At 32.1% G+C, this 72089-nt stretch overlaps 1 protein-coding gene and 3 long non-coding RNA genes across 5 annotated transcripts in view; 3 read left to right on the plus strand and 1 right to left on the minus strand.

Moving 5' to 3' along the window:
• The first annotated feature begins 21078 nt into the window (after positions 1 to 21078).
• On the plus strand, positions 21079 to 21758 carry LOC121220039 (uncharacterized). Its single transcript, XR_005917156.1, has 2 exons — positions 21079 to 21278; positions 21571 to 21758. It is a non-coding gene; the product is annotated as an uncharacterized lncRNA (long non-coding RNA).
• Positions 21759 to 22682: 924 nt separating this feature from the next.
• LOC121220040 (uncharacterized) lies at positions 22683 to 23229 on the plus strand. Its single transcript, XR_005917157.1, has 2 exons — positions 22683 to 22776; positions 23014 to 23229. It is a non-coding gene; the product is annotated as an uncharacterized lncRNA (long non-coding RNA).
• A 9400-nt stretch (positions 23230 to 32629) lies between these two features.
• LOC107918362 (uncharacterized) lies at positions 32630 to 34987 on the minus strand. 2 transcript variants are annotated; one of them, XR_001690069.2, is made up of 3 exons: positions 34901 to 34987; positions 34343 to 34428; positions 32630 to 32871 (listed from the first exon to the last, which is right to left on the minus strand). It is a non-coding gene; the product is annotated as an uncharacterized lncRNA (long non-coding RNA). The 2 variants fall into 2 exon arrangements; XR_001690068.2 differs by lacking the exon at positions 32630 to 32871 and adding an exon at positions 33845 to 34199.
• Positions 34988 to 69194: 34207 nt separating this feature from the next.
• The window catches only part of LOC107911823 (granule-bound starch synthase 1, chloroplastic/amyloplastic-like), a 3615-nt gene continuing 720 nt past the window's right edge, over positions 69195 to 72089 (plus strand). The window contains 13 exon segments of the mRNA NM_001327055.1: positions 69195 to 69298; positions 69450 to 69798; positions 69886 to 69966; positions 70088 to 70186; positions 70277 to 70366; positions 70470 to 70533; positions 70631 to 70690; positions 70693 to 70730; positions 70810 to 70919; positions 71017 to 71260; positions 71340 to 71516; positions 71609 to 71800; positions 71928 to 72014. Coding sequence (NP_001313984.1) covers positions 69460 to 69798; positions 69886 to 69966; positions 70088 to 70186; positions 70277 to 70366; positions 70470 to 70533; positions 70631 to 70690; positions 70693 to 70730; positions 70810 to 70919; positions 71017 to 71260; positions 71340 to 71516; positions 71609 to 71800; positions 71928 to 72014 — 1581 coding nt within the window. The 5' untranslated portion in view covers positions 69195 to 69298; positions 69450 to 69459.

Genomic DNA, 72089 nt, shown 5'->3' on the forward strand with positions numbered 1-72089 from the left:
GCATATGTTATCATGTGAATCTCACTGAGGAGATTTCTTAAAAGCAAACAAAATTTTCTTATGATTATATGATAGTTGAACCGACCTCTGTGGTAGGTATTATCATATGATACATCAGGAAATTTTGTCTTCAAAGAAGAAAACTAATCACAAGATGATAAAGAAAAAATTATCTTTATTTTTTTTAAAATCGAGACTCCAAGTTTCCAACTTACTTGACTATATGCATTTATCATTAAAGCTAATAATTGAGTAGCTTTAATCTCATCCTTTACTTTTATTTTTTCTCATTGCAATATTTGTTCATGTAAAATTACTAAAGTACTATTATTTTGGTAATAATTTGATTTCAATTAGATTTGTTTTGAATTTTGTCATGCTTAATTCTTTTTTCTTTAAATTATATCATCCGAGTTGCTATTTACTAATTAAAAAAAATTATATGTAGTTATAAATATTAATATCATGATTATTATTTTTTTATGTTAAATAAGTGATTCAAGTTAAAAGGTCAAGTCGAGACAAAATGAATTAGATGAGAAACATAAAAGAATTCGATTTGGGATCCTTCCATCCAACTTGTCCCTTGATCAAATTTCAATATTTTGTATATCATGAAGTATCACACACTTGAGAGGTTCACTATTTGTTTTTGAAAATTTTAAATCATTATTTAGTAATAGAGGGTTAGAAAATTTTGTCTATAATTTATTCCAAACTTGCATTTGATATAAACATATTTTTTATAATATAATTAATATAAAAACAATACAATGTAACTAATGTAAAAATGATTTGTCATAACATAATTAGTATAAATATACTTTCTCATAATATAATTAACAGTTAATTGTACTAGATATCTTCAAACTATTATCCTCATTTTAAATTGATCTTCAAACTTCAAAACGCTCTAATTATATTCCTAAACTATCAATGTTATATCAATTGAGTCTTTCGTTATTAAAACTGTTAAATGATACGTCAAATCTTATATGGCTAAATTTAAAATGAAAAATTTTTAAAAATAAAATAATAATAGTATTTTGTAACCTTTTAAAGTAAAAACTAAAAATAAAGTAAAACTAAATTAGAAGAAGAAGAAGAAGAAGAAGAAAAAGAAGAAGAAGAAGAAGAAGAAGAAGAAGAAGAAGAAGAAGAAGAGGAAAAAGAAGAAGAAGAAGAAGAAGAAGAAGAAGAAAAAGAAGAAGAAGAAGAAGAAGAAGAAGAAGACGAAGAAGAAGAAGAAAGTGTGAACGATAAAACTTTTATAAAAGCTTCAAAGACTTCAAAACTAAGATTTTTAAAATAACCATTTTACAATTCATTTTTCTTCAATTTTTAATTTTCAATTATGTCAAATAAGATCTGACGTGTCATTTAACAGTTAAATTAATAATTTTAGTAACGAAAAGACCTAATTGACATAACCTTGATAGTTTAAGGATGTAACTAGAATGATTTGAAGTTTAGGGATCAATTTAAATTGATGGTCGTAATTTGAGGATGTTTGATCCAAGTAACTCTATAATTAATATAAAGAAACTTTCCTATAAAAGATTGCAATTTATTAAGCTTCAATTTTTTATTGACATTAGGAGAATAAATTGAACCTTAATTATTATAATTAAGGGTTTTGTAATGCCCTCTACGTAACTTGGGTCAATAATGGTAATCAGGTGTTACAACTTTAATTTATGATTGCTATATCCCTCCTCCACTCGGGTACATGTCAATGGCATAAGTCCTCCGATAGGGTATGTGCAAATGGCATAAGTAACGTTGACCCTCCTACTGACATCGCACGAGAAGTTGTATTGCTTGACAACCCACTTTGATTAAGGGAGTATCGATCTTCTACGCTATTAACCACCCATTTATAAGAACCACTTAGCAAGATCCTCATATCTTCTTAAAAAGGAAAGTCACCCACTTTTTAAGTGTGAACACTCCTCAAGTGTGAACACACCTTTAAGGCCATGATGGACCACTTAGGCATAACAACCATGTACTGATTCGATGAATAATAGAATGGGCCTTATCATGAATATCCTTCATGTAACAGCCCGTTTCCAGTGAAATCAGAATAGTGGTTTCGGGACCACAAATTCGCGTCTTGAAGAAAAAATATTTTAATATTATTTCATGGTCTGCATTATGACAAAAGTTTCGTATAAAAATTTCATAAAGAAATTTTACTGATTTCATGATTAATTTGATGAAAAGAACCAAATTGCACAAAGTGCAAAAGTTGAATTCTAGTAGCTAAAGGTATCAAATAGCTATGGAATTCAAAATTGGAAGTCCTTATATGGTAGACCATTTAGAGGAGTTAGTAGATAAGTATGATTCGTCATCATTGGAAATTCATTAAAGAAAAGGACTAAATTGGAAAGTAAAAATAATAAATGATGATAAATGATTAAATAATAAAAATATCATCATATTTATCATCTTTCCTAAAAATAAGACATGGAAACCCTAGCTATGTTGTTGAGCTTTAAGCAAGCTTATTTGGCTTAATTAGGTAAGTATCTTTATCCCGTTTTTAATAAATTTCATATTTCCGAGATCGTAATAACTTAATCTAGCTATCTCGGGGATTAATTTACAAAGTTATCAAAGTACTAGGGTTTAGCCATGGATGAGTATGCATGAGTTATGGAGTTTTATGTTAGAAAATGAAAGGTTGTTGATAGATAAATAACTTTTGTAAAGGGAATTTTGATGAAATTAAGATTTAGGGACTAAATCGAAAAGATTTAAAATTCATGGAAAAATTTTGAATTTTATGAAAGACATGGGTTGCTAATGTTATATTTAAAAATTGGCTAAGCTTGGAATAAGGATTAAATTGCATGAATTTCATTTTTCAAGCCTAGGGACGAAATTGTAATTAATTAAAAGTATAGAGACAAAATGGTAATTTTTACAAAGATGTGAATTGGATTGAATTGAATATAAATTAATGTTAAATTCATTCAAATGGATCCGGATAGATCAAATACGGAGTTAGATCATGGAAAAGAGAAAGTAACGGATTAGTAGCTTTTGTGTACATGAAATTTGTCGAGGTAAGTTCGTGTAACTAAATTGAGAATTTATATGACTTAATTGAATTGTATGCATGTGATTTTATTATTTCTATGTATATGAAATTAATCACATATCCGATGATGACCAATAAGTATTAAATCCCGTTTGAACAGATGAAATTTGATGGATACAGGGTTCTAGATTTGGTTGTGATCCTGCATATGTTGCGGGCACACCACAGCTCGCAAGAGCGTCCCGTTATTAACTCTCATGAGCATCCTGATATTGGATCTCTTGAGCTTCCTGATGTATGGCTCTCATGAGCTTCTTGTTATTAGCTCTTATGAGCATCTCGATTTGGTTGTGATCCTGCATGTGTCGTGGACACACCATAGTTCTTATGAGCGTCCCGATATATGGCTCTCCGGAGCTTCCCGATTAAAGGCTCTCGCATGAGATTCCTAATTAATGGCTCCCCAGAGCTTTATGATAATTGTCTCGTAAGAGCTTACTGTTACATGGCTCACATGAGCTTCCCGTTTACATGTTTGTATAAACATACATGTACATGAATTGACGGATTTTACTTTCGTACACTTTGTGTGTGTACTACCCATGTATCCATCGATATTTAAATGGTTCAATGGGTAGTGTTCTGATAAAAGAAAATGTGAATTTGATACAAATTGTTACCTGTATATGCCTGAAATACATGAAAATGATGTTACTTGACATGTTGAAAAATGAGATGAAAGATACATGTGTATGAAATTTTCCTGATGACTATGTACATTTGTGATTATGAGTTATTATATGAATTACATAACTAACAGGCTTGATGAGGATATATGTTTAGGCATTTGGCCAAATTGATTTGAGCATGTTTAGTTTGCTTACCTTAAATGTGAAATAAATGGTAAGTTATATTCCATGTTATACAAACGAAGCATTAAATGCTTACTCTATTTTATTTCCCTGTTTTATAGTAATTTGGAAGCTCGTTGGGTTGGAAGCTTCGCAGAGATATCTCACACTATCCATTGACTCATTTTGGTATATTTAGTAAATCAACTTTGGTTATAATGACATGTATATGTTAACTTGGCCAATGTTGACATGTAAATGCTTTGTTGTGATTAGCCAATTGAATGGCTTGTGTTGGTACAAACTGGGATATATATATGCATGTGGCCTCATCAATTTGACATATATATGGGTGAATGAATTGAAGTGAAAAGTAAATTAAATATGCATATGATAATTTGGACAACAAAGTAAGTTTGTATATTTGGTTAGGTGTGGTATAATGTCATATTTAAGACTTGATATTGGCTTGATTTAAATGTCTTGTATTGGCTTTTAAATGTGTTAAAATGTTAATGTAGGTGGAAGGCAAGTTTGGGTGAGAAATGTGGCTTGGAAATGGCTTATTTTCGTCCACACGAGCAGAGACACGGACCTGTGTCTCAGCCGTGTGTAACACACGGCCTAATAAATAGGCGTGTGTTTTGGCCGTGTGTCCCCTGCATCTTTAAAATTTCAAAATAGAATACTAAAAATAGGCGTGTGGCTTGGCCGTGTGACCCAAGTCAAAGAGCACCCTAATTTGGACACGGGCTGAGACACGGCCGTGTGCCCCTATTTCGAATGTCCACACGTCCTGGCCACAAAGGCGTGTGTCCCCTACACCTAGGCAAAATTTTGATATATTTTCCAAAAATATTTTAAAGTACCCGGTTTAGTCTTGATTTGATTCAAATGTGTATTTTTTACCTCGAGGACTCATATAAGGGACAATATGTTTGATTATTGATTAGTTTCTCATATGAATATTAAATGAGATGAAATGTATGTATCTGGTCTGTAAATTTTAGTAATGCTTCGTAACCCTGTTTCGGCAACGGATATGGGTTAGGGGTGTTACACTTCACAATCATGAATATCCTTTACACATTTGGTGAGATTAAGCATTTATCCTGCTGTAACACCCCGTACCCGAGTCCCTCGCCGGAGTCGGACACGAGGGGTTTGCAGACTTATATCACTTCTTTGCACAATCTATTTTAAAAATTTCCAGGCAGTTGGCTAACTGCACACTGTCACCTTAAAAATCATATCTTGAGTTTCACAACTCAAAAATCAGTTTCGTAAATTTTCCCTGAAACTAGACTCATATTCCCATCTACATATTTTTTTCTAGAATTTTTGGTTGGGCCAATTAGTACAGTTTATTAGTCAAAGTCTCCCATGTTACAGGGATCGACTACACTGACCTTTGCGCATTACGACTTGGATATCTCCCTGCACAGAGCTTCAATACTGATGCCGTTTGTTTCTATAGAAACTAGACTCAGAGAGGAATCTATACATATATGGTATGACTCCTAATTATCTCTGGTTAATTTATAATGAATTTCCAAAGTCGGAACAGGGAATCCAGAAACCGTTCTGGCCCTGTCTCACGAGAACCTGAATATCTCTTAACATACTGTCCATATGGTTGTTTCGTTACTTTCCTGTGAAAATAGATTCATCAAGGTTCGTTTACATAATTTATTCACTATTTAATTCCATTCCTACTACTTTTAGTGATTTTCTAAATCTACATCACTGCTGCTGTCAGCTTCTGCCTTTAAGGTAGACTTTACCTATTTCATAGTTTCCATGATTCAACTAGCCCTTTTAGCATAAATAGCACAAATTATGATAGTGATTAACCATTCCCATGGCCAATCCTTGTTAAGCATATCCACACCTCTCAATAACCATATCCATACCAAATGATTTTAACATTATGCTCAAACATATATAAGCCATTTTCGCATGGCTATCCTAAATTATACAAATCCAAAGGTCCATGACCCACAACAAAAAGGGTAGTCCTATACATGCCATTTCGAAGTTCAACCAAAATTGTACCAAAAAGGGGGGGGGGCTTTGATAGTGTGGGCGACTTCGACTTCAAAATCCCGAGTCCGATAGCTGGAGAACCAAAATCTATAAAACAGAGAATCAAAGAGACGGAGTAAGCAATTTATGCTTAGTAAGTTTTGAGCAAGAGATTCCAGCACAACAAAAGTATAGCATTCATGTAGCTAAACGGATAATTTCATATGCACAATTTTTCAATATCATACTTACTTCACATTACCAACCCTTTTATTCATACACAAAGATCAACTTAGCCAAAGGCCGGTAGCTCATTTATCAACTGAGCGAATACTTATTTGTAAGGGCTCAACTAATTCAAAGCACATACGAAACATACCTTAATGTTGGGATGTTTCAAGCGTATTAACTGAAATTTTTACAGCAAGATCATTTATTCCCAAATCACGTACCTTCGGAATTTAACCGGATATAGCTACTCGTTCAAATGCCTTCGGGACATAGCCCGGTTATAGTAACTCGCACAAATGCCTTCGGGCTTAGCCCGGAATTAGTATCTCGCACAAATGCCTTCGGATCTTAGTCCGGATATGGTCACTTAGCACAAAGCCTTCGGGACTTAGCCCGGACATCATTCAAATAACCATGCACATTTAACAATAAAATCATGGCACATTCGTATTTCGTTTTCGTTAGTAAAACTCAAACACAAGACATTTATCATTCTTGCAATTTCGGCTCAATAGCCACACAAAGAGCATGATTTTGGTTTGCTTAAAACATGATCTAATCAAATCATAATTTAAGCTCTTTTACTCAAGAACTTACCTCGGATATTGTCGAATGATTCCGATAGCTATTCGACCACTTTTTCCTCCCCTTTATCGGATTTAGATCCCCTTTGCTCTTGAGCTTAATTAGACAAATAAATTGATTTAATCATTTGAGCATCGAAAAGAGGAACACAAGGCACTTAGCCCATATTTATACATTAGACATTAAAGTCACATACATGTGAAATCATGTATCAACTCAACATATTATCCCACACTCCTTTTAGCCGATTGTCTAAGCCAAGATAAAAGCATCAATATGCTTGCCTCTAACCGAATACATGCAACGCCAATCCATCTCATGTGGCCGAATATGCATGTCTACGTTGAGGCCAATTATATACTTAGTACCACATATAAATGACATACATTTTACTAACTAATGCATTACATATTATAACTCAATATGCATCCATCATTTACTCCATAACTAAACCACCACCGTATATAAACATATACCTTGGGATGATATATATATGTATCATACCAATACACCATGTGCAAATATATATATATATGCAAGAGCCGAATCACAAGGCTGATTATAGCCATCTCATATTTTTTTTTCATCCCATACCCGAATGCACAAGTACATTATAATAGCTTCCAACTTAATTCATCATAAATTTCCCTTTTTTTTTGTTTTCATGGCCGAATGCTCCTTCTACACCATTTACCTTCACAAAGCATGAATTTCATCATCCAACTTACAAGCTTACAATCTCATGAAGTTTAACCTCATAGTACCTATCAAACTCTCACTCATTAGCTTCTATCATAAACCTCCAACAACACCAACTAAACATATACTTCATGGGTCTATGGTAGAACCAAGAAAGGAACTCATAGATATCAAGATGTAAGCAACTACCATTATTAATCTAAGTTTAGCATGAAACACAATCATCACCCTTATTAATCTTTTATAGCCGAAAACCATACTCACCCCCAAAATCAAAATTTTAACATGGTTTACAAAAATCACTTGATAACTCACTCAATATCAACTAAAATTTCAAAAGCTAGTACAAACTTCCTTACCTTAATAGTGACCTAAGATGACCGATTGCTTCACTCCCTTCTTCTTCCTTTCAATTCGGCCAAGAAGAACCAAAGAACACAACTTGTTTTTCTTTCTTCCTTAGAACATTCGGCCAAGAGAAATGAAGAAAGATGGACACTTTTTTTTTTGTTTTCTTTCTTACATTCACGGCAATGGGGAGGAGAAGAACAATCACAAACATTCTTTCCTTTTTCCATTTCTTTATTACCCATACTCCTTATTTTATTGTTCCTAACATACATCACTAACATAACATGTTTGTGACATGTTTCCACTCATAGCATGGCCGGCCACTAGCTCAAATATTGGGCAATTTGACATGCAAACCCACCATTTCTATAACATGCATTAATAAGCCACTTTACATTTACCTAGCACATTTCTAAATTTTTTCACATAAGTCCCATTTACTAAAATTCACCTACAATTAAACAAAATTCAAATATGAAATTTTCACACATGCATATATACATACAATAAGCATCAAATATGACAGCTAATTATTTTTATGACTCGGTTTAGCAGTCCCGAAACCACTTCCCGACTAGGGTCAATTTTGGGCTGTCACAACTCTCCCCCACTTAAGAAATTTTCGTCCCCGAAAATTTTACCGGTAAATAGGTTTGGGTATCGTTCTTTCATCGAGCTCTCGGTTTCCCAAGTAGCTTCCTCGATCCCGTGTTTGAGCCATAACACCTTAACTAACGGAACCCTTTTGTTTCGCAACTCTTTCACTTCACGAGCTAGGATACGAATCGGTTCTTCTTCATAACTCAAGTCAGATTGAATTTCAACTTCTGAGGGATTAATCACATGTGACGGATCAGATTTATAGCGTCGAAGCATCGAAACATGAAAGACATCGTGAATCTTTTCAAGTTCAGGGGGCAAAATCAATCTATACGCAACCGGACCAACTCGTTCGGAGATTTCGTACGGACCAATGAATCTCGGGCTCAACTTGCCCTTACGGCCAAATCTGAGTACCTTTTTCCAAGGCGAAACTTTAAGAAACACTTTATCTCCCACCTGATATTCAATGTCTTTTCGTTTCAAATCTGCATACGATTTTTGACGATCTGTGGCTGCCTTCAGACTTTCACGGATTACCTTTACTTTCTGTTCGGCATCTTTAATCAAATCAACTCCGAAAATTTTACTTTCACCGAGCTCGGTCCAAAACAATGGTGTACGGCATTTACGACCGTACAAAGCCTCGTAAGGTGCCATCTTAATACTTGATTGAAAACTATTGTTATAAGCGAATTCAAGCAAAGGTAAATACCGTTCCCATGAACTACTGAACTCGAGGATGCAACATCTCAACATATCCTCAAGTATCTGAATTATCCGCTCAGATTGACCATCGGTTTGGGGGTGAAAAGCAGTGCTAAAATGCAGCTTGGTACCCAAAGCTTCTTGCAATTTCTTCCAAAATCGTGAGTGAATCTCGGATCTCTATCCGACACGATAGAAATAGGTACCCCGTGTAATCTCACAATCTGAGAAACGTACAATTCAGCTAGTTTATCCAATGAAAAATCCGTACGCACGGGGATAAAGTGAGCCGACTTAGTCAGTCTATCGACAACAACCCAAATCGCATCTTTCTTACTTGCTGACAATGGCAGTCCGGACACAAAGTCCATTGTGACTCGATCCCATTTCCACTCGGGTATCATGATCGGCTGAAGTAATCCTGAAGGCACTTGATGTTCTGCTTTCACTTGTTGACATATTAAACATCTCGAAACAAAGTCGGAGATGTCTCGTTTCATACTATGCCACCAAAACCGACGTTTCAAATCATTGTACATTTTCGTACTCCCCGGGTGAATTGAAATTCGGCTACAATGGGCTTCGTTCAGAATCATCGAAATGAGTTCTGAGTTTCTTGGAACACACAACCGACTTCTGAACCTCAAACAATCGTCATCATCAATTTGAAATTCGGATTCCCTATTCGGAACACATTCAGCCCGTTTTGCAACCAATTCATCGTCGACTTTCTGAGCTTCACAAATTTGACGAATCAATAATGGTTTGGCCTTTAATTCAGCTACTAACACATTGTCGGGTAGAACAGACAAGTGCACATTCATCGCTCGTAAAGCAAACAGTGATTTCCGGCTTAAGGCGTCCGCAACCACATTAGCCTTTCCCGGGTGGTAATCAATGACAAGCTCGTAATCTTTCAACAACTCAAGCCAACGTCTTTGTCGCAGATTTAAGTCTCTTTGAGTTATCAAATATTTGAGACTTTTGTGATTCGAAAATACATGGCACTTTTCACCAAATAAGTAATGTCGCCATATTTTTAAAGCGAATACGATGGCAGCTAGTTCGAGATCATGGGTCGGATAATTTTTCTCATGTGGCTTTAATTGTCTCGACGCATAGGCCACCACTTGACCTTCTTGCATCAATACGCAACCCAACCCAAGTAGGGATGCGTCACTATAAATGACAAACTCTTTGCCTGATTCGGGTTGCACTAAAATTGGAGCTTCAGTCAAATAAGTTTTTAGTTGATCAAAACTTTTCTGACATTTCTCCGTCCATTCGAACTTAACATCCTTTTGAAGTAGCTTCGTCATTGGTGTGGTTATCATCGAGAAACCTTTGACAAATCGTCGGTAATAACCGGTGAGCCCCAGGAAGCTCCGAACTTTGGTAATATTTCTTGGAGGCTTCCAGTTAAGTATGGCTGAAATTTTGCTCGGGTCAACTCGAATACCCGATGCGGATACCACATGACCCAAGAAGCTAACCTCTCTTAACCAGAACTCACACTTACTGAACTTAGCATATAACTGCTTATCCCGCAAAATTTGCAACACTAGTCTCAGGTGCTCAGCATGTTCGGTCTCATCTCTTGAATAGACCAAGATGTCATCAATGAACACAACTACGAACCGATCCAAAAATGGTCTAAAGATCCGATTCATCAAATCCATAAATACCGCGGGGGCATTAGTGAGCTCAAACGGCATCACTAAGAACTCGTAGTGACCATATCTCGTTCTGAAGGCAGTTTTGGGTATGTCCGAATCTCGAATTCGCAACTGATAATAGCCCGATCTCAAATCTATTTTTGAGAACACTGAGGCTCCCTTCAGTTGGTCGAACAAATCATCGATACGCGGTAACGGATATTTGTTCTTTATTGTCACTTTATTCAGCTGACGATAGTCAATGCACAACCTCATGGTTCTGTCCTTCTTTTTCACGAACAATACTGGTGCACCCCAAGGTGAGAAGCTTGGTCGAGCGAAACCTCTATCCGTCAATTCTTGCAACTGAGCTTTCAACTCTTTTAACTCGGTTGGTGCCATACGATACGGAGCTATCGAAATCAGCGTAGTCCCAGGTACAAGCTCAATACCAAACTCTATCTCCCGAACAGGTGGTAAACCCGGTAATTCTTCAGGAAAAACATCCGGGTATTTACAAACCACCGGTACAGATTCGGGTTTCTTTTCTAATTCTTTGTCATCAAGTACATACGCAAGGTATGCTTCGCACCCTTTTCTTACATATTTCTGGGCCAACATTGAGGATATTACAGCTGGCAACCCCTTTAAGTCCGTAGACTCAACTCGGATTATCTCGTTATTTGCGCACCTCAAATCAATAGTCTTGCTTTTGCAGTTCACAACTACGTCATGCGCGGTCAGCCAATCCAAACCAAGAATAACATCAAATTCATCAAATGGCAAAAGCATCAAGTCCGCCGGAAAACAGGAACCTCGAATTACTAGGGGACATTCCTTACACACTTTGTCGACAAGCACGTAACGACCCAAGGGATTTGACACCCGAATTACGAACTCAGTAGACTCAATAGGTAAAGTCTTACTGGATGCTAAGGTTTCACATATGTAAGAATGAGTAGAACCGGGGTCAATCAAAGCAATTACATTAGTATCAAAGAGAATAAAAGTACCGGTAATAACATCAGGCGAAGAAGCATCCTCGCGGGCACGTATAGCATAAGCTCTAGCAGGCGCACGAGCCTCGGATCTGGTCGTAGCATCTCTAGATCCTCTCTGACCACCACTAGCATCGCCCGTATTTCTAGATGGTCTACCTCGAGCAGTGGTAGCACCCGGTTTCCCACTCTGATTTACATTCTGTTCAGACGACCTCGGGCAATCTTTAATGAAGTGGTCAACTGATCCGCACTTGTAACAGGAGCGGTCATGGAATCTACAACTCCCCGAATGCCACTTACTGAATATCGACATTCCGTTCTGTCTCGACGTTCATTCCCAACACTGGCGACCGAAGTGCCTCGTGTACCCACAGGGGGTCGATCACGATCTCGTCTAAGAAGGCCCGAAGTGCCTCTAGACCGGCCCACATCATCTCGAAATTTCTTCGATGCCTGTTGAAGAGACTTTCCCGAGGATCTTTTACGAGACTCTCCAGTTCCCACATCAACTTTTTGTTTTTCTTTTCTAAGCTCTTCGGCTTTACAAGCTCGCTCGACAAGTACTACGAACTCTCGTATTTCAAGAATGCCAACGAACATTTTTATATCTTCATTCAGCCCATCCTCGAAGCGTTTACACATGATAGCCTCGGACGAAACACATTCCCGAGCGTATTTGCTAAGTCTAACAAATTTTCGCTCGTAATCAGTAACCGACATGGAACCTTGCTTAAGCTCAAGAAATTCCTTCCGTTTTTGATCAACAAATCTCTGACTGATATACTTTTTCCGAAACTCAGTTTGGAAAAACTCCCAAGTTACTTGCTCTCGGGGCACAACAGAAGTCAGAGTACTCCACCAATAGTAGGCAGAATCACGTAGCAAGGAGATAGTACACTTTAGGCATTCATCGGGTGTACAAGATAGCTCATCGAGTACCCGGATAGTGTTGTCCAACCAAAATTCAGCTTGCTCGGCATCGTCGCTATCCGTAGCTTTAAATTCAGTAGCCCCATGTTTTCAGATTCTGTCAACTGGGGGCTTATTTGACCTTATTTGGTCAGTTACCGGAGGTATTGTAGGTGCGGGGGTTGTATTAGTCGGGAAGGGAGGTTGTGGAACAGCCGTATTAGTTCGAATGTATTGGTTGAACCAATCATTCATCACGCTATAGAAAGCTTGTCTAGCTTCATCATTCGGGTTACTAGCATTAGGTTGAGAGTCCACCGGCGCTGTCCCTTGTGTGGGAGCAGGCGCTACACTCTCAAGATCATCAGCTTCCGCTCGGTCGGTATCGGGATCCATTACTATAAATAAACACATTTGCAAATGTCAGAAATCACCACACTATCAAATAATCACATAAAATGGCATGTATAGCTAGACCCAACGCATTACGGTAGTCCTAGAATCGACTAAACCGTAGCTCTGATACCAATAAAATTGTAACACCCCGTACCCGAGTCCGTCGCCGGAGTCAGACACGAGGGGTTTGCAGACTTATATCACTTCTTTGCACAATCCATTTTAAAAATTTCCAGGCAGTTGGCTAACTGCGTCACTGTCACCTTAAAAATCATATCTTGAGTTTCACAACTCAAAAATCAGTTTCGTAAATTTTTCCTGAAACTAGACTCATATTCCCATCTACATATTTTTTTCTATAATTTTTGGTCAGGCCAATTAGTACAGTTTATTAGTCAAAGTCTCCCATGTTACAGGGATTGACTACACTGACCTTTGCGCATTACGACTTGGATATCTCCCTGCACAGAGCTTCAATACTGATTCTGTTTGTTTCTATAGAAACTAGACTCAGAGAGGAATCTATACATATATGGCATGACTCCTAATTATCTCTGGTTAATTTATAATGAATTTCCAAAGTTGGAACAGGGAATCCAGAAACCGTTCTGGCCCTGTCTCACGAGAACCTGAATATCTCTTAACATACTGTCCATATGATTGTTTCGTTACTTTCCTGTGAAAATAGATTCATCAAGGTTCGTTTACATAATTTATTCACTATTTAATTCCATTCCTACTATTTTTAGTGATTTTCTAAATCTACATCACTGCTGCTGTCAGCTTCTGCCTTTAAGGTAGACTTTACCTATTTCATAGTTTCCATGATTCAACTAGCCCTTTTAGCATAAATAGCACAAATTATGATAGTGATTAACCATTCCCATGGCCAATCCTTGTTAAGCATATCCACACCTCTCAATAACCATATCCATACCAAATGATTTTAACATTATGCTCAAACATATATAAGCCATTTTCGCATGGCTATCCAAAATTATACAAATCCAAAGGGTCCATGACCCACAACAAAAAGGGTAGTCCTATACATGCCATTTCGAAGTTCAACCAAAATTGTACCAAAAAGGGGGGGGGCTTTGATAGTGTGGGCGACTTCGACTTCAAAATCCCGAGTCCGATAGCTGGAGAACCAAAATCTATAAAACAGAGAATCAAAGAGACGGAGTAAGCAATTTATGCTTAGTAAGTTTTGAGCAAGGGATTCCAGCACAACAAAAGTATAGCATTCATGTAGCTAAACGGATAATTTCATATGCACAATTTTTCAATATCATACTTACTTCACATTACCAACCCTTTTATTCATACACAAAGGTCAACTTAGCCAAAGGCCGGTAGCTCATTTATCAACTGAGCGAATACTTATTTGTAAGGGCTCAACTAATTCAAAGCACATACGAAACATACCTTAATGTTGGGATGTTTCAAGCGTATTAACTGAAATTTTTACAGCAAGATCATTTATTCCCAAATCACGTACCTTCGGAATTTAACCGGATATAGCTACTCGTTCAAATGCCTTCGGGACATAGCCCGGTTATAGTAACTTGCACAAATGCCTTCGGGCTTAGCCCGGAATTAGTATCTCGCACAAATGCCTTCGGATCTTAGTCCGGATATGGTCACTTAGCACAAAGCCTTCGGGACTTAGCCCGGACATCATTCAAATAACCATGCACATTTAACAATAAAATCATGGCACATTCGTATTTCGTTTTCGTTAGTAAAACTCAAACACAAGACATTTATCATTCTTGCAATTTCGGCTCAATAGCCACACAAAGAGCATGATTTTGGTTTGCTTAAAACATGATCTAATCAAATCATAATTTAAGCTCTTTTACTCAAGAACTTACCTCGGATATTGTCGAATGATTCCGATAGCTATTCGACCACTTTTTCCTCCCCTTTATCGGATTTAGATCCCCTTTGCTCTTGAGCTTAATTAGACAAATAAATTGATTTAATCATTTGAGCATCGAAAAGAGGAACACAAGGCACTTAGCCCATATTTATACATTAGACATTAAAGTCACATACATGTGAAATCATGTATCAACTCAACATATTATCCCACACTCCTTTTAGCCGATTGTCTAAGCCAAGATAAAAGCATCAATATGCTTGCCTCTAACCGAATACATGCAACGCCAATCCATCTCATGTGGCCGAATATGCATGTCTACGTTGAGGCCAATTATATACTTAGTACCACATATAAATGACATACATTTTACTAACTAATGCATTACATATTATAACTCAATATGCATCCATCATTTACTCCATAACTAAACCACCACCGTATATAAACATATACCTTGGGATGATATATATATGTATCATACCAATACACCATGTGCAAATATATATATATATACAAGAGCCGAATCACAAGGCTGATTATAGCCATCTCATATTTTTTTTTCATCCCATACCCGAATGCACAAGTACATTATAATAGCTTCCAACTTAATTCATCATAAATTTCCCTTTTTTTTGTTTTCATGGCCGAATGCTCCTTCTACACCATTTACCTTCACAAAGCATGAATTTCATCATCCAACTTACAAGCTTACAATCTCATGAAGTTTAACCTCATAGTACCTATCAAACTCTCACTCATTAGCTTCTATCATAAACCTCCAACAACACCAACTAAACATATACTTCGTGGGTCTATGGTAGAACCAAGAAAGGAACTCATAGATATCAAGATGTAAGCAACTACCATTATTAATCTAAGTTTAGCATGAAACACAATCATCACCCTTATTAATCTTTTATAGCCGAAAACCATACTCACCCCCAAAATCAAAATTTTAACATGGTTTACAAAAATCACTTGATAACTCACTCAATATCAACTAAAATTTCAAAAGCTAGTACAAACTTCCTTACCTTAATAGTGACCTAAGATGACCGATTGCTTCACTCCCTTCTTCTTCCTTTCAATTCGGCCAAGAAGAACCAAAGAACACAACTTGTTTTTCTTTCTTCCTTAGAACATTCGGCCAAGAGAAATGAAGAAAGATGGACACTTTTTTTTTTGTTTTCTTTCTTACATTCACGGCAATGGGGAGGGGAAGAACAATCACACACATTCTTTCCTTTTTCCATTTCTTTATTACCCATACTCCTTATTTTATTGTTCCTAACATACATCACTAACATAACATGTTTGTGACATGTTTCCACTCATAGCATGGCCGGCCACTAGCTCAAATATTGGGCAATTTGACATGCAAACCCACCATTTCTATAACATGCATTAATAAGCCACTTTACATTTGCCTAGCACATTTCTAAATTTTTTCACATAAGTCCCATTTACTAAAATTCACCTACAATTAAACAAAATTCAAATATGAAATTTTCACACATGCATATATACATACAATAAGCATCAAATATGACAGCTAATTATTTTTATGACTCGGTTTAGCGGTCCCGAAACCACTTCCCGACTAGGGTCAATTTTGGGCTGTCACACCTGCCACGTCACACTAGTGGACAAGAGAACCTCTTTTATAAATACCTTCCCAATAATGAAGAACGGATCAGTTTTCTTAGCCCTTAAAGTTACTCTTATCAATTATTGTCTCTCTCAATAATTAACAAGTCCTCTTGTTCCTTTCTGACTCTCCATCTCTTTAAGTGAACCGGCCTCTACAGAACCACCACTTACTCTTATCTTTTCCTTATTCTCCTCTCGTGCACCTTGTATCAACAATTGGTGTGGTGAGTATGGGCCTTATGATGACTACTTAGACTGATGCTATTCTCAACCCCCCAAAGTCCACCAACTTCAACAACCCTACCAATTCCTCAGCCCTGACAACCGACAACAACCCCACTAACACCGAGCTCCCTTCAAACCAAAATCACCCTCCTACCACTCAGACAAAAAATCGGCCAAATCTTAGCCCTATTAAGGATTTTATCTATTTTATGGCCTCCATCAATGCTCCTCTATGTATTCCCTTGGCCAACCCTACCACCATTTCTCCATCAATTACCCTAGGCACCCAACCTCCTTTTGGAAATCCTTTCCAAGATCCTAAGGACCAAATTTTGCAAGAGATTTTCTTTCATTTGGTGACTTCTTCCTCTCAACTCATTGTCACCGTCACCCATGTTGACCAAATCTCCCTTCAGTAGCAAGCCTTTGGCCCTCAACGTTAAGTCACTGGTATGCAGGAAAAGATGAGCCTTATGGAGGAACAACTTTTTTATATTATTATTTTTTTGTAAATAGACATTATTAGGTTAAGACTAGAGAGACTTAGACCTAGCCATTCTTAGTTTTATTTAGTTTGATTCAATAAGTTCTTGAAACTTAATTTATGCTTGAATTCTTCTTTGTTCTTTAGTATTCATGCATCTTCTGTGTTAATTACAATTGCTTATGTTTATTAAATATGTGGCTTGTATTTAAAAGCTTAGAACGGTAGTCTTATCAATTAGAATAGTTTAATCTGTAATTGTTTAATTTATTCTAATATTAGTGACGAATTGCATAACTTGTTTCTTTTGTAGCTTACATTTATGTGGTGTGGATGTGTGATTAAGCTTAAATGAAGTTCGCTAAGGTGATTTTGTTGGTTTAAATTAGGTCTCTCTCATTCTTAATGATGTCAATAAGTTAAATCTTAAGCGCTAAGTTACATGGCTATTTATCAGTTAGGGAAGTAGTTTTGTGATGCCCAAACCTGACCAGGATTGTCTGACCTGAATTCAAAACATCACATTAGCCACTGAGGTGACTCTCTATTTAAAACTTTACGAACCACACTGACCAACCTTACACACCATGCATTTGCAGAATATTTCATATAGGAAATTAGACCTAAGTGCATGTTTTTTCTAAATTAATCATTTCATTCACACAATCAGAAGGTATAAGGTGTACCTTACTACTCATCAGTCTCCCTTAGCTGCAAAAATTTGTTAGTTCATTTAATTATCATCACATTAAGCAAGTAATAAAACCATCCAATCAAGCAAGCAATTATAACGTTAAAAAATCCCCCAAGAAAAAAACAAACAGTCCGTAATGTCTATTTACAACCTGTTGAAAGTTTTTTTTAAAATGTCTATGTCTAAGTCTAATTCTAGTACTAAACCCTTGGAATGACCCACATTTCCTTCACTTCGGAGAGTAAAATCTCAACACACATAGTCTAAAAATGCCTTGCGATGAATCACCGATTTGCCACCCTCCTTACTAACCTGAGAACTATTTATCTACAAGGTAAAGTAAGGGGATGAGCTTGGGAAGCTCAGTGAGTACACATGCATACAACACAAATATATACACACCAGACATGTTAGGACTTGAACATACTTGAACAACTCACATATAACACAATTTTCATTCACAACATAGTGATATATTGGCAATTCGTGAATATGAAACATGGTCAAATTATATACTCATTGGATAAACGGATCTCCAAAACACACCACATGACTCATAAAGTTGTATGCTATCTCCATGTAAGTGTAGCACATATGCTCACACTCTCCAAACACAACACGCTATCTACGGTGAATGGATCTATGCTTGACATTCCCTTATCTCTCCAATGCTATCTCCGGGCCACAACGCCCAACATATAATAAAAGTGTGAGTACTCACAATCTTATGGCATGCCAATGATTTCTAACGGTTTCAAGTGTTCACATTGCCAACATATCTATTTAATCACATTTTATTACACAATATAACTGGCTCGCACTTAGCATTTCACAATAATATAATTTTGCACTAATCAAAATTTTTAATATCATAAATCTCATATTCACTTACGGGTTCATGCATGCATAAATGTGCACTATCAATAAAATTCACATGTTATAAAAATCCATAGTATAATATTTATTTTTATATTCATTTGCAAGCCTTACATAATAATATACGAATATATATTACATATATATACGTACCTATTTAGTGACCTTTGTCATGTCCAAATTTAGCATACATTAAAAGTCCCGTAAATTTATATATTAGATAAAACCATACTATAATTATATATATTATATAATAAGACCCATGCATATATGTACATAGTAAGACCACGCATATAATATGATTTATATATAACAACCCACGCATATATATGTATATTATATTATATATAACACCCAAATCCATTAATATATATTATATATAAAATAAAGCTGATGTATATATATTATAGGTTCATGCATTTTGTACTATTAAAATCGCACAGTATATATACTAAACGATTCAACCAAAATTACAAGGATTTGCACATGGAAGAGTTAGCATACCATAAGTAGGGGTTTGTAAGCCACACTTCGACTCTCTAGATTTCACAATTCATGCTAAAACATGGCATACAAATGCACTCACCTGTAGCTCACCACAACTCGTCAAACTAGATAATTTTTTGCTTGCCTTTATCCAGATTTGTTGAGGCTCCACCAACGTTTTCCACTTCTCACAAAAATATATATATTGTTAAGCATTCAAAAACAATCTAACTTATCTCGTTGTGTTTATACAACGACTCTCCATGCACACATACTTATTCGACTTATTTCGTACAGTCTATTTTGCTTAATTTCTTCTCTTTTCTTAATTTAATTAAATCCTTAATTTATACCTCCTAACCCCCTAACTTGTGCCTAATTATAGATCTAGGCCGATAATTTAACTCAATTTTACTAGACACTACTTTTCTCGAAAACCACCGTTCATCCTCATTCTCAAAAGACAACCATTTAATTCATTCAATTACTTAAAGATTTAATTAAATAGAATTTGCAAACCACTTAATCTCGTAAATATATACTAAAAATTATTTTAAAAACACCTATTAACTCTTTATTTCATCATTCACCATTATTTTGCAAAAGATAGCTTTAAAACTATGGATCTTTAATTTTCTTGCTTAGATCTATGAAAATTCAAATTAAAAACACTTAATAAAAATTTAATACATAATAAAATAATAGATTAACCTTTAATTCAAAAACCTCCACGAATTTGCACCAATTGAGCAAAAAAGAACTAAGTTTTTCTTGGAAAAATGAAGGAATAGGCAGTATTTGGATACGAAGAAAATATAAAAAATGCAGAAATTTTTGAGAGAAAATTTTCCAATCCAGATCTAACAAATTTTAAAAATGAAAAAAAGATGGAAAGAGCTTGAACGGCGAATGGCTTTTATAGCCAACCAATTTTTTTAAAATTGGGCTCTTTGCTCTCTAAGTCCTCTCCTATTTCTCCCTTCTTCTAATAGCTCCATTTTTAACTACTAGCATTAATTTACACATTTAACCTCTACTTTAACCACTACTCCAAATTAATCTCTATTATTATTTTTTATTTTTATTTTTACTAATGACCCGATTATTAATACCATAATTATTTAATTTAATTATTATTTTTACTATTATTAACTAATTATTTATTTTATCCTATTTTAATTCCTATGACCTAAAATCTGATTTTTCTCTCAAACCTTTACACCATGTTTGGTTGGGTGTAATAGATTAGCCATTACACCCCTATTCCGTGGCCCCACTCAATACGCCGTTTGGTTCGCTGTATTGCCCTAATACGGGCGTATTACGTTGCGGACAGATTTGACATTTTCTCTGCTTCCCATTTCTAATCCCCTCCAAAAGTAAAGATTAGCTATTACATCTCTGTTCTTTTTCAATTTTTGCCCTCAGCTTCATCTTCTGCTTCTGTAACTTTTTTTCCAACCATCTCTACATTTCCCTTTTTTTCCATTGATTGCAGAGGAGACCTAGATATTTAAGGTAATTTTTATTTTTCCCTCCTTCTCCTTCTTCCGTTCTTCATCTTCTTCTCCTTCTTCATCCAGGTAACTTTCCTCCTTCTACTTCTTCCGTTCTTCATCTTTTATTTCCAATTTTTCTTAGCTTTGTCCATCGCATATCTTCTCTTCTCAGGGCTGTTGTTTTGTTTCGCTCAAATCTATGGCTGCTTTCACCTCTTTCTCTCTTTTCGATACTCTTTTATCTGTTTATATTTTGTTAATGTTAAAGACAGAGTGATAAAGTATTGATTCTGGGTATTTGATTTGGACAGTAATTATGCAACGACTAGAAGGATTGTTGCAATTGTGAGAGCCTCACCACGACTCTCTTCTTCTCTCACCTCCATCAATTTTCTAACACCAAATCACTCACGCAGGTATTTTTCTTTTCTTTTTATTTGGTTGGGAAGTTCTCTTATTTCGGCATTCAATTGATGAATCTTCTTTTTCCTTTTTCATGTCGGTTTCCTTTGTTGATAGATAGTTCAAAACCATCTGTTAATGCTAATTATGGTGTTTTTATCTAGAATTTATTAGAGAAATAAGAACATTTAAGTGAAGGAAAAATTAAACATGGGGTGGTCAGTAATATTCCTTGTGTTTCAATATGTAAATAAGTTGAATCAAATTATTATGGCTCGATCACCAAGTTTGTAAATAAGCATGCAGGGATGGAAATGGCTCAACTCATATGTGGAGGTTGTCGAACATTGCTAATGTATACATGCGGAGCAGGAGTATAAGATGCTATTGCTGTCACACCATTAATGTTGCACCAGGTACAATTTAATGATTCTGTGCATGTGATATAAATTTGTGGTTGTAATGTTTGGAATTGCAGAAATGATTCTGTTAAAGAAGAATGGAAAATTATTTTTGTGCTTTTAAGAAAATATAATGCTTGTGGGTTGAAGATCTGTTTCTTCAATTTGTTTCTGCATTGTAAACGAGTTTAAGGAATCTTGTTCATTTTTCTTTTCTAAAAAAGGGGGAATGCGATTCCATTTCCTGATCAGTGCTTCTTTGTGCTGTATTTGGTTTTCCAGTGTTACAATGTGTTGAGCATGGATGTCTTTTATTACCTTTATATTCTTTGTTTCTATTGTCATTGTCATCTTCGTTTGGTAGTCTTCTGAGCTACTTTAGTTCAAGATATCACTGGTGGATAATGGCTGTTCTAATCAAATTTGAGAGTGAGTACAAACCATACAGTATTTTCTGTTTTGTTTCTTCATTCATATCATACCATTGGTTTTCCAGGTTGCCTTGCAATACGATTAATAGGTTACCTTATGTTTTGTCAGTTTTTTCTCTCTTTTTTCACCTTCTGCTCTGGGGACATACCTTTCAAATTTGGTCTTACTGGCCATTCACTTATCAAATATTCAAATTTTATGCAACCTTTCATGCTGGGGTATAGATTTTCTTACATTGGAATATATTAGACATAAATGGTTTAATGGTATCGATTGCCCCTGGTCAAATAAATATCAGTCAAAAAGGCTTTTTCTTTGCTAAGTTTTCTAAATTTAATCGGAAGGATTAGAGCTTATTATCCGCTTTTGCCCATCCAATAAATATTTTTTTGAGAACCTTTGTGAGATACTGTATATGCATGAGTATGTTTATAGGGAAAAAGTTAGAACTGTCATTGGCATAATTTATGTTCTTAATGGTAGTGAATGTGATGCGGAATTATGCAATTAGTTTTGAATTTGCTCAACTGTTTAGTTTTTATGTTTGAGCTGCTTCTTACTTCAGCTTTGTTAAGCAGTGTTTCTTACTGCAACTTATAAGTTTAGGACAAGCTGAAAAATCAACGAGCTTCAGCTCTTCCATGATGAGAATTTTTCAGCGTGGTCTTTTGCGTCAGAGGTGCTATATCATGCCATGAACTTTAGCTTCATTTCTTTTATGCAATAGATATTGAGGGTTCTATATCTCACGATTGGTGTCATGATGTATTTATGTCTATTTCTACAGAGATAAAGAAGCTCCAAGATTAACTAAGAGTGGTTTCCAATTATTGGTGTGCATCATGAAACTCATGGCCCTTTTGCCTCTTTTCTGGTTGTCTGTCACCTAAAATTACTTCTCATGTGTAATTTACAGTTGATGGATACAAATGCTCAGCTTTGGTATATTATCAGAGAGTATATCTCCAATTCAGAGGTATATTTGATGAGATAATTATTGTGTTCTGCTTGGAACTTGTTTGTTAGAGCTATTGTGTTTTACTGTTGTTAAGTTCTTGAAGGGGAAATTGGCATGAATTTATTGTAAATTTTTATTTGTTATTGGTTTATTAGTATATATTATCCTCTTAAATGTGAATGTATCCAAGGGGGTGTGACTGTGCGCATGCACTAAAGTAATAGCTTGTGTATTCTTGTGTGCTTGAGCATTAGCAACTACTTTTAGTTCAAGGGAAAAAGGTGCCATTTCCTATATGGGACTTTTGGTTGTATAAGTGTTTGTGGATTGATGGATCCATATACTGATAAGCTTAATGAAGGAAAAATAGAAATTGGCTCCTTGTCTTGGCCTTATACTGATAAGCTTGTACTTTATATAATTGCTTTTTGATTTGTTGTCTTGCATGAAGTGATCTACTACACCTTCAATGGAGAGAATATTTGCTTAAAAGTATAGGACACAAATGATTAAATTGTAAAGTTTGGATATCGACTAATTTTAATTTACCAAATTATATCATAACCTGCTTTCCTTTTTCGTTTTAAAAGAAGCACAGTTTACTAAGTTGAGCTTATGGACTTTAATAAAATAAGTTTGTTTTATTTTATTATTAAAACATGTTATTTTTATAAGATTTAAGCTTAAATTTAATCAAAATGATATAGAAGAATGATATAAGATTGATATAAAATTAATATTCCAAAAAGAATATAGGAGATAAAATGTTAAGTTAGTTTAAATATAAAATTAAAATAACTTTACTCGGATGTAAATGAAAAACTCTCATTACATAAATATATATTGATGTATTTTATGGCTAAACAAAATCAGTCCATTGATTAGTCAAACAATTAATTCGTTTCGTATCCTATATCTTTAAATAAAGTGGGGGGAATTATATATTTTTAATAAATTATATTTTATAGTATTATATATTATGATTTTAGTAAATTCATATAAGAATATTTAATATTAAGAATTTTATTAAATTATATATTTTTAATAAATAATATTTAATATAATTATGTTAAAATATGATTAAATTATTTATTATTGATATTAATAATCTTATTAAAATTTAATAACAATAACAATAAGCATTTACCTAAACAAATTTCTGCTAAGGGTATTCTAGTCATTTTAGTTTTTTCCCTTATGCTATTACACCTCCATTCCATTCAACCAAACACAAGAATACTATTACGCCTCTATTCCATTACATTCAACCAAACAATTGAATTGCTATTACGCCTCTATTCCATTACGCCTCTATTCCAATACAGCGAACCAAACGTGACCTTCATGTAATGTCCAATTCTACTAACCCGATTTTCGAGATGTGACAAATTTCAAACAAGCTGGCTCTTGATTACCAAATAGGTAAGGAGAGATTTGTTGCACGACGCTGGGTCAACAACTGTAACTAATTTATTAAAAGTATTGAAGTTATCATTGTGTCGATCATCGAACCTACGAATCAAACAAAAATTTCACCTTTGGCTAGAGTTTCTTCTCATCGATTTTCTTTTCTTTTCTTTTATGATCTCTTTTAATTTTGTTTAATTTTATTTTTAGTTTTTAATTTTAAACCTATAACACCCCTATACCCGTCCCGACTGTCAGGGCAAGATATAGAAATGCTACGTTTCTTGCCAAAACAACCATGGCTATAATCTAATGAACTGGGTTTCATGCAGTAAATATTTTAATATTATCAACTTAAAATTCCCATATTAAGTTGGTCTTAAATAAAATCTTATAAAATTATTGGGTAAATTTTGTTTCAACATTTTTTTCCATACAAAGCAGGGCTCAAGTATTGATACTGAATATAAGGTATCGGTTCCCTAGCTTAAGTATCGATACTCCTATCCAAGTATTGATACCAATTTGAGGTATCGATACCTTTACTATAATATCGATACTTTGACTGAAGTATGCATACCTTCCTTAAGGTATCAATATTTTACCCCTGGTATCGATACCAAATCTTGATTTGATGTTCGGAAATAAGAGAAATTCATTATGGAACAATTTGCATATTTATTCCCTAACTTCTCTACTCATTTCAAATTAGCCCAATATGTTCAAAATATGCGGTTTATCATCTAAGATCATTATCCAACAACCCATTTCTTAAATATATATGATATTTTCTTAATTGATGAACTCTATGTGCATACCTTTTGTACCAAAATATATAGAGTTAACACAATTATTGAAGTTTTACAAATAAGTCTTTTAGAGGACTTGTATTAGCAAAAATAGTTTAATTTTTCTGCATACCATCATTATTGCCAATATTTATCAGTCAATTCATCAATTAAGACTTCCTTAAAACATTCATTCATTTGATACTTCAACAGCTATCATTTACAATAATTTCTTAACAGTATAACTCTCCTATTATTTTGCTTCCTCCTCCTCTCCATTCCACATCTTTTATGTATATATAAGAATCTTTAGATTTTAGTATAACATGTTTATATGTAACATTAATTATAATTTCACTATTTACTTATGTGTTCATATCAAAGTTCCCACTTGTGTCATAGTCACTAAATTATTTATACCTTGAGCTAAAGATTTTGAAATTAAGATCCGCTTGATGTTTTTGAAACTAGACTAAAATATAGTTTTACCATAAGAAATTTAGAATTTTTACTTTATCCAATCAATACAGTAAATTCTTCAAAATTTCCCCTATTCTACTGCTTGATAGCTTCAACCTTTCTTTACTTAAAATTAATTATCTTTTAGTAAGGGTTTTAGATGATGTTTCTATTTGATTATTTTAAAAATAGACCCATTAAGAATTTAAAAATATAAATTTCATTCCCTAATAATTTTTTTACAATTTTTGATGATTTTCCAAAGTCAGAATAGGGGAACCCAAATCCTTTCTGACCTTGTAAAAAAAACTAATATATCTCAAAATCTACAGTTTCATTACTTGCATCGTTTCTTCCATACGAAACTAGGCTCAATAATCTTTAATTTCATATTTAATTCAACCTCTAAATAAATTTATATGATTTTTGGTGAATTTTTAAAGTTAAGCCATTACCGCTATCCAAACTGTTTTAATGAAAATATTTTCTTTTTCATGGTTCTTTGCACTATCTTTCATTCAGTCATACATAATCACCATATTTTGATTAATATTAAATTTAATCACTAATTTTTATGTGTAGATTACATATTCATTTCGTAATCTTAATGATTTTCCCAATACAAATCACATTTTCTCTTACTTACAAATTTAGTGTTTTAAATCTCTATACTTCATCAAATACTTTTTATTTCTATTATTTAGATTAAAATACATTTTTTATAGATCTCATTCACTACATATTTAACTAAATCTATTGAAATACAAGTAGGGTTAGTATGGAACTTACCCCTTTTGCCAAGAATTTCTTCCTTTTTTCTTCATTTCCCTTCCTTATCTTCACCACTTTCCTTCTTTTTCTTCTCATTTTCTTCACTTTCATCTATTATTTTATTGCTTCTAAACTGATGAATATATTCTTTAAAATCTTTACTTCATCTTTTTTTTCTTTGGTGTCTAAGGAAATTTTCAAAAATTTTTGGTGAAAAAGTGGATTTTCATAGCAAATGACTAAATTGTAAGAAAAATAAAACTTTCTCTTCTCTAGCTATCTCTCACGTTGGAATGTGAAAAGATGATGCATTATTTTTATCTTTCCTCTCTTTTTATACCAATCACTTTGATAATAAAATATTAACAAAAATCTAATTACAATATTAATATTATAACATTTATCTAATTATTTAATTTAAAATATCAATAAAATATCTCTCATGTCGTCATTACACTCTAGAATTCTCTCTCATGCTAATTGACAATTTTTCCCTTTATAATCCTTAAAAATTTCATCCTTGAATCATCACTTAATTTGGTAAAATTATAATTTAGTCTCTCATAATTCTCCATTTATTCAATTCAGTCTTTATTCATCCATTTTCCTTATTTTCTAGACTCTTCAACCCTTAAAATATTTGCATTATCGATCCTTCAAATTTTTTGTATTTATACTTTAACCCCTCACATTTTAAATTTTACACTTGAACCATAAAAATTTTCATATCTTTATGATCTAGTCCTTGGCTCAAATTAATATTTCACAACATACTTCTTATTTCATTTTTCTCTAACATCCCTTACCATTTACTTTTTTTGTATCTTATTTCACTAAGAATCTATGTCATATAATTTTCTACCAAGGGAGTTTTGAGGATGTTACAAAATCCCCCTTTATTTTTATTTTTATTAAAAAATAAAATTATCACTGGTCTATGTGGATACGATCTTACTTACCACTTGCTACTAATTCACCTTTTTCAAGTGAATTTTATTTTCATAGGTCTCGACAGCCTAACATGCATCATTTAAGCATTTTATAAATTAAATTTATCTAGTACACTTAAACTAACTACAAAAAAAAACATTTTTCTCATTTAAAACAATCTATTTGATTTTGTCAAAAAAAATAATCTATAAAAAAAAATCTATCCATTCTTTTATATATATATATGACTAGTTTTTAGTGCTTTAGAAAAACTTCTAATTATTAGAAAAGGAACTATCTAGCCTTTTTTAATATTATTATTTTTAAATGAAAATTTTATATATGATATATTATTTTTTAAAATTTAAATTTATATATAATATATATTTTTCACTTGTGTGAGGTTCTACTCGCAATGTGATTTTCACAATTTTTTTTTTTGGAAATAGACTTATTTAAAGGTATGGGAAGATTTTGACAAAAGTATGAAGCCTAAAAAATGGGCTTGAGAAAAAATTGCACTCTTTGAAATATGAAACAGGCTTGGGATCCAACATTTAAAACCCAAGTTGTCATGTCCCAAAATTCGGTCTAGTACATTCGGGTTAGTGGATTGGGTATCCAATTTAGATTTCAAAACTAATCTCAAAAATTGAGGGCCTAAAATTAGGTTCAGGAATTTAAAATTAAGTGTTCGGAAATTATTTATCTTAAATGGTTTTTTAAATAAATAAAATCATATTTAAAAAGAATTAAGCAAAATAAATTTTAATTAAAAGATGACTAATTTGTAAAAGGGTCAAACTTGAGAGTTGCCCAAAAGCAAATTGATCCAAGATTTAAAAATCAGTTTCTTTTTCAAGTAGTTTAAAACCCCTTTCATGATTTCTTCCTTCCCTCCTTCTCTCATTTGAATTTTTTTCCAAACACAAATCTATATATCCTTCTCTCCAAACTATTAAACCTTTTTTTTTTCTTACCTCCCAAACATTCAATTTCCTCTCAAATTTCAAGCAAACTCTCAATTTCTTCATTAATTTTCTCATTTTTCTCCAACGGATTTTCAAGAAATTCAAGCTTCAATTCATTTTTCTTGTCCAAGCAAGGTTAGATTATGATTCTTGATGGTGTTTTTATGCATGTTACTTTTTCAAATCAAGATTTGATCTTTTATAACGAGATTTTTATGGATTTAAAGATTTAAGCCGAAATTGAGCTCTAAAATGGTGAATTTCAGATTTCTAAGTTAAACCTCTACTTTTAAATGATTTTCGTCTTATTTTGAAGTGATTAAAAGGTTTTTTAAACTTAATTTAACAAACCATTAAGAGATTTTAGAGATTTGATTATTGTTGCTCTGGAATGTTCATATGTGGCAATTTTTTCAGAAAATTGAAAACTATTTTTTTAAGTGTTTGAAGTGGTATAGGTATATTCTAAAATGATACATAAGATTTTTAGAATAAAGTGTAAACAATATAAACAAGAAGTAACCAAGGAAAACTAAGATTTTAGGAAATCTAGTCAAATTTTTTATTTAAGAGAGGAGAGGACAGATCTGCATTTTTGTTGAAATTTGGTTGTGTTGTAGTTGTTAATGGCCATATTATATTGTATTTAATGTGTATGAAAAGTTACGGATCCATTGGAGTCCTCTATGAGTAAGGCGAAAGGCACAGAGAGCTCGTTTAAACTTTCGACAGTCAAGCGAAAGCTAAATCGGTGAGTGATCTGGAGTTGCTGCTTATAAACATAATTCAATGAGTTAATTGGAAGCTTAGGTTAGCCTTGTTGTGTGTCCATAGCCATTGGTAGTAAAACTGTAAACGGTCAATCCACAATTTGGTGTGTTGGTGGTTAGAGTTTTAGGGAACTCCCATTGTGGTGTGTAGCGGTGGGGTAGGATTTTTTATTATTATTAAAACTGATACTATATGGCATCTATGAAATCATGTGCATACAAACTTAGAATTTTCAGTAGGATATATTTATATTTACCTATTTGAATGAGTTATCTGTGAAATCAATATTCTAATATTGCTATTGTGAATTCTTGATGCTAATGATGGCTAAATTGAGAATTGATATTCCGAATTGCTACTTTATTGCAATTATTTTATGCATTATTATTAATATGCCTTACTGATTTTCGCACTGATTTTTTTGTGATTGAACTCACATTGAGCGTAATAGCTCACTCCCCTTACATTTTCATCATTATAGATAACTCACAAGTTTAGGACGCAAACGCGACATTTGGTGGGTCTCGGCTTGGTTTTGTTAAAATATTTTTAGATATATTATTTGATATTTTAGTATTCAGAGGTTGTATTATTATTTTAATTTGAACTGTGGCATGAGACTTAGGTTTTGAGTTTGTTTTTATCTTGCATGACCTTTATTTTAAAATTTAGGGCAACATGTTATGATTATTGATTAGTATGCATGGACCCTGGTTTTTGTTTAAAACTAATAAATATTACTTTCCCGTTGTTAAATCATGATTAAAATTTTGAGGAATAATAAATCAGTATGTAACGAAGTCTTCTTCTAAAATAAACAAATGTTTGAAAATGATTGTTTTTAAAACCCCGATAGCTTATTGGATCCTGTGACTAATGTAATCTTCTTAATTTAGGTCTAACGTCTAGGCCGAGTTGGTGAGGTTACAGATCATGTCATTACGATGCAACACAGTAATTGTTTTTGTCTTGTTTTGCTTTCTTTGCTATTTAGTCCAGCATATCATTAGTGAAATTGGAGTCCAAAAATGCTATAAAATTCTTTGAAATTTTGCATACTTAAGATTTAGATGTTTAATTTCGCAATTTCATAAATAATTTTGCAATATGGTTATTTTGTACATTTTGTTTGTTTCTACGATTTAGTCCCTAAAACTTTATTTTTAAAATTAGATAAGAAATATTAATCGATTTAAACTTATTCTTTCAATAATGATTTTAATAGAATTCTAAGAACTAAAGGTATATCTAATTTGTTATTTTATGAGTGCTGTTGTGTGATGAATGTAAAATGACGAAATTGCCTTAGGATATCGTTTGAATGATTTTGTTAGATAAAGCATGCTATTAGGGTTCGAACAACCATCCTTAATTGTTGATCGTTAGTTATGCATGATAATGTTGTGGTGTGAATGGTGGTTTGTAGTGTGGTCACGTAAGTGACTAATGTGACGTTCTGAGTTCGGGTCAAGCTATCCTTGCCAAGTTTGGGGTGCCAAACAAGCCCAACCTATTTTCTACTTTGTAATATTTTTTTATATAGTATGTGATTTATATAAAGTAGAATTAACTATATAATACTATTATGGAAACATTAAAGGATAGTGTGAGATCGATACGATTTTTTTGAATTTTTGAACTGAACCAGGGCTTCGGGTTTCCATATTGTTTTTGGGCTTTGAGTTGTTGTACTTTATTTAGACAAGATTAACTTTGGATTTGGACTTTTCAAATTTAATTTGATAAAATTATATTTATTTTATGTTTTTAGGCACTATTTTGACTCTTTTTTTCAATTATACGTAAAATCTCAATTAATATATTTTTCTAAAAAGTAAGTTGTGAAATCTATAATTATAAATATTTATTAAAAATCTAATTAAATCTTGATTTATCTACTCTCAATCTTCATTGAACATAATCAAATGTTAAATTATTTATATTTTTATTTGTATTTTATAACTTTTAACGTGTAATGACAAAAAACACACACCTCAATTTGGAAATATTAATAACGATAACCAAAATTTTAGAAATTTTAAAAACAAAAATAATAGAAAAAAACACAATACATAATAAGCAAAAAAGAGATGAACACTTTAATTCTTGAAAGTTTTAACAATAATAATAGAAAACAATGAAATCGTGAGAGATTGAGAATGAAATTTGTATGATAGAAGCTATATTTAAAATTTAGAAGCAATAAGTTTTGTTTTGGATTTTAAATGAATTTATATATTGGGCTTATTTGTTAAAAAAATATTGGTTTCTTTTTGGAATTTTTAATCAAGTTTTTTTTTTGACTTTTTGGTGTCCAAAAGAATAAATCGAACCCGAAAAAAATTGATGTGGTTCGATGGCATCATTTAACCGGAATCGAATTGAACTATAAAAAACCTAAATCGAACCAAACCAAACTTTCAGTTTGACTTGATTTTATCAATTTGATCTGTTGCTCAGCCTTATTACAGGATATGTTAAGTTATCTATGTTTAAAAGAAATTCACAAAAATAAAATAAAAATATTCAATTAATAAATATTAAATTAGAAATAAAATATTTTTTAAAACTAAAATGGGTGGGCTATTGTCAAATATGGATGAGCTTGGGCAAAACTTAAAACTCGTATTTCAAGTCGAGTCGGGCTTGAGCAACCATAAAGTGTACTAGTATCACTACATATGTTTGACCAAACCCAAACCATGAATACCTTTATTTGGAGATTAGAGTTTAGTTAGTTCATGTGTGTAACACCATAAAATTAGTAAAAAAAATGTTTAAACCACTTAAAAATGATTAAATTCGGTTAAAGCTAGTTTAAATGTTTCATTTTGTTGTTATATTTTATAAAATGAATGTTTATATTATTATTATTTATTTATGTTTGTTTTCTTTTGTTTTGTATTTTCCTTGATTTTTTTCTAAGTTTCTTTATGAATTTTCTTTATAGATAAGAAAAGGAGAGTAAGAGAGAGATAAACACACAAGCTTTGTTAACTTATGTTATAATAAACGTAACTAATGACGATAGATGTAACACCCCTTACCCGTGTCTGACGCCGGAACAGGATACGAGGCATTACTGGTTTTAAACACAAGTAACCATGCAAAATCAGCCCATAAAATTTCATTTTGCTTAAAACTATCTATACACATGCATATCGTCCCTTATAAGGGCCTACGGGGCCCTAAACATACATTGGAAGTGGTTCAGGACTAAACCAGAAACTTTAGAACACTAAGAAAATTTTCATGTTTTGGAGGGTCACACTTAGTCACATTCAATATTCATCATCAACAACTCTTATACGTGCATAATTATATCTAATTAACATACATTACCATTAAGCAAAACTTAGCCATTGGACATCTAGACTTCTAGCACATACAACCATTAGGAATTTAGGCCATACCCACAACTCATCATGTATCATGCAAACACAACTCACATCACAAGACATTGGCATATAATTAATATATATATAAAGGCTTGCAACCAATTAGCCAATATAAACCAAGTTACATGGCTACACATAAATCAAACCTTTAACCATTACAAGTCAAAACATTTGGCCAAAACATAATAACTCATACACAAAATGGTTGGGCCCTTATACATGCCATAAACTTAAAATGCTTGAATACATTGATACCAATCAATAGCTTGATAGTGTGATAGAATCTCCGACGATCTCCAACCCGAGCTAGTATCTGTGACACTATAGGAAAAAGAAAGAAAGGGGGTAAGCTATATAGCTTAGTAAGTTGGTATGTAAATAATAAGCAATCTGTTAACATGCTTTTACCAATCCTCACAATATGTTCTCAAGATAATACAATCATAATTGCACATAGTTCCACTATTTACTCATATTTATATCAAGTTATCTACTTGAGTCATAGTCACTAAATTATTTATATCTTGCGCTACGGAACTCCAAATTAAGATCTGCTTAATTTTCTGAAACTAGACTCACATATATTCTTACCATAAAATTTTCAGAATTTTTCGTTTAACCAATAAGTACATTTAATTCTTCAAAGCCGTCCCTATTCTGCTGTCTGATAGTTCCAACCCTTCTTCACTGAAAATTAATTATCTCTTAATACAGGACTCGGATGATGTTCCCATTTGTTTCTATTGAAAATAGACTCATTAAAATTTAATTTCATGTCTTATTCAACCTCTAATGTGATTCCCACAATTTTTGGTGATTTTTCAAAGTTATACAACTGCTACTGTCCAAAACTATTTTATTGTAAATTTTACTCTTTCATGATTTCCTTATTTTCATTTGCATTTCTTTACTTTCCATGCTTATTCCATATACGTGACACACAAGTCATAAACTTATCATTCAACCATGGTCACAAGCTAGTGCATATAACCAAAGCCTTTTTTCGAATTGATCACTTGATAAGTCATTTCATAAGAAATTGTATAATTTAACCTTACCACTCTTTCATGAGCACTAGCATATTTTCACTTAAATACTTGCCATTTCAACCAATAGCCTGGCATTTGCTTAAGCATCAAGCAACGACACTGGTTAGCGTACTTGCACATATTGCTTATAAATTCAATATTAATAAACTTATTTTCTCAACATGTCACACTTGAGTTTATTACTCGTCTCAACATACATAATTTCTTTGTCAAATACAATATAATCAATAAATACACTTCCTTCATATCAAAATCAATAATAATCTGTAAATCTTCCAATTCAATCACATAAGTCTCTTACCATTTCTTACTAAATCGAAGAATAGCTTATAGATATGAGTACATCGTTCTTTTTGTGCCATAATCCAACTATGGTCTTACACATGCATTTCCAAGGCTCTGCCATGGTCTTATATTTGTAGTATCATAACCTAGTTATGGTCTTATCATCAGAATGCCATATCCCAACTATGGTCTTACATATAAACATTGCCATGGTCCAACCATGGTCTTACGTTCATAGTGCCATAACCCAGTTATGGTCTTATCCGTCAATTCATCCTTTGTCATAAAACGATTGTTCTCAGTCCCGCGTTCAATCTAAATTAAGTATTAAATTCGATAATATATTTCCAATAATAATTCAATTTCAACAATAAAAGATATATATATATATAATATCCATCACCAAATAACATTCACTTTAATCAAAATTATACAGAATATAGTTCATACGAACTTACCTCGGTAGCATAATCGGTGAAAAGGGCTTATTCATCATATTCTTTGTTTTTCCCTCGTTCTAAGTTTGAATCTCGTCTTCCTTGATCTATAACAACACATTTGACTTATTTATTCATCATGCTACTCAAATTAGCTCAATTTCACATTTTTGGTAAAATTACATTTTTACCCCTAAACTTTGTCATATTTACACTTTTGCCTCTAGGCTCGTAAAATGAAATCCATTCAATTTATTTACTACGCATGCCTAATAAAACCTTTTTCATGCTTATAGCAGCCCACATATTTCACTTATTCACTCTTTTACCACACAATTTATCACATTTCTCAATTTAGTCTTAAATCGACATTTTTTTTATCAAAATCACTTTACAAATGTTGTTTATCTAACAACAAGGATGCATTTCCTATCATCAATTATGAAAATACACATGTATTCATCAATGGAAAAATTTTCAAACTTTAACAGTTTTGAAAATGAAGGTACGGAATAGCTAAATCGAGTTACTACAACTCCAAAAACGTAGAAATCATTAAAAACGGGACAAAAATCGTACCTAGATCGGCCATAGAATTTTGGCCGAATGTTTGCTCATCCATGGCTGCCCATTTTCTTCATAAACGGTTGAAGAAGAAAGAAAAAAGATGATAGTTTTTAAATTTTGTCTTATTATACCTTTATTAACTTAATTACCAATTTACCCTTTTCTTTTCATACTAATTTCAAAAATACCAAATAAATATCTTCCTCTAACTTATTAATGGGCTAATTATCACATAAGGACTTCCACTAAAAATTTTATAACTATTTAATACCTCTAGCTTCTAGAACTCAAGTTTTGCACTTATTACGATTTAGTCCTTTTGACTAAATTGAGTGCCCAAACGTCAAAATTTTCATACGAAATTTTCATAGAATAATTCTGTAAAATTTTAGACCATAAAAATATAATAAAAATAAATTTTTCTCGTCAGATTTGTGGTCCTGGAACTACTTTTCCGACTAGACCCAAAATCAGGTTGTTACAATAGAACAATCGCAAAGCAATAAGAAAAGGAAAAATAAGAATACATAGATTTTATGTGGAAACCATGGCCCTTAGCCTTTCACCCCCACAAATCCCCTTTTTTTGCCACTTTATTTATTTCTTCAACAAGTGACAGGATTCAGGTCACGCAATCTCTAACAATCTCCACCTTGACACGAATTCTCAATGAACAAGTTCTCCACCTTTTCCACAAAACTGCATAAGGGGTATTATTCAACAATGAACACCAACGAAGTTCAAAAAATTCTCAAACTTAGTTATAAGAAGTGACTTAGTCATCATATCCGCGGGATTATCATGAGTACTAACTTTGCTCACAACAATATCACTATGAGCAATAATATCACCCACAAAGTGATACCGAACATCAATATAATTTGTTCTTTTATGAAACATTTGATCCTTCGTAAGGAAGATAGCACTCTGGCTATCACAAAACACTGTATTGATCTGAAGGTCCTTACTGAGTTTACCAAAGAGTCACTTTAACCAAATAGCTTCTTTACAAGCCTCATAATCATGTACTCAGCTTCAGTATTAGACAAAGCAACTGTAGTTTGCAAAGTGACTTTCCAACTGATGCCGCAACCCCTAATAGTAAAGACATACCCTGTATGAGACCTTCTTTTATCAATGTCTCCAGCAAAATCAGAACCAACATACCCAAAGACTCTATCTCTAGTTCTTTCAAACTGTAAGCAAACATCAGTAGTATCTCGTAAGTATCTGAAAATCCACTAAACTGATTTCTAGTGTTTCTTATCGAGATTTGTTGTGTATCTACTAACTGCATATGATAAATCTGGATGTGAGCAAACCATAGCATACATGAGCGGTCCCACTACACTAGAATATGGAACACATGACATGTAGTTAATCTCATCATCTGATTACAGAGACAAGGCCTATGAAAGTCTAAAATGGGCTGCTAACGAGTACTAACAGGCTTGACACTCTGCATATTGAACCTACAAAGAACTTTCTCAATGTACCTTTTCTGACTTAGGTATAATTTACGTGTTTTTCTATCTTTGAGAATCTTCATCCCGAGTATCTTCTTTACTGCTCCCAAATCATTCATCTCAAATTCTTTACTAAGCTGGGTTTTAACCTTTCTTATCTCTCTTTTATCTTTGGTCTTTATCAACATGCCATCAACATAAAGGAGTAGATATATAGATGAAACATCACTACTCTCTTTAAAATAAACACAACTGTCAAAATTGTTTCTTTTGAAATCATAAGTAGTCATAAATGAATCAAACCTCTTGTATCATTGCCTAAGTGATTGTTTCAGGTCATAAAGGGACTTTTTCAGCAAGCAAACATAATCCTCCTTTTTTAAGACTATAAAACTCTGGTTGTTACATTTAAATATCTTCCTCAAGTTCTTTATGTAAGAATATTGTTTTCACATCTAACTATTCAGGCTCCAAATCATACATGGCCACAATACTAAGCAAGGCTCGAATCAAACTATGGTTAAAACAGGAGAAAACACATCTATGAAGTCTACACCTAGAATCTGATTGTAACCTTTTGCAACCAACCTTGCTTTATACCTAGGTTCTTCAACTCCTGGAGTCTCTTCTTTCTTCTTGAACACCTATTTACAACGAATAATATTTTTACCCTTAGGAAGCTTTACTAGGTTTCATGTTCTATTCTTATGGAGTGATTCCATCTCTTATTGCATAGCAATCATCCACTTTCCTGAATCTTCACAGCTAACTGCCTCGAAATAATGAGATGACTCTTGATTTACTTCTATATCTTCAGCCACATTTAAGACATAAACAACTAGATTGGCCTCAATGAATCTATTTGGAGGTTTAATTTCTCTTCTAGGTTTGTTCTTGGCAATAGAATATTGTGGAGCTGACTGTGGTGAAAAAGTAACTCTACTTTTAGTTTCTGTACTAACCTGAGGAGTAGACTCTGTTGTAGATCCTAGACCAATCTGAAGCTCTATCTGCTTTATATGTGTGTTTGAACTTTGTTGGTCCTTATCGAAAAGATCTTTAAGAGGTAAGTTATGCAGCATAGCAGTCTTGTAAAAAATAACATCTTTGCTAATTACAACTTTCTTAGTTTCAGGACACCGTAAACGTATATCCTTTAATACGACCCTTAAATCCAAGGAAAACACACTTCATATATTTAGGTTCCAATTTACCCTTATCAACATGAGCATACACAGGACACCCAAAAATCTTCAAATAAGAATAATCAGCAGGAGTACTAGACCATACCTCTTGTGGAGTCTTTTCTCAATGGCAATGAATGAAAATTGGTTAATTATAAAACATGCAGTAGAGGTCGTTTCAGCCCGAAACAACTTCGATAAATAAGTATTCCACAATATAAATCGAACCTTTTCCATGATTGTTCTATTCATTCATTCTGCAACACCGTTTTGTTATGGAGTATAGCGACCTGTCAAATCACGAACCCTTTTGATTTGCACAATTTACTAAATTTATCAGAACATAATTCCAAGCCGTTATCTGTGTAAAGGTGTTTTATCTATTTTCCTTTCTGCTTCTCGATCATAGTACATGTCATACATCACTAAGTGTTCTGATGACTCCATCGAATATGTTAATTTTTATCCTGCCAATACTTGCAGTAATACATGAAACATTATTTTCCATCAAAACAACATTGTTGGACACTGTTTCATATGTTGTAAACCAAAATCGATTGGGACTCATATGGAAGGTGCAACCAGAATCGATGATCCACTCGTCGCTCACTTTAAAGTTGCCAGTAGAAGTAACTAGGAGTTCACCATCGCTGTAGTCTTCTCCTACACCAATTTCACTAGATTATTCTAGTTGTTTTCCCTTTTTATTTGCAACCTCCATTTTGGTCTTATTCTGCAACTTATAGCACTCAGACTTAAGGTGCCCTTTCTTTTTGCTGAAGTTATAGGTTTTACCTCTTTTTGAAGATCTCGATCTACCCTTAGATTTACTGTCAGGATTACATTCTTGTGTCCTCCCACGATTATCACCAGTATTTCATTCTTGTCTCTCACGGACAATGAGACCCTCTCCTTGAGATTCAAATCCAGTCATAAGATGCTTCATCTTGTCATACGAAGCTAAGGAATCATAGACTTCATTAACTGTGAGAGATTCATGCCTATACAAAATCGTATCTCTAAAGGTTGTATAAGACAGAGGCAATGAACAAAGCAAAATTAACCCTAAATCCACTTTATCATACTGAACCTCCATGGCTTTTAAGTCTGAGATGATTTCTTTAAACACAGTTAAGTGTTCGACCAAAGATGTACCTTCTTCCAAATGATGAGAATAAAGACGTTGCTTCAAATGCAACTTGCTAGTTAGGGTTTTCGATATACAGAGCTACTCCAGCTTTGTCCATAATATAGCGGCGGTCTTCTTCTTCAACATGTCCTGTAGAATGTCATTTGACATATGCAGACGTAAATACGTTAGAACCTTTCGATCATTACGCTGCTTCTCTTTAGTTGTCAATGTCAAAGGCATTTATCTACCCCTAGCAGGGCATCCTCCAAATCTATCTGTGCAAGAACTGTCTGCATCTTTACCTACCACAACGCGAATCTAGTGTTACAATCCAACAACAAAACATCATACTTCATCATTATTGTGATCGAGACGAGCAACCCAAAAAGCTCTGATACCAGTTTGTTATATTAAACATACCTAATGGCAGTAGAACGATCGCAAAACAATAAGAGAAGGAAAAATAAGAACACACAGGTTTTGCCACTGTATTTATTTCTTCAACAAGTGACAAGATTCGGGTCACAGAATCTCTAACAACGTAGTTTGGAAACTATCTACTCTGTGTACCCTTACTTAATGAATGGTTTATTCAACAATTGGTCCAACAAACTATTTGTTAAAGCCTAATATACCCTTACACTAGAAGCAAATGCAACCTAGTAGATAACCCAACTTGTTAGAACCACTTACCCAAATAAACTCACTTACAATAAATTTTAACTCTCAAAAAATGCCTATAGTAGAGTGCAAACAACAAAGTAAATGCTGACAATAATTACACAAGAAAATAATGCAAAAACTCTCTCTCAAAGACGTGCCAAGCCACGTGAATAAAATAACCTATTTATAATAATAATATGACAGTTTCCTCAAGTAGTTATGTGAAGATAGAATTATCATTTTTAATTATATGATTATCCTAGGTAAAAACTTCCAATATTTATCTCAAAACAAAGTTTTTTAAGCCAAGTAAAATCAACAACTTAATCACCAAGTAAATGGCTTAAGGATATATCAGCCTTAGTCGATCACCAATTAGTCAATCTCAATCACCATCATTTAAGAAAGGATAGAACATATTCTTAGGATCATTTGGTTATAGAGAAATGAACCATAAGGATCAAAAAAAAAACACACACACACACACACTAACAACTAACTCTACTTGAGTTGTCTTGAAGACACGTCGAAACTATTGTCCAAACTATTTACATCTGTTCAAACATGAGAATAAACAAACAGTTCAAAGAGTTGTTCAATCATGAGATGAACATCAATAACAAGACAACTAAAATCCCAACAAAATTATTGAATCAAACTTTTTCAAAGTTGAGTGATAATCCATTATATATATATATATTGTCAAAGAATTTTTGTTCATTTATCAAGTCTAGCAATTATCATTTAAGGATAAAGATAGTCATAAATTTGAATAAATAATTAAATTAATTAATTTTTTTCCACTAGAGAATCATTTTAGCCTCATATATAGGAGAACAAAAGGAGATGAGGTTTGGAGTAGACGGCATGCCATTTTCTCTTAAGCCAACAAATCCTGCTTAGGTGTTTGTAAAAAATGTAGGGCTAAAAATATGAAAGATACGTATGTTGATGTTGCTTGTATGTATCAAAACAAGGAAAAGGAAAATAATAGTGTATCAATGTGCATGTAAATGATTGTGAATCACATGCATGCATCTTTTTCTTGAGCTTAGTTGGCGTTCACATAATTAAAAGCTTATCTTATGAGAAAAGAAAAATGAATCATAAATTATGATAATTCACTATCTCCAAAACAACATCTTTAATTCACTAATCTCATCAATTAAATTACCAATTAACAACCCTTTTTTTAAGACTAAAAGGTACCTTTTATAAAAAAAAATTTTAAGATTCAAACTAATTCTGTTAAATATTGATTTAAGATTAAAATAATTAATATTTTTAAATACAAATAATATAAATAATTAATAAAATATATCCCTTTTTAAAAAAAATCCAATGGCTCTAAAACAAATATTAATATGCATATCAACCCTAAGTGTAATTTAAAAGTAAAATAGTATTTATAAAAAAATTAAAATAATAAATTTAATCTAAAAAATTTAATTAATATAATAAATTCCTTTTTAATTATTTTCCTGAGTAAATAAGATGCATATATTAAATCAAACTTGTACAAAAATCTCTTTAACTACATCGTTTTAGAAAATAATGATAAAATAATTTTCAAATTTAAAGGTAAATCAATACTTCTAAAACACCATTAAAAACTAAAACATAAAATTAAAAATAAATCTAAAATTAAAAAAAAACTTAAAAAAGCAATATTAAAGAAAAAAAAACAATTTCATGTCCATTAGAAACAAAAAAGAAAGGACTGGAATTTGCCTTTGAATTTTTTTGCCTTTAGGTTGAAAGAAAAAAAATTAGCTATCATTTAATTTTTCGTCTCTTTTAGTTTTTGAATTTGTATTATTTGTCAAATCATTTCAAAATGTTTGGAAGTTAATATTTGTTAACTTTGCTAACGTGGTATTTATTTTTTAAATTTAAAAATATTTTATACTCTTTATTAATTTTATTAATTTTAAAATAAATTTTTATATTTTTAAATTTTTTTAAATTTTAAAAAATAATTAATTGCTAACATGGCATCCATGTAGTAATTCACATGTATGCCACATCAACAATGCTAACTTTTTCATCAATTTTTAGGTAATTTAACAAACAATACAAGTTTAAAAGCTAAAAAGACGAAAGATTAAATGAACGGTTAAAATGATTTTTTTTATAAAGTTAGAGGGTCAAATAAGTCATTATGTCAAAAAGAAAAAAATCGGACAGGTGTCTCTCAAAATTACATTTAATTATTTCTTAAATTTGGTAAAATTTCATTAATAATATAGTTATAAAATTAAAACATAACAATATATAAGTTTAATCTTAAAGTATAGACTAATTTTCTTTACTTGCACTACGTTGATTGTATGTATTAATAAAATTACATTTAATTATTTCTTAAATTTTGTAAAATTTCATTAATAATATAGTTGTAAAATTAAAGCATAATAATATATAAGTTTAATCTTAAAAACACAATATAATCTTAAGACTAAATTTAAATAAACAATATCTTGAAATTACTTTAAAGTATAAATATTATAATAATAGATTGTACGAAAATTCTATTTTTATATATAATTTCTAACATAATTTTAATTATTAATTAGTGAATGTAAATTGTTAATTAAATTTAAATATTGTGACTACTAACAAATTTAGTGTATCATTATTTATATTTTTAAATATTTATTTTAATTTTAATAGTGTATTAATTTGTAAAAATAATGATAAACTTAAAAAGATTTTTTTTAATTTTTTTTAAATTTACAGTAGCTTATTCTGTAAAATTTAAGTTAAATTATTGAATAAAAGTAAAATGAAAGGGTTTGTTATGAAAATATAACTTAAAAAAAGGCGGAAGGGTTTATGGTCAAAATTTTCCCTCCACAAATGCTTACTTTCTTTCCTTACCCCATGTCAAATTTTTATAATGTAAACACATTGAAAATTTAAAAATATTATAATATATATTATTTTAAAATCATTTCTGCTAGCTCAAAAAATCAAATTGAAATTGCCATGGGAGGGGGTGAATTGGTTTTTTAAAATTTTGTGGGAGCTAGAGAATAAGGATGAAAAAATTGCACACAAGAATTTAGAGTGGTTCGATGCCTACTCCACTACCTCAGCTTTCCATGCTATGGATTTTCCCAAATTCACTAATTTGACAACCTTTGAGGACAAGGTTTAACCTTTCAAACTCCCTTAAGATTTCTACTCAAACCTTCAGACACAAACCCTCTCAAAGAAATACAAATAAGGAAACTAAGAACAAACCCTTACAATATCAGAATGTTTGTAAATTAAACTCAATTACAAAGAAGAACACTTAAGCTGATAGAATAACGATAAAGCTCACAAGTGTTTGTAAGAAAATTATAGAAAATTTTAGCACAAAGGTTGTTTGATTGATCTTTAAGCTTGAATATTCTCTCTTGTTGTTGTAGGATCTTTAGAAGTTGGTATTTATACCCTCTAATTCATTTCCAACCGTTGTGGTTGTTGAGGAATTAAATAGAAGCGTTGCTGATGAAAATACCAGATCATTAAATTCACCTACAACAAAAAGTATCAATACTTTTTCTACGAGTATCGATACTATTAGCATTTAATGTCTAATTCAGTGACCGTTAAAGTTAGTTTACAACGATACCAAAGACCATTTATCTATACCTAGTAAAAGGTATCGATATTTTTGAATGAGTATCAATACTTTTTGTGATCGTTTGAAAAATCATCAAGTCAGAATGAAAAATTGGTATCGATATAAAAAGATGGTATCAATAAAATACCATAGGTATCGATATATTTTGAAAATTATCGATACTTTTTGCTTTTGTTCAATTTTTGTTTCAAGTTAGTGAGCAAATTTGATATTGATATAGAAAAGGGCATCGATAAAAATTGTATGAGTATCGATACTTCTTGTAGAGAGTTTTTTTCAATCGATTTAAAAATGTTTCAATCGAGTTAAAAAGTTTAAAATTATTTTTGAACTTTGCCCAAAATTTTTTAAGTGTTCAAAATATTTTCTAAGATTTTTGGAAGTCTTGAAATGATTTTTATGCTTTGAACTTTATAATTTCTTTTTTCAAAAACAAACTTTATTCAAAAGCATTTTTGTTTGTTATATCGGAACAATTTATTAAATAAAGCTAGTTTAACAATCTCCCCCATTTTTATATAACAAAACATTTTGGTAAATTTCTTTTTGAATTTGTTACTCCCCCTTGTTAAAGTTTAATTTGAATCAATGACTTGGTTTTATGAATTTAAAACAAAGACTTGAGAGTGAAAAACCGGTCACTTAGGTGTTTGCATTAAAAGATTAGTCAAAAAATACTCAACCAAATACCAATTAAAATTACCTTTCTCTTCTCTTCTCCCCCTTTTTGTTATATCAAAAATCAACAAATAAAGTTTAAGAGAAAGACTTTGTTAGTCCAAGAAAAGAAATTTAAAAATTAAAATCAAACTAACATCAAGCCTTCAAGTATCTACAAAAGATACCAAAATAAGTGTAACACCATATATCCGGCCCAGTCGCGGAACTTAAGTACCAAAACGCTACATTAAACCTCACAACTTCATACACATTCACATAGTCACATTTACGTACAACCATCATCACATTCAAACATTTATAGGAGTATTGAAGCTAAAACACCTTAGGCATCATTCACACGACTTAACCTTTAATCGACTTTAGGAACAATTTAAAATCATGCTTAGGGACCAATTAACAATTTCAAAGACATTCACGTAGGTGTCGATACTCAATCGCAGGTACCGATATATATGAAGATAGGTATCGATACCATTAGGAAAATCGATACCTTTTTAGCATTCTATTTTTCCTCAAATTTTAAAACTAAGCAAATTATCGATACAAAGCAAAAGTATATGTATTTTTACCCTGAGTATCGAAACTCATGAAAGGGTATCGATACCAAAATGAGCTACTATTTTCTTTCACATTCGTTACAACATGGAAGTATCGATACTTATGCCCAAATATCGATACCTTTGCACAAAACATCAAAAAAACTACAAAACAGGGCAAAAATTCATACTTAAACATCTTCCTATCCAATAGGCATCAACTAACATACCATCCAACATCAAAATGATCATAATCATAGTCCAAAATAACATCTCTACCTCAAGTTAATTAAACTATAACAAAACCAGCAGAATAACGGTAAACATCCATCAAATCTTAAAAGTCTACAATCATATCAAAACACTAAAGACATAATAACATAAACAACCAAAATTCTAGCCACATGGCATTTATTCCCACAGTTCAAACAATAATCAAAATGTCACCTACTCAATTTACTAAGCCTAACTTGGATCACTTCCTTGGGACCGCACCGCTTACACCGTAACGCTAAATATCTGAAATGGTTTACAATGGAGTGTGAGAGCTTAAACAATCTCAATGAATGTATAGAATTACCGCAAAGATGCACAATATCATACGTTAAATGTAAGCAACAAAAGACACATTCACAATAAAGTTTAACTATAGTGCCAAACTAACATATTTATACATCACTTACTTATACATCTAACTTTGTAATCACATATTTATACATGCATTATATTTCACAAATGATTCATTAATTGATACATTAGCAACTTGAGACTGTGAAACATAAAAGTGGGTTATGTCATCACACATTAGATACACGAATCTCCAACACACCAATGACTCGAGGAGTCGAACATATCCCAAAAGTGTGGCATCAAGCAACACTCTCCTTCACACTAACATATCCCGATGAATGGAGCTTATATCACATTCCCTTGTCTCTCCAAACTGTCCTGAACCTTAATGCCCCAAAATCATAACACAAGGGTGAGTACTCACAAAATCTTATGGCAGGCCAACTATATCCAACGGTCTCAAAAAATCGCAAGTCCAAAGTATCCACAATAGAACACATATTTACTTACCATTTTTTGCACACTTTCACTGCACATTTACATCATTAACACAACATCATCACTATCACTTGGCATGTTTAGCATGCTCACAACTAAAACATTTCACAAGAGTTAACATAACATATATCACATATCACATTACACATCATACTACTTAATCTACAACACAAAGTCACAAATTTTGCAAAATAAATGAGAGGAATAAGAAAGCTTACACTCAAAACTTAGAGCAGGGGTTTAGGCTACTCTTAAGTTGTAACGCCCTAAAAACATGACTTTTCTTATTAGGTTGTGTCAATGAAAATGTGGGTGTTTCTGTGGTAATGTGCTCTGGTTGCTCATTAAAGGTCTGAGGCTCGAGTTGCATCTTTTAAAGTTTTGCGTATTCTTTAATTGAATTTTAGACTTGCATGTGTCACATAAGTTAAATTTTGTGTGTTAATGTCTCAACGATGAGCCTAGTGGTTCAATGGTTAAGCATCTGTCTGTTTCTTTGGTCATGTATTCAAACCTCTACGTGTGCATTAAGGAATATTATTTTTGCACTTCTCCTTAAATACAGATATTAGAATTTTAAATGAATTTCCTTATACGTTTAACTTCATTTCCCTCACTATTTTTTATTTTACTTTCTTCTTACTTTTTGGCATCATTTTTGAATTCCTCTTCGTATAACGTTCTGATAGGTTAATTGTTGAATCATATCGTACTGTTGGTTGTTTCAGTGCTTAACGGTAGTATTAAATTGTAGTAATTATTGCTGTTAGGTATGAATTGAGAATTTATTTGAAATCCCAAAGTGAGGGTGTTGATCGATTTTGCTTTGCTTTGTTTGCTCGTGGTTATGGAAGGTTAGGGGAAGGTCAAGATACGTCTAACGCTTCTCTCATCGTCTAGAACTCGAGTGTGCGCTGTTGAACTTCGATAAGCAAGTTTTGTTCGTTTCAGGTTTATGGGTTGAAGGTTTCAACGTTGATTGTTGTTGTGATTTATCGTATCCCTTTGAATCTCCATTAATTGAGTAATTGGATTGGATTTCTAGGCTTTGCGAGTTTTGCGATTTCTTCTGGCTCATTGTTGTTTTAGGTAAGGTATCGAAACCCTTCTTCTTTTGTATTTTTTTGTCGTCAGAAATGGGACAGTCGACAGCACATGGACTGCCACGCAGATGTGTGTGCAGGCCATGTATGCCACACAACAGTGTAGAAAGTCGTGTGGTGGACTGTGTAATTGACTAAGTTCAGATTTGAGACACATGGACAAGCTATAAGGGCGTGTGGTAGGCCATGTGTGAGATATTAAGGTGCAATGCTAACACGAGCTGGCACATGGGCATGTGTCCAGACCGTGTGACTCATTATTTATGTATTAGGGACACACGGGCAAGGGACACGAGCAGCACACGGGTGTGTGCCCAGACCATGTAACTCACTGAATTGGTGAATAGGGGCACACGAGCAGCCATACAACTGTGTGCCAGACCATATGGAGTCACATGGGCACCCACACGGGCATGTGAGCCTAAAGCACCAAATTTCTGTTAACACCATAATTATTGTACGAGACGAGTGTAAGTCGTCTGTAGGATATGTATGAACTAAACTGAACTGTATGATCTACTTTATCATGATTATAAACTGGTTTTACATACCAGTAAGAGACAATTCGTAAGAATTTAAACCCTCTGTTATATTGGAACTGTACGATTGTATCTGCATAAGAATATATATTGGTCATTTTTTCTCAGCATTTGCATAGGTCAGAAATTATGAATTGAAGGAAGTGTTATGTACTGATTTGGTGGTTAAACCACCCGTAATTATATATGATATGGCAGTGAGACTGTAAACACTACAACGTGTCATACCGACATTATAATGTGTATAGGGAGACACGAGTATTATATACCTACTGGTGTGTTGGGTTGGTTGGATATGGTGTGTAATGGATGGGGGTAGGATAACTACATCTATATCTGTATTTACATCTGAATCTATTTTTTATATGATCTGTTGTATATCTAACTACTCTGTATCCGAACTATTATGAGCTATTAATTTGATAATAAGACTGAGTGTGTTGTCTAAATTCTCAATAATATTTAAGTTATTTTATGTACATTGAGTATGTACATTTTACATTAGGTTGTAACGTACTAACTAGACTGAATGAATTTCAGGAACCTCTCAGAACCAAGCGGTTGGCGGACGCTAGACTTGGTCATCTAATGGCCCTATTTTAAATATATGTGTGTGTTTAAACTTTTTATTTGTTTTCCAACTCTAAGTTTTGAGATTGAATTATGTTGAATGGTTGATGGTTTTAAGACTTATTTATGTATTGATTAAACCGACTTTAAGTGCATCTATTTTCTGGTAAGTTCATTTGATATCCTAGACTTGGTCTTTTCTTCTAGGTCGGGTTTAAGGTGTTACATAATCTCTCATTTAACACTATGAATCGTGTCTACAAGCAACAATTTCAAATACTCACTGTTCACGTTTTTGCCTATTTGCCGAAAGTTTAAACTAGCTTCTCTTTGCCTTTCGCCTTGCTCGAAGAAGGCTCCAACGGTTTCGAAGCTTCACCAAAATAAATTGCACAATAAACACAATTAATTTACAACCTTAGACACACCTCCACAAGAAAAAACATAAATTAAAGGTTAGTTCCTCTTGGAATTGAAATTTTTGATTACCAACTTCGAAATTCAAATATCTTACTCTCTACTCAATACCATTATTTAAAATCAATTCAAATCATCTAATTATTCATCTAAGAATAATTCTCAACCTTCAAACCACACAAAACTGCTCAAATTCATGGTTTCGAAAATTTGACATACATGGCCAATTTTAATGAAAACTCAACAAAACCTTTGAATTCTTTAACAAAACTTTAAGGAGAGTTTAAAAACATTCTAATTATATCAAAATAAGTTGAAAAACACTTTGAAACAGTAATTTTATTCAAAATACCAAATTTCACCATTAAGGACCCAAATCTTAGCTTCTACACAAAACCTTTGATTCAATGGCTTAAAACTCGATTTCAAAGGCTAGACTACAACAAAAACTATTAGAAAAACAAAACATTACCTTGATTGAGTGAAGAACAAATGATTGATTGAAAATCCAGAAAAACTCACTTGAAGAAAAATTAATGGATTTAATGGTGTTCTTGGGGTCTTTCTTTGAATTTGAAGGGGTTTTTATGTTTGAAAGGTGATAGAAAATAAGAGATTTGAGTAATAGAGACCAAAAATTGAAGAATGAAGTTTTGGGGGTTTTTCTCTCTAATGGACGACACAAAAAAAGGGTGAAAGGGTGTTTCTCTTTTCTCTTCTTTCTCGTTAAAAATAGGGTGAAAGGGGGAAATATGGGCTAATTTTAAAACTTGGTGTAGTAGCTTTAAAGCTACCCTTAAGTTTAATATTTTTACAAAACAGTAGAAAAGGGTGAAAGGGTGTTTCTCTTTTCTCTTCTTTCACGTTAAAAATAAGGTGAAAGGGGGAAAATATGGGCTAATTTTAAAACTTGGTGTAGTAGCTTTAAAGCTACCCTTAAGTTAAATATTTTTACAAAACAGTCATCTTTTTAAAATTTAAAGCCTATTTCACACTATTTTCATAAATTAGTTTAAATTTCTAAAGCCATAAACAAAGATATTTTTGGGTTACCACATTTTGAATTTTCGAACTCATTTTGTGCAATAATTCCAAAATTACCTTTGAAACTTCTAAACCCAATTTTGGGATGTAACGATAAGTGTTAAAGTTCTAACACATAAAGATAGGTAAATGTGCAATGAAAATGATTAAAATGCATGGGAGAAAAAATGCACTTTAGTCTTCTTGAGGTGGAAGAGTTGGAAGAAATTGAGACATAAGATATGCTATATTTTCCTCCATCTTAGACATGCTAAAGTCTAGGCCTCTAAAGTCAACTCGAAAAATCCAATTACTCTAAGAATTACTAGTGTGCCAGCTGAAAAATTCTGTTCTTGTGGTGGATCAGAAGAAGTGGCATGGATAGGAGTTGGCTTTGGTGGAGGAATATCATTATTCTCTTTTTTGATGTCTTCACCATCAACCTATTGAGGATTGGGTTGGTCATCCTTAACCCAATTTTCGGTAAGAAGATCCAATTTGAATCCAGCACAATGAAGAGCAACAGAACTAATAGTTTGAAGCTTAACGGATAAGGGAGGATCGACATGGGTAGGGATGTTTAGGCTTATAAAGATGTAAGACATGTACGTTCCAAAAGGCAAGGTGAGGGTACTAGAGAGCTCCTTACCAATGCTTTTGGTAATGTTATTAAATAAAATTAAAGTAAGATCGAGATGCTTATTACTATGAAAACAATCAATACACCAATAATCGGTAGATTGAAGAACGACACGTTTTGAGATTGGACGCAATATCAATGTGATAATAAGAAGCAAAACACGATCATAGACATTGAGCTTGGATGCGTATGAGCGTTGAACATTCAAAGCCGAATTTAAAGGCCTTTCTCATTCGATTCACCACCGGAAGAAGTTTTAAAAATTTGTCAAAGTTTTCCAAAGTGAGAGAAATAGGTGTTTTTATAAGAAAAGAGTTAATGGCAACCATGATCTCACTTGTTTCATCATTTTCGAGTCTAGCATTCGAATAAAATGCTCGAACAAGATTAGCATACGTTGGTGAAAAAATTTTAAAAAAGTTAATCCAATGTCATTCGGTCAAAGTTTCAAGAAATCAAAAGTTAATTTTGGCTAAAAACTCAAAATTAAGTGTCCGTAAAACGTTAACTTTACATTTAGAAAAATAATGGTCACAACGGTAAGAATCATTGTCCTCTCTAAAGCAATCATTTAAAGAAATGGTTTAACCACTGGATTTATTTGAAGACGAAGGCCCGGAACCAAGGCGTTTCTTGATAGACATTGTAACTAACTAGATTAGAGAAGACACTATTTGCACTTAAAATTTTAGTTGGGAATTTTATCAAACACATTGTAAGTAAAGGGTTTAAAGAAAATTTTTAAGATTTTGGCTAAGTTTACGTAACCTCCTGCAATAAAATAAAATATATAGACTCCAAATAACCTAAAAACACAATTTTCAACCAATAATTTAACAAAAATTCAAAAAAAAAATCGAAATGAGAAAAATGAATTTTACCACAAAATTGCTTGGAAATGATGAAATTTGAAAGAAAACTTGTTAAATCCTCGTATAAAAAGGCAATGTTGGTTGTTTTGTATCAAGATTTTAAATAAAAGGTGAAAGATTTGAAGATTTGTGAATATAGGTGTGATAGCCCGAAATAGGGCCTAATCAGAACAGTGGTTTTGTAACCACAAATCTGAAGTGAAATAGTTTAATTTATAAATTTTTATTAATTACCAATTGATTGAAATATTGTGTGAAAATATGGATAGGAAATTTTAATGATTTAGTGCCTAATTGAATTTTTAGGACTAAATTGAGAAAAATGCAAAGTGTGTCTAATTAGTGATTAAAGGACTTAATTGAATTATTGCATGAATATGGAAGTGTTTATGTGGCAAGTAGACCATAAATTAGTGTTATGGACACATAAGGGTAATTCTAGAAAAATATCTAAGTAAGTGGGTCAAGGGCATTTTTGTCAAAATTGAATAAAAGACAAAATAAGATGAAAACAAGTGTTCATCTTCTTCAAATTAGACCCTTGCTGCTAAAAATTTCATGTCACCATAGCTAAGGTTCTTAATCTTTCTAAGCTCAATTGTAAGTGATTTACTGCCCTGTTTTTAATTATTTTCGTATTTTTATGCTTATTGAAGCTTGAATTTCATTTTTCTACCATTTATTTTAAATGAAATTAAACTTTAAAAAATTTACCCATTCATGATATAGTTGTAATTTGATGAGTGATGATAGATAATGAAATATTGAAGTGCTAATTACTAGTTTTACTAGATGAATTTCGATAAAAATGTTTAAAAAAGGACTAAATTGTGAAAGATAGTAAAGTGTGCATAAAGTTGTGATTTTGTGAAATTGAGGGCTGTTATGAGCATGAAATATGATTTAGTGAGGTTTAAAATTTAAGAAATTTAGTGAATTTTATTTTTACAAGCTTTGGGGCAAAAGTGTAATTTTTGAAATGTTATAGGAAAAAATGTAAATTTGCCAAAATATTGTGTATGAATTGTATTTGAATGGAATTTTGATAAACTATATTAAATTGTGTTAATATAGATCAAGAAAGAAGGAATAGTGAAAGTGATCGAGGAAAAGAGAAGGTTATCGACTAATTTACGAAAATAGTCGTTTTGCATCTGAGGTAAGTTACGTGTAAATAATAGCAACATATTTTTATAAATTGTGAATTATATTTGATATGTGAATTAATATTGAATGTGGAAGGAAAATTGTTCATGAATTATTCAAGTGATAAAGTGTTTAAAATAAAGTATTAAGTTTAAATTCCCGGTTGAACTTAAGAATAGAAATGGATACAAGTGACATGTCACTAGAGACCAGTGTTACAGTGTTACAGTGAGTCTCGGGTGCTGGGTGATCTAGCATGTGTTGCAGATACCTGATAGCTTGTATAAGCAGGCCCGTGGACATTTTCAGGGTTTTTGATCAGTGGTAGCTTCGACTACATTCCAGTGGTAGCTATGGCTACATATCAATGGTAGCTTCGGCTACATATCAGTGTGGCACTTATGTGCTAATTCTCTACGTATCCGTGTATATTCCGAGTGTTCAGCGGGATTAATAATGAGTTAAAGTAAATATGAAATGAGGTGTGTATGCAGGTACATTTGAAAGAATGAGCATATGTGATAAAGGTTAAGTGTGTAAATGTATATGCAAGTGAATTTGGTAAGATTGTGCATATAAAAGTGATTGAAATTGCTAAGAAATGTATTGATTAGTTATATGTTAAAAAATGTTAATTATTAAATGAGTGTTTATTGTTTATATGTAACTTACTAAGCTATTAGTAGCTTAATCCTTTCTTCCTTTCCTTTGTTTTATAGTGTTTTGAGCTTACTTGAATTGGGGATCGTCGGCGCTTCGTATCACACTATCAACAGACATCTCGGTATTATGTGATTTCAAAACTTTTAAAGCTATGGCATGTATAGAGACTTATTCATTTTGAGTATGTTCATATGATATGGCTAAAGATTAGCTATTGAAATGGTTAGTAAATAACATGTTTTGGTGTTATATATGTTTAAATGGTAGCTAATACAAAGAAGCAGTTTTTCAACAGCAGCAGTGACGTGATTTTAAAAATCACCAAAAATAGTAGAAATGGAATTAGAGAGTGAATGATATATATAAATAAATATTATCAAGTCTATTTTTACATGAAAGAACCGGTGTACGCAAAGAAATTTTATATTTTGAGATATTTTAATTTTAGTGAGATAAGGTCAGAATGGCTTTTGAAGTCCTCTGTTCTGACTTTAAAAATTCATTAAAAATTGTACAAAAATAATTAAGGGTCATAATTTATATTTCTAAATTCCCTAGTGAGTCTATTTTCAAAATAATCAAACGATAACATTATATGAATTCTGTACAATGAGATAATTGATTTTTAGTGACAAGAGGTCAGAACTGTCAAGCAGTGAAATAGGGAAGAATTTAACGAATAAACTGTACTAGTTGGCTAAGCCAAAAATTCTGGAAATTTTATGAGTTTAGTTTCAGATAAAATTTATGAATCTAAAATTTGAGTTTCGTAACTTAAGTTATAATTAAATTAGTGACAGTCGCGCAGGTGGACAATTTTGTTGGGAATAGTGAAATTAATTTTAAAAGCAAATTTTTGTGTTTCGAACTAGTAAGTTAAGTCAGATAACGCCTCGTGCTCGACTCCGGCAACGGTATCGGGTAAGGGGTGTTACAATAGGGTTGAGAGGTTCTAAGAAAAATTGGTTAAGAAATTTGAGATTTCCTCATTCTATTAAAAACATGCTACAGGAGTCTTTAAAACCCAACGAGTATCGATATTGATAAGATAGTGCTAGTATCGATACCAAATGTTGAATTTGTTTCCCAAAGTTCTAATACATTCTAAACTAACTTAGAATGACTTTTTATAAATTTCTAATGATTTCACATGTCAAATTTAAGTATGATGCATATGAAACATAGAGCATTATAAGACGTGCAAAAATTAATTATTAACACCCATCAAAGTCTAATTTAGCATATTCAAAGGCATTCAACGATATGTAAATTAGACTAAATAAGTCAAAAATAGACTAATCATGCAAAATCAACTCCCCCTAGCTAATTGCATATAAGATCCATTTAAATAATTTGTTCATGCTTTTTTTTTCAAACAATTTAATGCCTAAAACATTTTGAAAACAACTAAGTCCATAAATTTATTTGAATACAAAATCAAGACAAGGTAGTGATACCCAGTTCTCTCCTAAATGTCCAAAATCTTTCTTTATCTAAAGGTTTTCTAAAAATGTCAGCTAATTGATGCAAAGTGTCTACATACTCTAGAACAATATCACCTCTTTAGACATGATCGTTGATGAAATGCTATCTTATTTCAATATGTTTAGTCTTAGAATGTTGGATGAGATTTTTAGTGAGACAAATAACACTAGTATTGTCACACTTGATAGGAATACTATCTATATCAATTACATAGTCCTTAAGTTGTTGTTTCATCCATAAAACTTGAGCACAACAACTACTGATAAAAACGTATTCCGCTTTGGTGGTAGACAACACAACACTATTTTGTTTCTTTGAAAACCATGAAATTAACATGTTGCCTAAGAATTGACAAGTACCAGAGGTGCTCTTCCTATCTAGTTTGCAACCTCCAAAGTCCGGATCTGAGAAAGCATGCAAGCTAAAGGATGAATCTCTAGGATATCAAAGTCCTAAATTAGGAGTGTCTCTAAGGTACCTAAAAATTCTCTTAACGACTTGTAAATGAGATTCCTTAGGACAAGATTGATATCTAGCACACAAGAAAACACTAAACATAATGTCGGGTCTACTTGTGGTAAGATAAAGTAAACAACCAATCATTGACCTATATAATTTAATATCTACACATTTATCTTATTCATCTTTGCCAAGCTTTGTAGAAGACCTCATGGGTGCACCTTGTGGTTTGAGGTTGTCCACCCCAAATTTTTTTAGCATTTCCCTTGTGTCCTTAGCTTGATTGATGAAGATGACATCCTTCCTTTGATTGATTTGGAGTCTTAAAAAGAAGTTTAGTTCTCCCATCATGCTCATCTCAAATTTGCCTTGCATTAACTTGGAAAATTCTTAACAAAAAAGATCATTAGTAGCACCAAAAATAATATCATCAACATATTTTTGAACTACTAATAAATCATTTTCTTTTCTTTTAATAAAAAGTGTTATGTCAACCTTCCCTTTATAAAAACCTTTTTCAACAAGAAAATTCAATAGTCTTTCATACCAAGCTCTAGGAGCTTGTTTCAAACCATATAAAGCTTTTGAAAGTTTGAAAAATGGTTTGAAAATTTTGGATCTTTAAAACCAGGTGGTTGTTCAACATACACTTCTTCATTTATAAAACCATTTAGAAAAGAACTTTTAACATCCATTTGATATAATTTAAAATTATTAAAGTATGAAAAAGCTAAAAGTATTCTAATGGCTTCCATTCTAGCTACAAAAGCATACATTTTATCATGTTTATTCCTTCCTCTTGAGTGTAACCTTGAGCAACAAGCTTAGCCTTGTTCCTCACTATGTTACCACTCCCATCCTAGTAGATTTTTCTCAAGGTCTTTCTACAAGGGCCCATACATTGCGTCTCTCAAATTGATTTAATTCCTCTTACATAGCCAATATCCAATATTCATCATTTAAAGCTTCTTTGATATTTTTAGGCTCAATGCATGAGATAAATGTAACATAATTACATGTATTTCTAAGAAAAGATCTAGTAGTTACTCCTTCGGATAGATCTCCCAAAGTCTTACCACATTTCACATAGTTGTACTCTCTTGGATGATTAACTTGTTTTTCCTCTATTATGAGCTCCTTTAGAGCATCTTGTGTTAGTTCTTGAATCTTGTCATTTGATGAATGATCAACTTTAGCATCATTGTTTAATATTCCAATATCATCATCATCAACACAAGTATCCTTTTTAGGAAGAGGGTTAGCATCATTGAAAACAACATGTTTCGATTCTTCAACTACTAAAGTTCTTTTATTAAAGACTTTATAAGCTTTAGAATTTAAAGAATAACTAAGAAAAATTCCTTCATCACTTTTTGCATCAAATTTATCAAGATTGTCTTTGTCATTTTTTAAAATAAATACTTGCATTCAAAAGGATGAAAATAGGTAATGTTAGGCTTTTTGATTTTGAAGAATTCATATAGAGTTTTCTTTAAAAAATGTCTAAACATTACTCTATGAACAATATAGCAAGCGGTGTTTGTGGTTCCGCCTAAAAATAATTTGGTATTTTGTTTTCACAAAGTATGGTTCTATCCATTTCTTCTAAAGTTCTAGCTTTGCTCTCAATAACTCCATTTTGTTAAAAGGTTGTAGGTGCTGAAAGATTATGGCTAATCTCATTTGAGTTGTAAAAATTTTTAAAATCAAGATTTTGAAATTCGGTTCCATGGTCACTTCTAACATTAGTGATAGAGTAAGCTTTTTCATCTTGATTGATTTTTGAAAATATGACTAATTTTTCTAAAGCTTCATCTTTAGTACTTAAGAAAAGAACCTAAGTAAATCTAGAATAATCATCTACCAGCACAAAAGCATATTGTTTTGCACCCAAGCTAGTAGTCCTAATTGGTCCAAAAAGATCAATGTGAAATAATTGAAGAACTCTACTAGAAGATACATCATTTTTAGGTTTAAAAGAAACTCTCTTATGTTTGCCTTTAACACATGTATCAACAACTTTATTTAAATCAAAATCAATTTTTGGCGAACATCTCTCTCTCTCCTCCAAAAATTCCCAAGTTTGACATTTTTCCTGTTACTTGGCAAAATTCCCTTTTCCCTTGCCTTCTGAATTCTGTCGTAATCTTGTCGTTCAATCTCGGTATTCTAGTTCTTTAATGTTGTTGTGCAGCTTGGTAAGTGTAAGGGGTAATTTTTTTTGTGTAGGTTAGGGAATCATTTTTCTTTAGCTATTCTAAATCGATTCTATCCTTTTCTTTTTAGTAATGTGGTTTTGGGTTGTTTTCAGCGAATCGTGAGGAACAGAATTCTCCTATTACAAAATCGTAGTCGTGTTTATTCAAGAAGTTGGGTAAGTATCGAACACTTGAATTTTACTATTGTCGATTTTGTTGGTTCAGATTAATTATGAATTAAAACTGATTTTGGGGAGCATGTGATGTTGATTTTTTAGGTTTTGGTGGGCTCGATTTTATAGTAGCATCAAAATCGTACCAGGTGTGTACCCTAAACACGAAAATCGAGGTTTGGCGAAAGCTGAAAAAATGGGTTGTCGACGCTACACGAGCGTGTGCCCGACCGTGTGTGAGACATGGTTGTGTGACTAACGAAGGTGTGGCAGTGTGCTCGACATGACCGTGTGACAGTGTGAGTATGGTCGTGTGGGCCACACGGGCTAGGCCAGGTTTGGTGGGCCGCACGGGCATGTGGGCCCAGAATTTTAAAATTTTTCCTAGGATCACGCGGGTCGTTCTAATCAACTGTAGACCTATTGTAGGGTTGGTAAGGGCTAACCAAACCCTATTTCATGTTATCTAATACTCTGATAGTCTAATTTGTGTAGGAAACTGATATGTATGCCTGATTGTACTGTTAAGTATGTATTTATCTATATACGAGCATGTTAAGCATGTTTATTCTGTTATTTTTGCATTTGTATTATGTATCTGTGTTTGGGGTGGGATTTGTATTTGTGGAGGAAGTGATCTGTACATAACTACATATTATCTATTTTGTGTCGCATCGACACTCTATGGTGTGTAGGGATGGGTGGGTGTTTTTAACCCCCCACATGGTGTCATGGGATAGGCGGAGATGGTGTGTAGAGGATGGGGGTAGGATTCTGTATGCCTGATATGTTATCTGATTCTGATATCTATTACTATTATGGACTTAGGTCCGAATCTATATCTGACTGTATATGAAACTCTGTGTATGTCGTATGACTATTTCTGTTAGGTTACACACTGAGTTTATGAAAACTCACATCTATTTTTCTGTTCTGTTCAAGTAATCCACAGACTTAGGCGGGTCGACACGGCGGAGGCTCAGCGGTGACCACTCGACAGAGAATTGTTTTTATTTAGTAATACCGGTTTTATTTTAAAAATCTGGTTTTTCTTGAGAGTTTTTAATTTTTGGGACTCTCTGGACTGTATGGTTTTAACTTTTGGATTTGGATATTGTTTTCTTTTCCACAACGTTGACAAAAACACTTTACGCAAACAAATAGTTTTGGAAACACGAGCTTGGTAAACTAATAAAACGATAAGTTTTAACTTAATAGATATAGTTTAAAACCCTTCTTCGTAACACACCCAGATTAGGCCATAACATTTAGGCCGGGTTAGGGGTGTTACAATGTATTACAAGCATAATCTTATTACACACAATGTCAATAACTTTACAACCATGAGACTCAAAAATGACATTGAGACCTTTATCACACAATTGACTAATACTTAATAGATTAAGCTTAAGATCGTTGACATACAAAACATTTTCAATAAAGACTGAAGAGTTTTTACCAGTAGAGTCAATTCCTTATATTTGTCCTTTGAAGTTGTCACCAAATGTAATTTCTCCCCCACTTTTTGGCTTCAATTTGATAAAATTGCTCGTCATCGATCATATGCCTTGAGCATTCACTATCAAGGTACCATGAGTTTTTGCTTGAGTTTCCCACCTTAAAGCAATAATCCTTTTCCTACAAACATAAAATTAATTTTTGATTTTTGGTACCCAAATTCTTTTGGGTTCATAAGCATTAGTTTACAAGATTTTAGTCTCTTTATGTATCCATTTAGAAAGGATATCATTATCTTTAGTAGTAATGAGTCCTTTAGGGTCTAATTATTTTTCCTTTATAAGTTTTAAAAGGGTCTCCATGTTTATAGTAATTAAAGTTATTTTTAACAAAGTTTTGTTTGGAATTTCTTCTTTTCCAAATCTTGTTGGAAAAACTTTGTCAGAGTGAGCTTTTTCACTCTTAAGCAACTCAAGTTGCTTTTGATGATCATCATAAACTTTTAAGAGAAAACTATGCAAGTCTTGGTTCTTTTTCTCAAAATCATTTATAATAGCTCGCATATCATGAATTTTACTTTCAAGTTCATGATTAGTTTGAAATGTTTTGAAACCATTTTCATGAGTTAACTAGAACTATTTTGAAATGTTTTAATTTTGAAATGTTTTTCTTGTATTTTGAAACCATACTTTTAAATTCCAAACCCAACTCATCATAGGCATCTAGTAACTTATCAAATGAATAACAAACTGAATTACATGAGTTAAAAGTTACCTTAGAGTCATTAATGGCGTAACACCCCTTACCTGATCCAATCACCGAACCTAAGCACGGAGTGCTACAGTTAAAACCGGAACAGAACACATTCAATTCACATCAATTATTCCAAATAAACATGGAATTTATTCATAAATACACAATTAAAATTCAAACTATACATGAATCATATAATCATAATCAGTTCAATGCATAATCACCCAATATAAATCTTTCCCAGGCCTTATTCAAGCTTATGTATTCACTAGTATCAACCTAAAAATTAACTAGAACTAGTTTGTAACATTTCTAAAATTATGAATCAATTATATCATGAATAAAACCTTCCAATAATCAACCATGTCATAAACATTCAAATATTATGACATACAATTAAATCTGAGTCTTAATTGAGCTTACGAAAACTCTAAAATTTGACCTAGAAACACACAAGGATTAAATTGTAACATTTTCAAAAGATAAAGGCAATTGTGTAAAACAAGGGTCACACAATTGTGTATCCAGACCATGTAACTCACTGAATTTGTGTGGACTAAATTGCAAATTTCATAAAAAATACACAATCGTGTGGCTAGATGTGTGGTAGAATGAAACTATGTGATACATATGCTTCCTAATTTCTAAAGAGTACACGGCCATGTCAATAGCCTGTGTGTCGTGTGTCAAATCGTGTGGTGCAAAAATAAGTCATTAAATGCATTGCTCAATTTAACCATTCAAAAGGACCTAAAATGTACATTTAGCCAACAAAAATACTAGTTTAAACATACACTTTCATGTCAAAAATACAACTTATAACTCCTCCCTAAATACCTAACCAATATGCCACGATTAGCACCTCAAACACAATTAGACCAGTCGAATCATTACAAATCATTCAACCATGTGTTTCAATCCAAAATTGGTATCTAAAATCAACCATGATACAATCAAATAATAACCATTCAATACCATTTTCATATACCAAAACTTATATTACCATTTCACATTCAAAGACAAACTAACCTATCAATCCAAACATGTTATGTCAACCTACGAAAAATTAAAACTTAGCTATTTACTTGTCTTAAACATGGAATACAACTATTTCAATTTTGTTATACCTTTCATAACATTCTAGCACATAGAAACCATAATCAAACTTGGCCATTATACATCCATAGGCTCAAATAAGTCACATTTCAAGTTGGCTATTCATTTGCCACTTAAATATCTCATAATAATACCAAAACATCCAACATCATCAACATCATTATACCAAAATCATAAACATTCAAGATAACTTAAACACAATACAACCCTATATACATGCCACATAACCGTAGTCGGAACAAATAAGAGACTAAAGGTTGGATAGTGTGAGCTCCAAGTTGGTCCGACCGACGAGTTCCGCAAAATAACCTATATAGAGACAGAAAAGCAAACAAGATAAGCATTATGAATGTTTAGTAAGTCCATATGAAAATTTACTCAACTTATCATGATAACTCAACATTTAAGTAATGAAAACATAATGTAGCTAAGTACGAGAATCTTTGACATCATGTTACATTCATATACACTTTCATGAAATAATCAAATTGTTAGTTTACTCATACATCAAACCTTTATAAATCAATTCACATATACATGTACAACAATTCAGTATAGCATAAAATATGATATTTCAATTCGTACTCGACTTATATACGTATATACTTAAGTTCTTTCTCATATCACATTCAAACCATGCTCATTTGGAAACATAACAATTTAATCCATTCCAATCCCTTGATATTCTCATAATCATGTAACATAGCCATATACTTTCTCATGAACCATCATTTTCAACAATCATATAACATTTCAGAAATTAATACTTCACGACCAATTCATTAGTTCGTAATGATTTAATTACAAGTTATAAACATACGACATTTAATACATCTTTGAACCTTTATCCAATTCACTTTCACAACCTGTTTATTATCGAAGAACAATAGTAAGTATACTTCGAACACACGGGATAAGATTGCTCACATGAGCTGTGAAAAGAAATGCTCACACAGGCTACGAAAATGAGCCTGCTCACACGAGATGTGGGTCGGGATGTTAACTTTACACGATGCTGCTCACACGAGCTGTGAATAATTTGCAACAAATGTAAGACCTTAGCCATCGATTAAACATCCAATACCAGCACCCGAAATTGTATAAACCTTAATGACATGTCTTTTGTATCCTAGCTTTCAATAAGTTCACACGGATCTTATTCCTCGTATTTAATTTATTTTCAATTTTTGTAGCCGAATACTCGCTTTTCGTATTTCTGATAAAAATTCACATACATTTACGGTGAGTTATCATCATATACACATCATTCAATCATATCACAACTTTGATCAATCAATACTACTCATCTATTCACTATTATCATTTACTTTTTTTACAATTTAGTCTGATAGATGTCGTATTAATAAAAATTATACTTATATATATAATTAATAGGTATAAACACACAATTCAAAAATAATAATAGAATATAGTAAGTTCCATATGAACTTACCTAAAAAAATGGTAACCACAAAGTGCCAAAGACTAATATGCAATTTCTCTTATTTCTCGATTAACTTTCGATTGATTTAATTCAAAATCTATAGTAATTAATTACAATTTATCAATTCAAATAGCCTTATAACTTCTTAGTATATGCATATAACAACTTAATTTCATTTTACACAATTTCTCTAAAGTTCACATTTTATTCAATTTAGTCCCTAAAATCAAAATAGCTATATCTTTCAAATTCAAGCTTCGTTTTACAATTTGATTCTAATTCTATCCTTGTATAGCCCTCTAAATTCAATAATTACAGATATTTCTTACCAATTTCAAAATATTTTTGTTTTAGTCTCTATACTCAAAATTAACAATTTTTTTTACAAATTAATCCTTTTTCATATCTGAACAGAAAATCTAACCAAATAATACCAATTTCATCAAGCATTCATAAATTGTAACTTTTAAAAATTTTAACAGTTTTGAAAACTAACACTCAGGTTAGCTAAATTGATTTACAACGATCTCAAAAACATAAAATTTACGAAAAACAGACTAAAATAACATACCCATGCAAAGCTTGGAAGCTTGGCCGAATGGTTGAAGGTTAACCATGGCTTTCCTCATTCTTTTTGACACTCACGGTTAAAGAAGAAAGAAAATACAATGGTGTCCACTTTTGTTTTTGTTTTATTATATGTTAATTAACCTTTATTTTAACATTAATAATTTAACTTATAAATTATTAATTATAAACATTAACCATCTTGCCTATATAAAAGTGGCTAAAGTGTCACTTATATCCCTATAGATTCATTAATTAAATCTTTTATAAGTTAAAATTCAATAGTGATCAACTTTATGGTTTTTATGATTTAGTTCTTATACCTTAATTAATCACTAATTCGGTAAAATTAACTATCAAAAAATTAACTCACCTATGTAACAACTCTATAAGCATTTACTAAAAATATTTACAAGCTTGGTTTATGAAAATGAGGTCTCGATATCTCATTTTCCAAAACCATTGATTTTAAGGTCAAACCACTTGTACTTTAACTAACTGTTTAATTAGCAAATTTATCTGATCAAACTTCAATATAACACTAAATTTTACTCGTAAATTTAATATTTACAGACTCACTCATCAAAACTATAGTCTCGAAACCACTATTTTCGACACTATAGAAAAGCGGGCTGTTACAAATGGCTATAAGGCATAAGTTGGCTACTTCTTGATCTTCTTCATCAGAGGAATCCTCATCACTCCATGTAGCCACATTGGCTTTAAGCTTTTGTTTGCTTGATCCCTTCTTCTTCCATTAAGGACAATCAAACTTGATATGTCCTAGTTTTTTACACTCATAATAAATAATGGGATCTTTCTCCATAGTAGATTCAAGCTTCAATCCCTTCTTCTTTTGTAATCTTCTTCCTTTATTGGACTTCATGAACCTTTTGAATCTCCTAGCAAACATGGTCATCTCTTTTTCTTCATCCACCTCTTCACTTGATTCATTATCTTCATTTATGGTGGATTTAAGAGCAACATCAACCTTTTTCTTCTCAAGTTTGGCTTCTTCAACCCCTTCATTGAGCCTCATCTCGTATGTAAGCAAAGAACCGATGAGTTAATCTAAAGTGAACGTTTCTAAATTCTTTGCTTCTTCAATTTCAATTAACTTGCCTTCCCACGATTTAGGCAAGCTTCAAAGCATCTTCCTTACTACCTCTTCATTTGGATATGTCTTCCCATAAGACTTTAATCTATTTATGATGATAGTAAATCGACTAGACATCACCTTAATATCTTCCTCGAGCTTCATTTTTGAAGGTTTCATAATTTAAAGTAAAAATTTCAACTTTAGACTTCTTAACTTGGTCGGTACCTTCATATGTGACTTCAAGCTTACCCCATATCTCCTTGGCATTGGAACAAGATGATACTCTATTATATTCTTCCGGGTCAAGTGCACAAAATAAGGTGTACATAGCCTTGGCATTCAACTGAATACTCCTTCTATCTTTCTCATTCCACTCTTTCTTACTTCTTGGAATAAAGAGCTCTTCTTCTTACTTGAGAGGTATGGAGGGACTGTCCATGATGATGTCCCATATGGAAAGATCATTTGCTTGTATGAACAATATCATTCTTGTCTTCCAATAAAAATAGTTGGCACCATTGAAGTAAGGAGGCTTGGAGATAGATTGTGACTCTCTAAGAAAAACTAAATTGGATGTAGATGTCATCTCTTGTGGATTGATTGGCTAAAAGTTAAGCTACCTCAAAAATCTTCTCTTGGTTATAAAATCATCAAATAGAAACTAAGTCTAATACAAATTGTTAGCTCAAATAATCTAACCGAAATTTCCAAGAAAGGGTGAATTGGTTTTCAAAATTTTGTGGAAGCTAGAGAATAAGGATAGAAAATTTGAACACAAGAATTTAGAGTGGTTCGACCCCAATTGCCTACTCCACTAACTTAGCTTTCTACTACTAATGATTTTCCCAAATTCACTAATTTGACAACCTTTAAGGACAAGGTTTAACCTTACAAACTCCCTTAAGATTTCTACCCAAACCTTAAGACACAAACTCTCTCAAAGAAATGCAAATAAACAAACTAAGAACAAACCCTTACAATATCAGAATGTTTGTAAATTAAGCTAAATTACAAAGAAGAAACTTGAGCAGATAGAATAACAATGAAGCTCACAAGTGTTTGTAAGAAAAGTATAGAAAATTTTATCACAAAGGTTGTTTAATTGATCTTTAAGCTTGAATATTCTCTCTTGTTGTTGTAGGACTTTTGGAAGTTGGTATTTATACCCTCTAATTCATTTCCAGCCATTGTGGTTGTTGAGGAATTAAATAGAGCCGTTGGATATAAAAATATCAGATCATTAAATTCGCCTGCAACAAAAAGTATCGATACTTTTTCTGTGAGTATCGATACTATTAGCATTTAATGTCTGATTTAATGACCTTTAAAGTTAGTTTACAACGATACCAAAGATCATTTATCTATACCTAGTAAAAGGTATCGATTCAAAAATGGTATCTTTATAAAAAGATGGTATTGATAAAATACAATAGGTACCGATATATTTTAAAAATTATCGATACTTCTTGTAGGGAGCAATTTTTCAATCGATTTAAAATGTTTCAATCGAGTTAAAGAGTTTAAAACCATTTTTGAACTTTGTCCAAAATTTTCTAAGTGTTCAAAATATTTTCTAAAATTTTTGGAAGTCTTGAAATGATTTGTATGCTTTGAACTTTATAATTTCTTTGTTCAAAAACAAACTTTATTCAAAAACATTTTTGTTTGTTATATCAAAACAATTTATCAAATAAAGATAGTTTAACAATTTCATCCAAAAAAAAATTATTGACAATAATCTTTTAAGTTAATAACAAAATATTTATATTAACTGTGAATTTTATCTTTAGTAAGGTTTAAAAGGATGCAACTCCCTATTATCATGGTTTTCAAAATTAAATCAGAATATTCTGTCGAAGGATTGAAAACTAGTTGAGTATCAATTCAAAATAAAGAGTTAGATCGATTAACTCGCAAATCAATATGAATGAATGATTAAATTTATTTTTTAATTTTTAATAATTTATTTAATTAAATTTAAAAAAACTGATCAAAATAATAATACTCACAGCTCTCATTATGAAAATATTATTGATATGAATGGGAATTGGGAAATGACCATTTGAATACGGATAAATTTGGCAGAAATATCTTCCACAGCACATGCAATGCTGGATGCCAGTGAATATTCACATGACTGGAAAAGCTCACAATTTTCTGATGTGATATGGTTATAATCATCATATCAAAAACTTAAATATAATATTTTTCTATAAAATAAATAAATAATATTGAAAATAATATGAAATACATATACTTTATAAAAAAATTTACCTCAGTCAATAATATGGGTAAGCAAAACTCGATTTGATTCGAAAAAATCAAAAAAAATTTTGAATTTCAAATTAATCGAATCGATTTATTCGAGTTATTTGAGTCAAATGAAATATGTAATTCGACTTTCGAGTTCGAGTTGAATTAAATTTTAAAATTCGAATAACTCAAATAACATATTAGTAAAATTACATATTTGGTCTTTTCCCAATTTTGAAAGTAAACAAATTGGTTTCTCTCAACAAAAAAATTAAAAAAATTCTAAATAAATTTTAGAAATCCAACTATTTATAAAAATTAAAAATAGATTTGATCCAATTTGGTACCCAAACTTGACATTTTTTCCTAATTTGGTACTTAATCTTTTTTGTTCAATTTACTTAATTTTTTTGTTCAATTTGGTACTTGTCAAACGTTTTACAAATTACCCAATATACTAAAAATATTATTTTTTATGAGGTAGCAAAAATAATCAATGTATGGCCGATATATGACAGATGATATGATATTTTTGTATTTTATATGTTAAATTACTTTTAGTTTTATTTAGTTTTTTAATTATTTTATTAATTGAAAATAATGAATTTCTTTTAATTTGGGTTTTTTTTCTTATTTAATATTAATTCATTAAGCATAGCTCAATACCTATTTTTTTAGCATGAATTCTCTCTAATACTGACAATATTTTTGTAGCATAAGAAAAAAATTTTAACACTATTAATGTTTTTCTTAATTTGTATAACATTTAATAAATTTACGTACCAAATTGAACCTAAAAAAAAAGCTTAGGTACCAAATTAGGAAAAAATGCCAAGTTCAGGTACTAAATTGGGCCAAAAAAATTTAGGTACTAAATTAGGAAAAAGTGTCAAGTTCAGGTATCAAATTGGGCCAAAAAAAATTTAGGTACTAAATTAGGAAAAAATGTCAAGTTCATGTACAAAATGTTATATTAAGCCTAAAAAAACAATATCATGTCCATTAGAAACAAAAAAAGAATGTATTAAAAAATAAGGCATAATATCTTTTCTGGCCCTCTAACTTAAAAAAATATATTTTAGCCCTCCATTTAATTTTTCGTCTCTTTTAGCTCATAAACTTGCATTGCTTATCAAATCACCCAAAATAGCTAGAAGTTAATGTTTGTTAACTTTGCTGACGCAGTATACACCACGTTTGCAATTAACTAATTATTTTTAAAATTTAAAAATACATTTTATAATTTTTAAAATAATTTTTATATATTATTTTGAATTTTTTAAAAATTTAAAAACTAATTAATTGTTGACATGGCATCCACGTAGCAATTCACATATATGTCACAACAACAATGTTAACTTTTTCATCTATTTTTAGGTGATTTGATAAATAATACAAGTTTAATAGCTAAAATAGAAGAAAGTTTAAATGAATAGCTAAATTAAATTTTTTTATAAAGTTAGAGTGTCAAATAAATCATTATATTAAAAATAAAAAAAATTGATAGACGTTCGTCAAAGGTTCTATTTAGGCTTTTTTTTTAGTATAAATATAAATATAGAGTAGTTTTCTTTACTTTGCCATCTATGCGTTGTTTGTATGTATTAATAAAATTACATTTAATTATTTCTTAAATTTTGTAAAATTTTATTAATAATATAGTTATAAAATTAAAACATAATAATATATAAATTTAATCTTAAAAGCACGATATGATCTTAGGCTAAGTTTAAATAAACAATATTTTTAAAGTAACAAATTACTTTAAAGTATAAATATTATAATGGTAGATTGTATGAAATTTCTATTTTTATATATAATTTCTAATATAAATTTAATTATTAATTAGTGGGTGTAGATTGTTAATTAAATTTAAATATTGTGACCATACCATTATTTATATTTTTCAATATCTATTTTAATTTTAATAGTTTATTTAATTTGTAAAAATAATGATAAACTTAAAAAGATTTTTTTTAATTGTTTTAAAATTTACCATAATTTATTATGTAAAATTGTAAGTTAAATTATTTAATATAAGCAAATTAAAAGAATTTATTATGAAAATATAACTTACAAAACACCGTTAAAATTTATATTTATATATATAAGCGGAATAGTTTATGTTACAAATTTTCACTTCAAAAATGCTTACTTTCTTTCCTTATTCTAAGTCAAAATTTTATAATGTGAACACATTAAAAACTTAAAAATATTGTAATATATATGATTATAAAATCATTTCATTAAAATTAATGGTCAACAATAACCTTTTAAGTTAATAACCAAATATTTATATTAAATGTGAATTTTATCTTTAGCAAGGTTTAAAAGGATGCGGCTTCCATCGCTGATCGAGTTTTAACTCGATCAGAATTGACATTGTTGTCAATGCAGGAGGATGTGGGTTCGAGTGTGATGAAGTGCATTGTCCTCCTTGTTATGGGTTAGAGAGGGGCTATGAGTAGTTTTAGGCATTATGTCAAAAGAATAGATATGATCAAAACTTATAATTAAATTATTAAAAAAAATACAACTTCCTAACATAGTTTTCAAAAGTGGATCAGAAAATTAGTTGAGTATGAATTCAAAATAAAAGAATTAGATTAATTGAGTTACGAATTGAATATTGATTTAATTTTTTCTTTTAAATATGTTATAATTTTAATAATTTATTTAATTAAATTTAACGAACTGATGGAATCAATATTATTGATATGAAGGGAAATGACCATACGAATACTGTATAAATTTGGCAGAAATATCTTCCACAGCACATGCGATGCTGGATGCCAAGGAATATACACATGACCGGAAAAGCTGATAAATTTCTATTGTGATATAGTTATAAATGATGAAAACATAATTTATCATTATATCAAAAACTTAAAAATAATATTGTTCTATAAAATAAATATTATGTTGAAAAATAATATAAATATAATATGAAATACATATACTTTATAAAAAAATTTACTGAACTTAAGAGTATAATGAGCAAAATTCGATTTGATTCAAAAAAACTAAAAAAAAATAAATTTCATGTTAATTAAATCGATTAATTCAACCATTGTTAAAATTTGAAAATAAGCAAATTGATTTTTTAAAATTCAAAATAATTTTTAAAGATCCAAATATTTATAAAATCTCTAAAATTTATATATTTTTAAAAATTTTATAAAAAATAAAAAATTTCTAAAGAATATATAAAAAAAAAAGTTAAAAGGGATTCTAAAACAATAATTTTAGGATTTAAATAAGTAAATTAAGGATTTAAGTTTATCATACTAAACTATCCTTTTTTTCTCTTATTTTGCTTTGAAATTAAAAAAAAATCAAATATATATGGTTTCAAATTTATATACTCTAAAATAGAATTAATTATATGGTAAGAAGATGTTAATTTGACATGTTTAATTTTTTTAATCTAACTCAACCAATCTTACTCAATTCAATTCGATTCAACTCGACTCGAATTAAATTCCATTTCACCCAACCTAATTCAAAAAAATTAAATTAAATTAAATTAAAACAACAAAATAAAATTCATCAACTCAATAAACTATTCTCAACTTAATTTTAATCCAACGCTTACGCTACCTAAAAGTTTGTCTGCTACCGATTTTTGCACTAAAAACAAGAGTAAAAAAAGGAGGCAAAAATACAGCCACGGCTAATTCCACACCGTCAATTAACTTCAATTCATAGTACTAAAATTATAAGATATCGGGAAAAGCAATCCACCAACTTTCAAGTTTTTTTCACGATGAAACAGACATTTGTTGGAGCCCACCAGTTATGAACCCACCTAAGACTGAAGCGTGACTAGTGACCGCAAATTTCCTGCATACTCATACCATGCTAAGGGCCCCCACCTTCCACGTGGGAAGCACTTAGACATTGAGATGAGACTCCTCCTCTCTCATAAAGCCACGTTTTATTGTAGTTCAACGTTGTAATCAGTTCAAATTGGCAGATCCTAGGTGAACTTCAGTGACCACGCCACTTCAACAACTTCCATCACTCCTAACCCAGCTGCACTCAGTGAGTGAACCATCTCGAGTTCTTGAGGTACTGCTAACTTAGCTGATTTTGAGTGATCCACTGTATCAGTTACATAGGTTCCTGTTTCCTTTTCATCACCCTACGTTCTCTTGAAGCTATATAAAATGTTGGGTTTTTGTCTTTAGTTAATTTGGTTTGGTTTTCTTTTTGGTATCAGCTTTCGATCAATGGCAACCCTGACAACCTCACACTTTGTTTCGACATGTTCACATTTCAGCAGCCATGGAGCAGACACTAAGGCCAATCTTGCACAGGTTGGTGCCAGGAATCAAGCCATGACTCACAATGGTTTGCGGTCTTTGAACAAGGTCGATAGGTTGCAGATGAGGACCACCAACGCAAAGGCTGTCGTTACGAAAGCCATGAAACAGGCAGATCACAGGCCTTTGGGAAAAATTATTTGCGGAATAGGGATGAATATAGTGTTTGTGTCAGCTGAGTGTGGCCCCTGGAGCAAAACTGGTGGACTTGGTGATGTCCTCGGTGGACTTCCTCCCGCAATGGCTGTAAGTACATATAAGTAGAGATTTTGGCTTTGGTTTTGGTATTTAAGTGAGATAACTAGCCGCTATTGCTTATTTATCGTTCAATAGGCCAAAGGACACCGTGTTATGACAGTGTGTCCTCGCTATGATCAGTACAAGGATGCATGGGATACAAGTGTGTTAGTTGATGTAAGGTTTCCAATCCTGCTCGATTCAAGAGATATCATATTTTACTTTTTTAGTACTTCATATTCCACTAAAAGGATCTATGTTTGGATTAATTTCTTAAACTTGAGATCCTAATATGCAGCTAAAAGTCGGAGACAAAGTTGTAACTGTTCGGTTCTTCCACTGCTACAAACGTGGAGTTGATCGTGTCTTTGTCGATCACCCCATGTTCCTTGAGAAGGTTTGAAATGATTGTTGCCTTGGTTTAATGTTCCTGGTAAATGATTCTCGTTCAATCAATTTTCTTATGGTCGCTGTTTTGATAATTCAGGTATGGGGCAAAACAGCATCCAAAATCTATGGCCCCAGAGCAGGTTTGGACTACGAAGACAATCAACTGCGGTTCAGCTTGTTATGCCAGGTAAAAAAAAAATTTGCCATGTCCCTGAGTCTAACCATGATATTGTCTCTTTCAAATATAAGTCAACCTAATTTAATGCCATTTTTATTTTGTTTGTTTGTAGGCTGCTTTGGAGGCACCTAGAGTTCTAAATTTAAATAGCAGTAAAAATTTCTCAGGACCATATGGTATGAAGTCCTCCTCTTTAGTTCTAACCTTGAAAGTTTAACTCTCTTCTTCCATGAAATGGTTTAGGCTAATGTGCTTCACCACCATCTTCTGCAGGGGAAGATGTTGTCTTTATTGCAAATGATTGGCACAGTGCTCTTCTTCCATGCTATTTAAAAGCATGTACCAGTCAAGGGGTATCTACATGAATGCAAAGGTATGGTTGATGGCCTCTGAAACGCTAAGTTAAGCAAGCAGAAGATTGGATCTTACATTGTGCGTGATAAATATGTCAGGTTGTATTTTGCATCCACAACATAGCCTATCAGGGAAGATTTGCCTTTGCAGATTTCAAACGTCTCAATTTGCCTGAACGGTTCAAGAGTTCATTCGATTTCATTGATGGGTAATGAAACCAAAAGTGCTGCTGCTGTTACTATTTTTGTTACAGTATTGATGAATTGTTTTCTTTGGTCAAGGATTTAAAAGGTTTTCATCGTCAGGTATAACAAGCCCGTCAAGGGAAGGAAAATTAATTGGATGAAGGCTGGAATATTGGAATCACATAGAGTCTTGACTGTAAGCCCATACTATGCCCAGGAGCTTGTATCTGGTGAAGACAAAGGTGTAGAACTTGATAACATCATTCGTAAAACTGGCATCACCGGCATTGTGAATGGCATGGATGTTCAAGAATGGAATCCTGCCTCTGACAAATACATCAGTGTCAAATATGATGCAACAACTGTAAGTGCTTTCTATAGCATCCAGTTTCCCCGTTGGTTGTGGTATTAGGAGACGCGTTTTTTAGTAACTGTCAATGCAGGTAATGAAGGCAAAGCCATTGTTAAAGGAAGCTCTTCAAGCTGAGGTGGGATTGCCTTGCGACGGAGATGTTCCTTTGATCGGATTCATTGGTAGGCTAGAAGAGCAGAAGGGTTCAGATATTTTGGCAGAAGCTATTCCGAAATTAGTTGCTGAAAATTGCCAGATTGTAGTCCTTGTTAGTGTCAAATTTTAGAATTCCCCCTTCTGTGATTGTTACCGTTGCTTCAACGAGTATAGTATTAATAAAGGGATCTATTTTCCTTTCAGGGCACAGGCAAAAAGGCCATGGAGAAGCAGATTGAGCAGCTGGAGATCCAATACCCTGACAACGTTAGAGCAGTAGCCAAATTCAATGTCCCATTGGCCCATATGATTATTGCTGGTGCTGATTACATTTTGGTCCCTAGTAGATTCGAACCATGCGGTCTCATTCAGCTGCATGCTATGCGATATGGAACAGTAAATGCTTCTGACCATCTCTTTTCGGCAACTAACTGATTTGATTTCATAAGCACTATGTTGTTAATCTTAGTCTCATTGTACCGGATCAAATTAACCTCGATATGCTATCGGTTTTGTGCTATAGGTTCCGATAGTTGCCTCTACTGGTGGACTTGTTGACACAGTCAAGGAAGGATTCACAGGGTTCCAAATGGGAGCTTTCAATGTTGAAGTAAGTAGTAAAAATTATTTGTCTTTGTGTGAAGCTCCGTGAATGATATATTTATATTTATCTCATCCACCTTTT

This window comes from Gossypium hirsutum, chromosome D08, assembly GCF_007990345.1.
Source record: "Gossypium hirsutum isolate 1008001.06 chromosome D08, Gossypium_hirsutum_v2.1, whole genome shotgun sequence".
Classification (NCBI taxonomy): Eukaryota; Viridiplantae; Streptophyta; class Magnoliopsida; order Malvales; family Malvaceae; genus Gossypium; species Gossypium hirsutum.